General features: G+C 40.5%; 1 protein-coding gene across 1 annotated transcript; it reads left to right on the top strand.

Annotated features, from left to right (window-relative positions):
• The first annotated feature begins 1,515 nt into the window (after positions 1 to 1,515).
• kcnk9 (potassium channel, subfamily K, member 9) lies at positions 1,516 to 56,084 on the top strand. The gene is made up of 2 exons (XM_031741716.2): positions 1,516 to 2,041; positions 55,051 to 56,084. The coding sequence occupies exons 1-2, from the start codon at positions 1,759 to 1,761 to the stop codon at positions 55,926 to 55,928; spliced, it is 1,161 nt and encodes a 386-aa protein (XP_031597576.1). The 5' UTR covers positions 1,516 to 1,758; the 3' UTR covers positions 55,929 to 56,084.
• The last annotated feature ends 401 nt before the right edge of the window (positions 56,085 to 56,485 follow it).

Genomic DNA, 56,485 nt, shown 5'->3' on the forward strand with positions numbered 1-56,485 from the left:
CTAGAACCTCTTACTTGCTGCCTGTGCTGAATATCATCACTGCTGTTAATCAGATTACTGTAATTGCTGCGGGACAGTCTCCCGCTGCTGCCATGTGGGAACCCAGTCTCGATTTTCTCTTTAAAATGCACTCGACCTGATGCCTCCTTGTTGCACGTCACGTGTTTCTGTGCCTGTTGAAAGTATGTGTACCAAAACCCGTGTCTGTATGGTGCAGAGACGGCGCTGTCCGTCCGTCTGTCCTCAGCACCATGGAGAGCGCGCTAACATGCGCAGCTGAGTCCGGTCTGGAGAGCTGATTCCCGCTGCTGCCAGAATGTGGAGGGGAAAGAAAAACCTTTATTGTGAACATTAAAGTGAACTTTCTCGGTCCATATAATGAGTAGGAGTGGTCACTGTGGAAGGGGTCGTGGGTAATGGAGAGCACAGGAGGGTGGGAGGGGGCTCGAGCTGTTGCACACCGGACTGATTTTCCTGCGGAGAGAAAGCGTCCAAGAGTGGGCAGACTGAGAGCTGAATCGTGACACTTGGAAAAAGAGAAAAACGCTGAGAAAGGAGGAGCGACGCCCACCGAGCAGAGTCTGGAGTGAGTGGTGACATCAAATGTGGAGTCTTCAAAATACAAGCAGCTCGTGACACGCACGGTGAACTGAGAAACCCCGACACGAGGAGTAAAAACACACATGTGGGTTTTTCTTTTTCTTTCTTTTTTTTCGTCCCAAATCAAAGTGATGAACATACAGATCAGGAGAGGAGCTTTGGAGCGCGGTGTGCGCAACGGAGCATGAGTGCCACTGCGGACACGGAGCGCGCTGTGAGCAGCTGTGTTGATTCCACTAGTAAAGTGTCTTTTTCCTGCAGCTCCAGATGCTAAACACATTTACCTTTGAAGGAAACTTTTCTTTCCGATGGAAACTGTTTTTACAGTTATTGGGAATATTTCTTTTCCATTCCTAAAACAAAAACAACAGCAAGTGTTGAGCAGAGGCGCGGATGAAGCAACAGATACGGAGGATAAAGCCGCGAATCTTTCATGCGCATTGTGTGAGTAACAACTCCAAACTCTCCGCCACTCTCCTTACTCCGTGACCCTCCCATCTTAGGGACGACTCAGCACATTTGTGATGAGGATGTCCGCCGCTTGCGTGGAAGATCTGAGGATTTCGCGGACAGTAAATTGATTTTTTTCTCTGTCTCCCTCTCTTTCCCGTGTGTGGATAATGGCAGCTAAAAATATCCCGGAGATGTTACGATGAACAGGTTGTTGTTGTTTAGCTGAAACTTAGAGACCCGCGGGAAGATGCCCGGCTGTAGGACATTTTAATTCTCCTCACAGACAAAGTTCGACTGGAGCAGGAAAGAAAAAGAAAGGATCAGTCAGTGCTGATTTCTGTGGTTCATTCCGACCTACGTAGAGAACAGAGAGCAACAGACGAGCTTGGAAGCAGCTTGTTGATGGCACTGCGCACCGGGAGGACTTGGTTTGGGCAGGTCTTGCGCAGGGTCTCTCGGCTGCAAGGCTCCTGGTCCAGGCGCTCGAGCAGTCTCTTGTGTCTCTCCACGAACCAGGAACAGGATTTGGGCTTCTGCCACCGGGATCACCACAAGGCGGGGGGCTCCAACTCCGGCGTTCACCGGAGCGCACCTTTCCGCGCCTCTGCCTCCAGGCGCTGTCCACACGGCTATCCCCACGCTTGCTGCGTCTTCCCGGAGAATCCGAGGGGACATGAGCCCCTCGGTCGCCGGTTCCTGTTGGCCATGAAGCGGCAAAACGTGCGGACCCTGTCCCTGATCATTTGCACGTTTACATACCTGCTCGTCGGGGCCGCTGTCTTTGACGCCCTGGAGTCCGACTTCGAGATGCGTGAAAAAGAGCAGCTGGAAGCCGAGGAGAAGCGTCTCCAGGGGAAATATAACATCAGCGAGGATGATTACCGCAAACTGGAGAGCATCATCATGGAGGCTGAGCCCCACAGAGCCGGGGTGCAGTGGAAATTCGCAGGGTCATTTTACTTTGCCATCACGGTGATAACCACCATAGGTAAGCCTAAACTCTAACATGTGTATAAATCTTTACAGGCTCACTGTGATCTTTGACGAGGACAGTTACATTTTTAGGGCGATAAAGCGGGCTGTCAGCAACAGTTAGGGGAGAGCAGGAACATATTTACAGCACACGTCTGTAGGTAAAGTTTTAAGCAACATGTTGCAGCACTCGCTCCCTGCTCCAAAGGGAACTGCGCGGTCAGAATGGAGCTTTGTGTGTCATCAACCTCGTGAGATTTAAGCTCCTGAACATCACCTGTAGGATAAATTACGCGGAAGAATGACGTAGCGTGATGTGCTCGAGTGCACTGTGGAAACATACATCATTTCTTTTGGTGCAGCTGCACAATTTGAACTTTTAACGATGCGTCACCGGGAAAGTCTGACAGAGCAGATCGAGCTCAGGCTGTGAGACACCCCGAGACTGATCCCGAGAGGCCGGAGAGACAAAGCTGTGGCTGGAAGAAGAGCAGCGGGCGGTGTGTTGGTGCTGAAAGAGACAGCTCCTCTGAGTGCAGCCGCAGGCAGGACGAGAGTTCAGCAACTGAAACCTGACGTCACTCCAAGAGATCCTGCTCAGATCCTGCTTTTAAAAGGAAACAGTGTGTTTTGTCCCTGTGGTTATATTTACATTAGGTTTAATGGTTTGCCACAAGAACAAAAAAAGGACAGTGAACACTTTGCTCCAACTTGGCTACAAATGAAGACAGCTGCAGAGCCCACCTGTGGGCACAAATCATCCCACTTTCCTTCCATTCCTTGCATGTATTTTTATGAGTCTCCTAAAATGCAACATACATCACATCAGTCTGACGCCCCTGGCTCTGACGCATGTGCGTCATAAAGGTTTATTTCAAGCTGGGAAGGAGGGGTAAACCGAGTTTGTCTTTGTTTACGCTCCACCGTCGGAGTGCATTTTAGTAATCATACTAACCATAATGTCAGATTGAAGCGACTTGTAATTAATTGGATTAATTGAAATGAACTCAGCAAAATAATAAAATTGAACAAATTCGACCTTTTAATCAGCCCAGATTGGGATTGTAAAAAGCCCGACACTCGATAATGAACTTCTCTTTACGCAGAGGTCACAGAGACTCGACATGGTGTTATTCAAGATGATTTTCTTAACCCTTTTTATGGGGAGGAGGACTAATGCACTAGGCCCATAGTTGGCCAGGCAACACCTAAAAGAGACACCTGCAAGGCGCAGTGAAGGTGGATCTACTTTTGTTTCCAGGCTACAACGAGAGCCATTGTAATATTCACGTCGGGTGAAGTGGCCACATTTACTGCAGCTCTGTGGGAAACAGCGCTCTTTATGCGTTATCATACTCTTAAGTTCCAACAGTTTAGAGGACAACCCAACTTTTCTTTCTCTTTTCCCTCCTGCAACATGTGAAGGTCTGACCTTTAGTTGACTTCCTGGTCTGACGCATTAAACTGAGGAAGAGGATGGGATTAGACACACAATTGTTTTGAGTCCACTTGTGCAGGATAGGAATTATATTATTGTATCAGCCTGCAGTAAAGAAAGAGACGAGAAAAGAACACTGTCCAAAAAGTTATTGATTGCAAGAGCTTCATTTCATTTCATTTTAGAAACGCACCACAAAGATAAAGCTGACACAGTCAGGGGGTTTTGCAAAATGTCGTTAAAATCAGTATTGACTTGTAATTGCGGTGCTCTAATGTAAAGCATCAGGGGAACAGAGCATTCAGCGGGACTTCAGTTTGATTATTAATTTACAGGTACATTTAAAAAAAGAAGGATACAGATACATTTTCCTCTTTTAGACCCCCCACCCTTTTTATTTTAAAGGATTAGAAGGTTTTGTTGTTTTCACCACGATAAACCACAAAGTATTGTATGTGTACTTCACACCTGCCATATATTACTCATATTTGAATAGGAACGCTTCTTGAAGTCAGAATAGATTTATTTGCACTTTAGATGACATAGGTAAATATATTCTATTCTATTCTATTCTATTCTATTCTATTCTATTCTAAATTCATGCAGTACTGTGCAAAAGCTTTTTCATATTTTACAGTTCTACTTTCAAGGGGTCAGACTTTCTTGAATCTTTCTGAAAGTGCTCTTGAGCAAAAGTCCCTCGGCCTTTCTGAAGGTCTTTCAAAGTGTTTCTTTGGGTTATATAATTTAGCAAAGAACCAATTTTAAATTGTATTTTTAGGCACTTTGTTACTAGCAGGCTGTTGCAAAAGTACATAACGTGTTCCTGTTTCTTTTGTTGAATCTATAAAAAATGCCAAAGATCACTCAGTTTAAATGGAATATAAAAGTACTTTTGCACCAGAAAGTGAAGGGCAAAACAAGAAGCATCAGACCTAAAAATTATCTACAGCAGATGAACAGTGTTTGAAAGTTACGCCCTTAAGAAACAGGAAAAATAAATGAAAGAGCTGACACAGAACCTGACACATACATCTGGTCCTTCAGTTCATCTACTGTGAACTGGTGGCTGTCAAAAATCCATGGTTAAGGAAGGGCAACAGGGAGAAAAGGGTGATGTCTGCCAAATTACATAAGAACCGAACAGAAAATCAGCTGCAACAGGTCACATGGACTGATGAATCCTAATTTGACATTTTTGATTCAAACCCTCGTCAGTCTGTAAGCGGGAGGTCAGGTACAACAGTGAGTTTAGCTTCATTTTTCAGCATGACAATCATCCCAAACTGCAGTGTCAGTGGTGTAAAAGCACACCTGGACAGTAAAACACACAGGGCAACAGTGTGGGTTGGATTGACCTCCACAGAGGCCCCACCTCAACATTATTCAAGCATTGTGGGTTTTCTTGACAGAAAAACAAAAGACAGTCGACATCCAAAGAAGAGCTTTGAAAGTCATTCAAGAGGCCTGGAGAATTATTCTTAACGACTATTTAAGAAATTACAGGAAAACTTGGCCGAGAGAGTCGAGGCAGCGTTGAAGAATAAAGATGACGGACTTTCAAGTGCAAGTGAGAATTGGACATTTGCTGTTTTTGTTTTACCTACTGTATCTACATTTATGTTTGCTATAACTCACTGCACCAATTTCCCATTTTCCTAGCAAAATATTTTTAAAAATTTAAGGGGAACCAAGACTTTTTTCACAGTACTGCATAATATATATAAATTATTAACATAACAAATTTGATATAGTGTATTTACTGGCGTGGCACCCTGATAGTTACCTTTTAAAATTTATGTCAAATTAATGAAGGTAATTCAAATTTGTTTCCAGGATTTCTAAGGGTCATATATCTGATCTCTCTGTGTCACAGAGCTCCTTTTTGGGGTTGCCATCTTAGTGCTCGTTTTTTTGTCAAATATGTCTCAATCCAGAGTTAAAAACTGTCCAAAAACAAATGCACAATTTCCATCTAATTTAATGAAAACCACCAAACAGCTGTTTTAAAAGATCATTTTTTATGTTAAAAATTAGTCATCCACCCAATGATTGAATGGTCCTAAAATGTACATCTGACCTGAAAGCAAAGGACTCTGTGGTTTAGAGCACAAGCCTGCAAGATCACCAAACTTTGCTTTTTCATCAAACAAGAGAGTTCTTCTTCTTCTCTGAGAAAAAACAAAACAAAGATGAAGCACAGACTGGACAAAATGGACAAAGACAGTTTTCATTAGATGAAACCGTCACCTGGTCATAGTGAAGTTCAGTGAGTGTGATATGTTCAATACCCTCAATGAAATTACAGTAGGTTTTAGTCAGATGGCATTTATTTTCTTGGTGCCTTGGGGACACTATACAACTGGAAAGTCAAGGCAATCACAGAAAGTGTCTTGATGTGAGTTTGATATCTTTTTTGGTGATTTTCCAGCCACTTCAGACTTCATAAGGTAGACCCATTTCATCTGACACTCCAAGTAGGTTAAATCTTACTTGTGGGCCGTATTTGACCCAGCCGTTTGTGCCTTTAGGCAGTGGAGCTTTGATTTTTCTTTTCTCTCTTTGATTTGATGAGTTCACTCAATGATTGGATGGCACGCTCAAAAATAACATTCATCTGACAGTGGGAACTTTAATTCTTACACTCCTACCTGTTCTCAGAAATAATGAAACCCGTTTTGTTTTTCCAGTCATTATTTCAGCCGCTAAAAGTGGAAGTAGTTTTGTGTGAAATGAAACTGCTGCAAAGATAAGGGACCAATTTGGGCTGTGTCAACTATGAGCTGTTTGTGGAAGCTAATTAAATTCAGTGTGAACACGAGGGACTATGCAAGTGAGGTACAAAGATCTCTATTAAGATATGTGGTGCTACACGTTGTTTTTCTTGGTTATGTACATATACAGGGGTATAAAACACACACTATACACCGAATATCACATGTCCGTATTGACAAGACAAGCTACCATGTTACTGTAAAACCTGCCAGCATTCAGCCAAGTACATTCGTCATTGGCTCACTATAAATCTTTAAAGATCTTTCTATTAATATCGATGCATACCCCATGAATCCAACTGCATCACATACTCATTGGTGATAAAGTAAAAGAAGCCTTCCTTTATGAATCACCCATAAAGTGAAGTGAATAAACATTATATAAAATTATATATTTACTACATTAATCTAAAAATAATGTAATAGTTTAATTTTGTTTTTTAAAAGAAAAATCTAGTTTTAAAGGAAAATAATTACTTCAGTATTGATCATCATTTAGAAAAAGTGCTTTGGTTAACATGAGCGAACAAACAAGCTGTGGGAAGGGCACTGCAAAGAAACCAAAGCAATTAACCTTCTCACTTTGTTTGGATTTTATATTAAAAATAAATTCCTGAGATAAATTGAGATAAGTTCCCAAGATTCCCATCGTAGTGAGGACTGAGCAAAGTAAAATCAACAAATACTTGATGAAAATGACGCATTAGATTCTGCAGTAACATGTCAGAAGACCAAACCCCCAAAAGCACACATAAACCTTAGAATAAAAAACAATTAATAAATAATTTAAAAACAATTAACCTCAACCTCCTTAATAAGTAGCAGTACAGCCAGGCGTACTGTTGCAAAGTCATTTCAGAAGCAAGCCGTCCACTCAGCAGCCTTCTTGACATCATGTCAGTGGTCACCAGTACATAAAAAACATGTTTAGAATATGTTTAATTTGACAAAAACTGCTTCCCAAAGGTTTACCCAAAATTTGGTTTCAAAAAGTTTTATTTTTCTCCCCCCTGAAAATGATACTTTTACCATTGTCTTTGCTGGATTAGATTTGCTAGATCCCTTACAAAGCCTTTACTTGTCCTTCTCTGGAAAGCAGTACAAAATGATACACGTCGCACTTTACGCACAGATCACCAAATCTGTTTCTTCTTCTTTTAAAAAAAACAAACAAGCCTGTTTTAATACAAAAGTAACAGAAGTCTGCATTTAAAGATCATTTCATATTTATAGAAGAAATTATTTCTGGTTTGGTTACTTTAGTTTGGAGAAGATTCTTTAACCCTGTAAAGGCTGCCAGAAAATTCAAGATTTCAAACTGGAGTGGTTACTGAACCTTTCATAAAATAAAAAAGAGGGAAATTAAGTATCAGTTTGCATATATAAGTTTTAATTTGTATCATTTTTTCAGTTTTTTTTTTGTCTCAAAGAACAAAAACATACAAGGCTGTTAGAGTAGATTAAAAACTCAGGAATCAAATATGATATACTTGGAGTTATAGGGTCAAAACTGAATGGCTACAGCTTTTAATAGAGTTAACACTGGAAATGATGCCTTTCTATGTATGACCCATCAGTGTGAATACAGTTCAGTTCAAATGCTACTGAAAATTCTTTACTGTCACAGCAGCAGTGGTAATAGGAGTTGGAGATAGTAGTTGTGGTAATAATAGGGAGAGCTGAAGGATGAAAAATCCTGAATGTCAGGGCTGCACTTTAAATTAAGGATCTGAGGTTGTATACTTATAGAAGATTTAAAAAAAAAAAAAAATCTGGTCTATCATCTACATCTAGAAGTCTCACCTGGGCCCAGGAAAAGTTATAGTGCAAGTCCATGATCAGAAGCTAATCCTTATTACCTTCATACTCCTGATCATGAGAGAAAAGGCCAGAGGCTTGAAACTGGAGCCCAGCTGTGATGATATTAGTGCAGGTCTCAGCCTTAGTGTGTATGAAGGCCCTGAGATGACTTTTGTCGTGATTTGCAGCTTTATAAATAAAACTGAATTGACTTGACTGTCAGAGCAGCTGTCTTGAGGGGCCCATCTCAGCTGCCAGGATGAAGCTGTAAGCACTCTGCGCAGCACCCCTCGATTCAGACCGGCCTGCAAGTTCACTCTATTTATTTCGCGTGATTAATTGCTCCAAATGTGATGACAGCATGTGGCGAGCGCGAGGTGTTCTCGCCGAAACTCTGCTCAGAGGGAGAAGAGCAACAACAGCGTGCTATAGTGAGCATATACACCTGTCTCATGTTGCCAGGAGACTAAAGACAGCTTAAAAGGTGAAAGTCATCTCTGCCAAATGTCTGGAAATATCAACATTTGTCTATACAGTGGATATGAACAGTTCAGGGTATGACTGAAAACTGTCACCAGTTATATTTTTGGACAGTGACTCAAACTGTAACAAAATTCTTGTCAATATTAATGTGCCACATATGGTGTAATTATTCACTGTGTCCTGTTATGATGTGCCAAAACATTATCAAACCGTTCCATGACACCCAGTCTAATAAAGGTTTATCAGTGTGAGCACCACTTTAAACCCTAATTAGATTTTAGCCAAAAAGAATGCTTTATAATCGAATACAAAATAATGTCTTATAACTCAAATTAGAGATTTTTCAACCTGCTCTTTTATAGTTTGAAGCATCAAAACTACAATTTATACAACATAAACAATATCAGCCAAATGTAACAGAAAATAATGATGCAATCAGAGTAACATATTAGCAATTAGCATAACAGCATTTGATTAGCATGAGCTAATCAAAGACAAGCATCTAGAGCAATGAGTCTTTTAGCTTTATCCTACATTATATTCAGAGTTCAGTGTGATAAACAAATAAATGTATTCCTCCTTTAAGTTGATTAAACAAAATAAATTGAGCTAGTAGAATGAGCATGCTAGCAGAAATTTCCACATTCAACGATGCTTTAGCTTAAATATATAGTTAGCAAACCTAAGTGCACGTATATAAATTAAACAGACGAAACAGTAATAAATAACAATGTGGGGGCCGCTTTTGGGGAGATTTTTATTCCTTCTTTAGATTTTTTAACTGTTTTTATTTGTATAAAATGGCTAACAGGAAGAGTAGACTCATAACCTTCATTAGTTAGCATAAGACACAGCTTCTGTAAAAGCTCTATGTTGTGCTTTAGGTGTTTAGGCCTGCCAGGGGTACACAGTATAGTAGTATCCTGCTAAACTCCAGCGGCTTCATGAACTACAGGGAGTTCAGAATTATTAGGCAAATGAGTATTTTGTCCACATCATCCTCTTCATGCATGTTGTCTTACTCCAAGCTGTATAGGCTCGAAAGCCTACTACCAATTAAGCATATTAGGTGATGTGCATCTCTGTAATGAGAAGGGGTGTGGTCTAATGACATCAACACCCTATATCAGGTGTGCATAATTATTTGGCAACTTCCTTTCCTTTGGCAAAATGGGTCAAAAGAAGGACTTGACAGGCTCAGAAAAGTCAAAAATAGTGAGATATCTTGCAGAGGGATGCAGCAGTCTTAAAATTGCAAAGCTTCTGAAGCGTGATCATCGAACAATCAAGCGTTTCATTCAAAATAGTCAACAGGGTCGCAAGAAGCGTGTGGAAAACCAAGGCGCAAAATAACTGCCCATGAACTGAGAAAAGTCAAGCGTGCAGCTGCCAAGATGCCACTTGCCACCAGTTTGGCCATATTTCAGAGCTGCAACATCACTGGAGTGCCCAAAAGCACAAGGTGTGCAATACTCAGAGACATGGCCAAGGTAAGAAAGGCTGAAAGACGACCACCACTGAACAAGACACACAAGCTGGAACGTCAAGACTGGGCCAAGAAATATCTCGACTGATTTTTCTAAGGTTTTATGGACTGATGAAATGAGAGTGAGTCTTGATGGGCCAGATGGATGGGCCCGTGGCTGGATTGGTAAGGGCAGAGAGCTCCAGTCCCACTCAGACGCCAGCAAGGTGGAGGTGGAGTACTGGTTTGGGCTGTATCATCAAAGATGAGCTTGTGGGGCCTTTTCAGGTTGAGGATGGAGTCAAGCTCAACTCCCAGTCCTACTGCCAGTTTCTGGAAGACACCTTCTTCAAGCAGTGGTACAGGAAGAAGTCTGCATCCTTTAAGAAAAACATGATTTTCATGCAGGACAATGCTCCATCACACGCAGCGTCCAAGTACTCCACAGCGTGGCTGGCAAGAAAGGGTATAAAAGAAGAAAAACTAATGACATGGCCTCCTTGTTCACCTGATCTGAACCCCATTGAGAACCTGTGGTCCATCATCAAATGTGAGATTTACAAGGAGGGAAAACAGTACACCTCTCTGAACAGTGTCTGGGAGGCTGTGGTTGCTGCTGCACGCAATGTTGATGGTGAACAGATCAAAACACTGACAGAATCCATGGATGGCAGGCTTTTGAGTGTCCTTGCAAAGAAAGGTGGCTATATTGGTCGCTGATTTGTTTTTGTTTTGTTTTGAATGTCAGAAATGTATATTTGTGAATGTGGAGATGTTATATTGGTTTCACTGGTAAAAATAAATAATTGAAATGGGTATATATTTTTGTTTTTGTTAAGTTGCCTAATAATTATGCACAGTAATAGTCACCTGCACACACAGATATCCCCCTAAAATAGCTAAAACTAAAAACAAACTAAAAACTACTTCCAAAAACATTCAGCTTTGATATTAATGAGTTTTTTGGGTTCATTGAGAACATGGTTGTTGTTCAATAATAAAATTATTCCTCAAAAATACAACTTGCCTAATAATTCTGCACTCCCTGTAGCTGCGCTCAAACACTGCTGTTTAGTGCTGAGCAGGAAGTCAGTGTTTACAGGTTTTCCTTTTTGTGGGGTTTTCCCCAGCGCTAACCATTTTCACCTTAAATACAGTTATGTGAAGCACCAGTAACTTACAAATGTTGACCGCTGCAGCTGGGAAGTACTCTGCAGTAACACATTATTATTGTTACTGTCCACAGAGATACAAGGCTAGAGGAAACCTAAGGTGAATAAATACAATGGCAGGGAAACTCTGACTTAACAGGATTCAACAGTGAAACTGTGAAAGCCTATTTTCAGAAAAGTCGAGTCAAATGCTTTTATTTTGTAGTGCTCCATAAGTGAGTGGTGTCCTCGTAGATAAATTCATCACCCGTCCTTTCTAATGAAAGCTCTTTGTGAAGATGAGTCGGATGTTGCGTCTCTGCTGGATCTATTGTGCCAGTCACAGTTTCCATTACAGTGCAAAGCAACTGGCACTTCCAGCACACGTCTTCTTGCAGGCTTTGTGAACCTGCGCTCACTCACTGAAGCCGGTTTATGTAGCAGTCCACTCAGAGTACTTTATGAAGCGACCTGTTTAAAACAAGTCTTTATGGACTGTAAGGTTTTTATAATATCTATAAATGATCTAATGGTAGAAAAGTAGTGAGTAAATATTAACTGATTGTCAATATAAGTCATATTGTTTTTACTGAAAACTCTGAGGTGTTATTGGTCATGGTGTGTATGACTTATATAGATGGTATATGCTTGGGCGAGAAAGGCATATTACATGTAATTGACATGCAATATGCAGATGTTTTAGGATCCATTTACATAGAATGCACGTCCTCTGATTGGTGTGATACTGCAGTCGGGCTACAAGCTGCTAAAAACAGCTTTTTGCTTGTCATCCTCTGGTTTGATAATAAACACTGTAATCTTGACAGGAATTGTTAGGTAGAGTCCTGGCAAAGTGAAGCATGCAGACAGTGATTGTTGTGTGTTTACGTGTGTGTGTGTGTGAGATGGGCTGGAGGGTCAGTCCGGTAAGAGCTAAATACAGATTGTGTCCAACATGGGCAATCTGTATGCACCTCAAGGACTGATAGGAGAGCTGGACATACAATGTATATTTTACATCACTGTTCAACTTTGCTTTTCTTGGCTGGCAGTGGTGCAGCAGTTACTGCACCTCCAGCTGTGTAGGGAAAATAAACACGCAGTCTTATATGAATTTTCTTGATGCCGTTATGAGCTGGAAAACCACGACTTTCACATTACTTTGCAAAGACACATAAATCAAGAACACAGGATTTGATGATTTCCTCTCTCAAGCAGTGCATGATGGAGCATACAGTGTATTTTAAATCCAGGTGATTTGCTCATTAATAATACAAGACACTGAGCAGCACGTTTATAATGATTAATAGCACATTATGGTTATGGATATGAATAAAGGCTTAAATTACAAATGCCATAGTGTTTTTTTTTACTGATTTGGCAAGACTTTAGTTGTAATCAATCCAAACAACTGACTAATTAATTTTTTAAAGCTAAAGCTCACTTCTCAGATCATTTAAGAAGCAATTGAATACAAATAACCACATTTCTATTCTGTAAAAGTGTACTAAATCTTCCCAGTCCTATAAGTAATCATCGTGACGCGTGTTAGTGGATATTTTTGAGACCTTTTTCCTGAACCACGAGGTTCAGCTTGGAGTTGGTTTCATTTTTAGAATTTAGACTAAAATGTCTCAACGACTGGCACAAAATATTGCACAGACAAATGATCACTGTCTGTGATCGGGTCTACTTTTTCCCTGTAATTTTGTTTGAGACCACACACCTCAGACTCTGATATACTTTGCTCTCATTAGCAAATGCTAGCGTGCTAGTTTATCCGGTCTTTAAAGGAGTGTCCAAATTCATAGTCTGCATCCTGAGGACCCGGCCTTCGCGGTCTACGTGGGCTGGGTCCTTCGAAGTCGGGTAGACCGGGAGTGAGCGGCTGTGAAAATTGGACGGTCTAGCCTTCAGTTTTACGTCACCAGCTGTCTCGCTCCTGCTCCTTTCTATGTAAAATATTTTCTGTTTGACGTTTATTCAGCTGTGTGAAAACTATAACTTTAACTTTAATCTCAGCCAAACCGATTTACTCACGAACAAATAAAACACTGAAAAAAGCCAAACAATAACATTTTTCAGTTATCTAAGTGACTTATATATCATGTTTAACCTGAGTAGCGAAAGACCGCGGGGGGTCTGAAAACAATGTGTCGGGAGTTCGCTGTTATCGCCCCAGCTAGCTATCGAGCTGGTGGGTAACAGACGCCCCCGAAAACGTCGGAGCACTTTTGCAAATATGTGATGTCTTGATAAACCGAGGAGATATTTGAAGTTTACACAGCTACATTCTCGCCTGAAAATATCCTAAAAGTTTTTTTTGTGACCCAGAAAAAGTAATAAGAGTAATATTAAAACTAAGTAGCGGCCGTCATTGTTGGAAACTGGAATTGGCTGGGCCGCGCTATGAATTCTGGGATATGGTGGAAGATGAAGGACACACCTGACCCATCCTTCAAATTTGGGGAAAAGGAGGACGCATTTGTCGGCTGGAGTTGGAGGAGTCTACGAATTTGGACAGCCTTCGTTGCGTCGCTGTGATGTACTCAGTCTACAAGTGTGGCCTCAGGAGGATGCAGCCAATGAATTTGGACACCCCTTAAGTCTGACTTCATTAGCCGTTTCCAGGTCCAAACTAAAAACTGTCTAAATTCTTTCACCTTTAATAAAATGATTAGTGTGGCTGCTCTACCAGTTGTAACAATTAAGTTTAACATCCAGGCAGTTAGAAGTTAGCTGGGAGTTAGCTCGCTAGTTTCCACCCAAACATAATATACCATGTTCTGACTGAGAGATTTCTGAAAACTACAGCTCTGCTATCACTTCTGACATAAATGAAGACAGAAAACTGAACAGCAGTGATGTTTGTAGGGTTACTGAAGTTGAGCTAGCTGGTTTATAATGATGTGCTACGTGGTGGCTAGCAACACAGCTATAGTTAGCATAATATAAACACATTAGCACAGTGAAGCTGGAGGATGAACGCTAACTTTTTTCCACTCGATAAAAGTTAATGTGAGGGTTCCTCATGGTTCGGGACAAATGCAATCGCATGGCAGGATGCTGTAAACGGACCAAACGTCAGTCAGGAGAACAACTGAGATAATCCATCCACAATATGAGGTTAGTCATTAATAAACTGCTGCATGGGCTGAGCTGTAGTTACATTGTCAGGTTCTAAAAACTGACCTTTAAAATAAACAATGGTAATAAAAACCGAGAGAGGCCGACAGTGATCACTGCCTTTTTTGGGGGCTTGTTCAGATTAAACAGAACAAGATACAAAGCATTAAAACATGTTAAAAACACAACAGCCTTGATAAACGCAGAGTAGTTTGGACCCAGAAGGAGCGTTCATACATCATCACTTAAAGACCGGATTAAACTGAGGTGATAAACTTGATAAACACTGGACTTGCTACAACAAAAAAAGTTGCAAAAAATAAAAAAACTAGGCAAAGGAGATGTTGAGAAACTCACATCATGTTTATTACAGAAAACCTTGCTGGTTCCAGGTTGGACTCCTTTATGTATTTATACTTGGCTTAAGTCTTTGGGCTCAGGTGCATGTGTGGATCTGATGGGTTGTTACAGACATCTGGTGAGAATTTCATGTCAATAGCACCTTTAGAAATATATTTACTTAGAAAATTGGTGACATGTTCAATACTTATTTACACACACACACACACACACACACACACACACACACACACACACACACACACACACACACACACACACACACACACTATGTGTTACTTCATCACCTGTTAAATGTTTAAAATGACTATCAGCGTTTCCCGTATCTCCAATTTCATAACACGGGCACAGAATATTTAAATGTACAATATTGAGTTCAGTGACATGATCCTCTCATATTTGTAAGAAATAATGTAGCATTTGCATCTTAAATGTGAAATAATAATGCTCAGATTTTTTTCTTTGCTGTTTTTTTTTTTTGGAGTGCTTTAATTGAAATACACTGATCTAAAGAACGAGCAAGGTTTTTGCTACATGTGCGATGGTTCTTCTGTTGTTATCCCCTTGGCTACAGCATTACGTTACCTGTTTGCATCCAGCAAGTTCTATCAATGATTAATGTCCTCTGAGGTTTTCTCACTTGATACTTTTTTTCATCCCCAGTTTGCATGATCAAAACGATGCTGTGAATTACAGCCAATCTGTTTGGCAGCTGGTAGCTGTAATTCCTTATTATATTGGCAGAATTTATACTTGCCACTCCTCTGAAAACAAGAAAGTTGTTAATATACTGTCTGACTTCTCACTGAAAAATAACTTGAGCCGCTTACCCTAGCTGCACTTTGTAGCAAGTAGATTATTTTCACTTTGCTAGAGTGTCCTACCGGGAGCTTGATGGAGGTCTCCACGCAGATCGATGGGAATGTGTTTCTGTGGTGCTGATGCTCACTGTGGGAGTCACTCGCTCCGGAGGCGGTTGGTCTGTTTTCAACGCTCAGAGGGTAAACTGTTTGCATGAGGTCCCTCTGTGCAGCCCAGTTTGGCCCTGTGACTTCATCCTAAAAATAAATAAATAGATAAATAAAAAGATATAAAGGAGTGTAGCATGCCCAGTCTGCTTATTTGTAAGAAGTGCTTCTCAGCCTGTGATAACAGCAGAATTTTCTCAGTTGCTGAAGAGAGATTTTCTAACATCTATCAAAATAACCTCAGTGATGCACTAAAGATAAAAGTGAAGCTATCTGTGCGTTTGTCAAGCATGACTTGGCGCATGCCTGTGTAGGGGTCTTTCTGGGCCAATTGGATTCATTTCCACAATTGTAGGATGAAATTTCATGGATGGTAAGGCTGTTTTGCTAAGGTGAACAGAGCTAATAAGAAGGTGGTGTGTTTCCAGGTTAACAAACGTAACAAAAACCCACATTTAGAGTCTGGATAGAGGTGGTTTAATCTACGTGTCTCCCAATTGTGAGTCAAGAGATTCATATTTGGGACTTACCTAACACACTGTTTCCAGCAGCGACAAAGACTCAGGGATCTAAGGAGAGAGACCAAAGATCTGTGGTCACACCTGCAGAACCATTCCCTTTTGGGGGGGGGGGGCATATAGTTGTTGCCTCTCCAGTGCACCTGTTGTCCCTTTCCCTCATATCCAGAGCAGGTGAAATGGATTAAAAACTGGATATTCCTGAAGTTTACTAATGCACGGTACCAGTGCAAACTGGTATTCTGATTGTGGATGGACGGAATAAAAAAAAAAATGAAGATAAATGACATAATTTACTGTTAATATGACTCCTGATGCTACAGTATTGTAGTCTTATTTTTAAAAAAAAATTTGCAAGATGCTGTTGTAATTGCTGGCTTTGTGCTTTTAGTTCTCCCAAAGAGATATCTACCTCACAAGAGCAATAAGCTTGAGGCTGAGGTAAGCAACATCTAGCTACAGCAGCAGCAGCAGAAGAAGCTATGAAACGTAGGTAGTCTGAGAAAAACAAGCAGAACAGATTCTATTTCAAGCTTCAGTGCCCTGTGCTGTTCTTTCTCCCCATTAAACCACTGATTTCATCCATCACAACACTGTCAGTGCATGTGGACAGCATTTTATAAGCATGTTCTCATCCGTGTGAGGAGAGAAACCTATACTATAGATGTATATATGTGTGTTCACATCCCCAAGGGAGGGAGCCCTGCTCTCACAGCCAGAGTCTCTCGGTGTTGCGATGACTGGTTGTTCCACTCCAGCACTGACGAAACAGAGCGCAGAGCGCCTCACTCAGACTCGAGTGTGGTTCGGTGAGCTGTTGCTTGATGAACCGTAGTGCCTCTTTGTCGCAGGGGGCACTGAGTCCAGGTGGCGTCCTTCTTAGGCAGCTTACAAGAGGAGCCATGCTGAATGAAAATGGGAGAATGTGGGCGTGAGGGGAAATGTAGCTGGTATATAAAGTTTAACAAACATGGCTTTTACTTTCTTCTCATATGTGTATGGGGTTAATATGAAATTCCAGTTGCTTGTCAAAATGACCATAAACAATGAAACAAACCATAAAATCCCACGTGTTTGCTCTTGTTACACTGGGATTAATAAATATGCACAGCACCTTTTACCATCCTCACATAAGACTCAGGATCGAATGCCAACTTCAATACATATATTACTCAACTTTTTATATAACCTAACTAAAATGCAGTGGACTTTGCTTATAAATTATACAAAATAATACCAATGTGGTATATTATGACTTTGAGGAGATGCATAGCCACAGGTCAGTATTTCTCAAGCATTCATGCTGGGTTATGTCACATACAGCAAGTTACAAAGACAAATCAAAGTTAAAGGTTTCAAGAGAGACCACACTGCATCATCTGTTGGCACAAGAACAGACTGTGGGACACTTAAATTCATGCGTCGTGCTGTTTAATATATGAGGAATGCCTCTTAATAGATAATCACTACAACTTCAAAAGTGATGAACCAAAAAAGGGTGAAACTTGAAATACTTCTGCCTTCTGACTCGTGAGCATCGTGGCTGTAAGCAGAACTGAACATCAAAAATCTGATAGTTGTCTGCCAACAATTCAATTTAATCTTATTTACACAGCGCCAAATCACAACAACAGTCGCCTCAAGGCGCTTTATATTGTAAGGTAGATCCCACAATAATACATACAGAGAAAAACTCAACAATCATATGACCCCCTATGAGCAAGCACTTTGGCGACAGTGGGAAGGAAAAACTCCCTTTTAACAGGAAGAAACCTCCGGCAGAACCAGGCTCAGGGAGGGGCGGGGCCATCTGCTGCGACTGGCTGGGGAGAGAGAAGGAAGACAGCCAACACTCAGTGAGGTGACAGTGTGCCTGAAGGAGCCCAGCATGTCTGGCCAGAAAACAGAGATTTGAGTCAATAAAGGAAATATCTGCAACCGCTAAAAATTTTAGTAACTCAAAGCAACTACTTATTTAAAAATTAATCTGTTTAAAAACAGAATTTTCTTAATCTAAGAGTAAGCTGGTACTCACTGAAGAGCTTCTGTGTTTGCAGTCGTTGACCTGTCAGCATGCTGTAACATTACAATTCATTTTGTCTGTGCATTTATGTGCTCCCTGTCAATAAAATCTGGAGCTGATACATGCAGTCAATCCCAAAAAGAAGTACTGAAAACTGGCACAAAAATGGCCACTTGAAGCTGTTTCCAAAAGCACGTGAATCCCCAAAGAGTCCAGTGTTGAAAATGCTCAACTCAACAGCATCAAAAAGCAAATAACCGGTACATGCTTGGGCCTCTGTGGATACATCTGAACAAAGATGATAATTTCTGTTTTTTTAAAGCTGTTATAGGTTCAATAAAACAAGGTGTTATTATCTGTTTAAGCTGCAGGTTAACAGTTGTCTCCACCTACATGATCACATTACCTGGCTTTTTGACTTCCAATCAATAACCAATCAAGGTTGCACTACACACACTGTAACCAACACTTATAGCTTAATACAATGTTACAAGTTCTGTTCGACCTTCCAAGGTGTTTTTTTCCAACTTGAGCTGGTGTTCAAGTGAATTTTCAAGTCGCAAATATGTTTTTCTGATTTGTGATTCTACAACACAACATGTTGCACGTTGACTTTTTACTGCCGTCGCATTCTTCCTTCATGCTGAATGACCAGTGTGTCATCGAACCCTTTGAAAATGATGAGCGTTTCAGTAGCAACAAATGAGCTTGCACAGGAAGTCTGTGGGATGGTCAGTGGGAGTTATCCAAAATGTTTTCTGTCCTAAAGTGTGTTACACTGAGAGGTTCCTGTGAACGTCATCACCTGAATCCAAGTCGTATTTCCCAGCAGTCTGGGATTAAAGTGGACTGTGCAACAAAGATCTGACATTTAGATCACGTCATCCTTTGGCTGCTGGTTGCATTTTGATCCACTATGCCCGCCCCAGGCTGTGAGTCAGCATGGCATACTATACAGCTGCCAAACTGCTGGGTGTTCCTGTTTGCAGCTCAGGCACAAAGAACGTTTGCTTTTCATCTTATTGTTATGTTCCTGAAGTCTCTGACATGTAATTCCTATAAAGGGCCTGCGTATAACACTGCACAGGTATTTTATGTAATTTACCAGCACATACATTGAGAGCGCCGATGACCAATCCTGCTCCACCTGCTGTTAATTCTCTCCCGCTGGACCCTGACAGTCATCTTCACTATGCCGCTCGGCACTGTAATACACTCCCACACGGTCTTATCACAACCACTTTATTCCATCTGTAGAAAGAGTGGGAGTGTGTGGTCTCCCGTATGAGTTATTGCCACGGAACAGCAGCATGAAATCGGCGTTGGTGGCTTGCGCACAGTGTGTGGTCCGCTAGTGTTTTTGATACACGAGTAGTGCCTCTGATACTAAATGTGGGACCCCCAGAGGGTGAAATACAAATACAGTGTAAAAGCACAGTGACAGTAGAGTTGCATAGGTTGGAAAAAACAAATAAAGCAGCGTGGCGTGGGCTCTAATTCTCACAGTATCGCCTGCATTATAAACCACAAACAGTGTGGGTGCATGTGAACTTATTTTGCTCTGAATTGTAGGATTAATAAGGTCATACTACTTTAATTTAACAATGGAAATGAATTAACACGGTGCTGCACTGATTATGCAACGCACACTTTTAGAGAGCGCTGAAAAATTATGCATGCAGGTGGCCGGCTTTGCAATCCAGTCAGAAACTGCTGGCATTTCAGGCAAATTTTCCATGCAGACAACTTATTGATAGAGCACCTGTACATAAATGTGGTACATTTGAGCAACATTATAAGGAAAATGGTGTCTTCTATCATTCCTGCCAAATGGCAAAATATGTAATGTTGTTTTGTGGAAAAATGGAGTTCACGCTTCCCATCAAAAGATGGCAAAAATAACGTCTTGTGAGTGTTTGTCTTGTACGTTGAAATATTCTCTCCTTATAAAACAGAACTGAATGAACTCTGTTTAAAATTCACATCAATTCAATATGCAATCTGGACTCATGTTCATCCCTGCTCCAATTTTTTCGTACTTTGTATGAGTCACAGTTTTTTTGTTGTTTACCTGTTCCCGGGCCTTGGTGCAGCCCCCTCAGGTCATCCTCCGTCTGAAACAAGCCATCTTAGCTCCTTTCTCTCTCGCTTTAAGCCTGCTTTTCCTAGATCAGAAAAAAATGTGTGCCTATTCTGACCTACATACAAATATAAACTCATGTAACTCATTGTCCTGTTCAAGAAACCAGTTTGAGGTGATTCAAGATTTGCGATATGCTGTGTTATCCAGCTGGAATCAGCCATCAGACGATGGCTACACTGTGGGTATAAAGGGATGAACATGAACAATGCTCGGTTTCTACTAAGGGGTCAAAGCGTGCCAGGAAAAGGTCTGCCATGTCATTACACCAGCACCATGCTTTCATATTGTTTAAGCCAAATTCTGACCTTACTGACCGAGTGTCACAGCAGGAATCGAGACTCATCAGAACGAGCAAAGATTTTCCAATCTTCTATTGTCCAATTTTTGATGAGCCCATGTGAACAGTGGAGAAAATTTCCTGTTCCTAGCTGAGAGGAGTGGCACCGGATGTGGTCTTCTGCTGCTGTAGCCAAAATGCTTTAAGGTTTGACATGTGCATTTAGAAATACTCTGTCTTTGATGTAATGAGTGGTAATTTCAGTCCCTGTTGCTTTCTTATCCGCTCAGAGCAGTCTGGCATCAGCAAGACATTTTCACCCGGAGAACTCCTGCTCAGTGGAGATTTTCTCTTTTTCAGACCATTCTCTGTAAACCTTAGAGATGGTTCTGTGGGAAAATCCCAGTAGATTGTTTCTGAAGTACCCAGTCCAGCCCATCTGGCACCAGGTACTTCAGCAGGTCATCTTGACCATGTCGTACACACCTCGATGCATTGAGCTGCCATGTGATTGACTGCTGTAGCAAAATAGTGACAAACATTCAAAAGCAAATCATAAGTTTCCAGGATGAATACAATTTCAAAGAGATAAAAGAAAATGAGACTTTAAGTTGATGTATTAGAGGGGAAATGTCCAATTTAATTAGACCAGTGCTCAAACCTGAGTTTCTACTTTTTGAGCTGTTCCTTGGTGAATTTGTTAGTGTGCGTAGGATGATTATCCTGTTGACTTTGGGACAGGTGGCCTCACCTAATCGCCAAGAACCCTTTGATATAACACGGAACTGTTAGTAGAATCAATGAATGCAAGCTGTCCTGATCCTGAGGAAGAAAAGCAACAGTAACAGTAACACCACAGTTCAAAATTGGTTTGATGTTTTTTGCTGGAAATTTGCATCACATCTGCAAACTTGTTACTCTGTGTCTTGTTTGCAGTGTTGGGAAGGTTACTTTTAAAATGTATTCCACTACAGATTACAGATTACATGCCCCAAAATGTATTTTGTAACGTATTCCGTTACATTACTCAATGAGAGTAACGTATTCTGAATACTTTGGATTACTTAATATATTATCATGCTTTTTACAACTACATGAATGTACTATTGCTGTGTGATTTATTACTATTACTGAAGGCTACTCGCCATATCAATACCAACTAGATTTTTAAATCTTTTAAATCTTAATATAAAATGAGTAACAGTAGGGTGGACATTAGGTAAGGCTGCACTTTTTGCAGCGATCTCGTTTAGAAAACTGTTTTATTTGTATATAAAACAGGTCCGCGGCTCTGAACCATAGTAAAGGGACCTCTGGCTAATACGTCGGGTTCTGTGTCAGGCTCGTAGCTGAAAACTAGCTTTACTTTGTTGTGTGGGTCAATTTTGCTAGTGAGAGACAGAGAGAGGCGTTGAAAGGCTGCTCCAACGGAACTTGTTGTTTCGGAGAAAAACACGAACACAGTGTACAGTCGAGTCTTAATAGCTTACTTACAACTGGGCTCGTCAGGCCCTCTTTTTGGCTGCAGTGGTTATTATTATATTTTTACGCTTCCATTTCCCGTTTCTGGTCGGTGACAACTTGTAGTATCTTTTTTATGGGCTCAAAATGTGGTCATAAATATTTTGTACTTGTAAATCAGTTTTGTATGTGTAAAAAGAATTTGTGCGTGCGTAAAAAAGATTTGTATGTGTAAAAAAGATTTGTGCGTGTGTAAAAAAGATTTGTATGTGTAAAAAAGATTTGTGCGTGTGTAAAAAAGATTTGCATGTGTAAAAAGAATTTGTGCGTGCGTAAAAAAGATTTGCATGTGTAAAAAGAATTTGTGCGTGGACTTAGCCAAAAACCCCCCTGCAAGTTACAAGTACGAATTTTGACCCTATTTTTCTTCCTGTCATCTGATTGTTCAATGTCATGTCAATCACAAATGTAACAATCCAATCAGAGAACAGATGGGTTTGGCTGTCGGAGGGGCACTTTTTTGAACTGCAGGTCCTTGAAGGGAATAAATGCCCTTTTACATGCCAACCCAGCGTTTTCCTTCATCACCACGAAGGAAAACAGTCTGTGGTCGTCCGAGTTTGGTGATTTTTGTGTCACAGGTCTACGTGCTTTATACAGGGACTTCCACAGCCTTTTCAACAGCGCTGCGGACCGCGGGGGGGGGGGCAGTGTTTTGGAAATGACAGTCTTCATTACAAAGCTTTCTTCGTTATGAATTAGCATACATGTTTTTATTGAACATTTGAAGAACTAGCAAAAAACCAGAAACTGTTGTAGAGGACATAAAGTCAGAGATAGAAACGACAAGGAGCAGGTGCATCTAGTACAGGTAGAGCTGCTGCAAAACCCACAGAGCTCAGCAGCCAGCGCAACAAATTCTGGATCCTTTGCTTTTAGTTAGCAGTTAGCATTAGCAGCACATCCTGCGTCCAATGTGAAAGGACCTTTATGCTGCGCACTGTGACTCACAGCAATGGTCCCGGGTCAGCCCTGACTTTGTGTTAAACTAATCCTAAAGTAATAATGGTATTTCTAACCACTGACATACCACAACTTTATCCTTTCAACAGCTGCTGAAAGTAAGGGGACCTAGCTGCTATTGGATATTTATATAGAGATCCTCCAGCTTCAAACTGTATTACCCTTCAAGGACCTGCAGTTCAAAAAAGTGCCCTTCCGACAGCCAAACCCATCTGTTCTCTGATTGGATTGTTACATTTGTGATTGACATGACATTGACCAATCAGATGACAGGAAGAAAAATAGGGTCAAAATTCGTACTTGTAACTTGCAGGGTTTTTTTTGGCTAAGTCCACACACAAATCTTTTTTACACATACAAATCTTTTTTATGCACGCACAAATTCTTTTTACACATACAAATCTTTTTTACACACACACACAAATTCTTTTTACACATACAAATCTTTTTTACGCACGCACAAATTCTTTTTACACATACAAATCCTGATTTACAAGTACAAAACTGATTTACAAGTACAAAATATTTATGACCACATTTTGAGCCCATAGAGACACAGACATTAGAGCCTCTTAATGCGTGTTTTGTTTGGGTTTCCGCGTGGAAACTAAAAATAGAGAGGGCATAGCCTAAACAGGAAAATACCGCTGTGTAATCCATTCATTTCAACAAAGTAACTGTATTCTGAATACCACCTTTTTAAACGGTAACTGTAACAGAATACAGTTACCCATATTTTGTATTTTAAATACGTAACGGCGGTACATGTATTCCGTTACTCCCCAACACTGCTTGTTTGTCTGTCTAGACTACAGCATGCCATTCCTAGTTTCTTGATCTTTGCCCATATGTTCATTATTCAACAGCTGTAATAACTACTTGCAGATATTCTAAGAAATTGTAAGATTACCGGAGATTTCTTTATTTTTAATCTTTTTAAAAAATCTTGAACAGTCTGCAGTTTGGCTTAAAATGTCGAGTGACCCATCATTGGGAATGAACACAACATAAAGATGATTTTTCTTCTTTTTCAAATCCCTTTCCTGCTCACAGGCATCCATAAGTTCTTTTCTTTTGAAGGCCTTCTTTAAAGTCTTAACACGACGGTACCACACTTCAGTAGCAAAGGGAACACGAGGTCCTTGATGTCAGAGGTTTAAATAAGATATAATCCACCTGCCACTCCATTTGGAGGTTCTACTCTCTGGGACCTAATCTGGAAATCTTGAATCTTTCTGATGAATTTCAACTTCTGATGAATGTTTCAAATATGTAAGTACCTACAAATGTGCTAAATATGTTAATAAAAGGCCTGATTAGCTTTAGGTTAAGTGTGCTGAAGTTAGATGCCATAAAAATCCTGGCAATTCTTTGTGTGGTGTACCAGACAGAAGTGAAGGTGGAAAACAGTGAAGCCGTTGCAGACAAGCTGTAACGTGGGGCCGAGAGTCGACGGGCTGACCATTAGTGAAGGCTGCCTGGCTGCTGTGGATCAACACTATCACGGACCTGCTGGGATGTGCGTCCTATGTCTCTGAATTGCAAAAACTAACTGAGACCTCAGTTTGAGATAACTTTCTAACTAGAGAAAGTCATATCTGTGAGACTTGAGAGAGGCAACAGCGGCCTGCCGGCCAAGTGGTGTCCATTTCGCTGGGGAGGTGATTTTAGTGAGAAGAGTGTGAATGTCTGTTGCTTAGCAGCACTCAATGACCATATTTCCCGATGCTGGGCAATGAGCGTCATTAGGTGCAGCCTAACAGGGGGATATACAGTGACACCTGGGACAGCTCAGAGTCCTGCCAGGAGCAGGCTGCAGGATGTGAATGCTACATGACGAATTTGTACTAATTCTGCACCGGGAGGATTGTGATGACCACGCTGCGCTGTGGCTGCTGTAGAATGCATTCAGCGAAATGTTCTCTACAGAGGTTTAATTGGCATTTTATAGGACGCACGGGGAGATTATGCTTTGAAGTTAATGGCAGTTATCAACAGTGAGCAGAGCAGAGCTGATGCTGGTGCTGTGCTCCAGGTTTCTCGTGATTCGTTTGTTTGCCTCATAGAACATAACATTACAATTAATCTTGCCTAAAGCACATTTCGAGTTTGTATCTGTATGAAATAATGTCAGAGAAAGTCCCCTTTGTACATTTTAATTTGTTGGGGTCATTAACTCTAAAACATGTAATAAGAAAGTAAAGAGGGAGCTGAAGACGAAGAGAAACAGAATAACCTTTTAATAATGAACTGAAAAAAATCTAAAAACTAATAAACGCAATAAAGGAAATGAAAAAGATGAGTGGGCAGTAACCACTAATCAGCCCCCACTTGTCTGCATGTATAGTACATGTATTGTGTACTACAGGCACCCCTTCTCCCTAAAACATGCAGCAGATCCTTTGGGACCTGTAGACTGTGCAGTACGTGTGTTGTTTCCTGTGATGTGGCGGGACGCACAGTCAAGCAAGGGGAGCCTGCTTCTCGTGTTACTATGGGAAAAACACAAGAAATAAATTACCACCAAAGCCTGTATATAAAAGATGGAAGTAGTCACCATCATGACAGGACTCTGCATTTTGAAGCATGAAAATTAAACATCATTTAGACATAAAACCACGTTTTAGTTATCATCTAAAATCACCAAGCTTGGTTAGCAAACTGCATTCAGTGATCCATGAGGGTGAAAACGTTTTTCGTTTGTCTTTATTTTTTCGCTAACACTCTGAAAAGATGAAAAGCTTCATTTTCTTACCCCAGAGATTTCACCTTGATTACCACAGAAGAAATTATCCAATGAAAAGTTTTGTATTACATTTTGCAGTAATGACTACCTCTTGATTTATTTGGGAGTATTATAGTCAGATTATTCCTTAATTGCTTATCAACATTCATTTTATAAATAAGTAAACAGATTGTATTGATGTGAAATTGTTGTTCCATAGCAACCAGTTACTCTTGTCTCATTAGTTTTATTTCCAGCACGGTTAATTAACTAACTGGAAAAGTGATGTGAAAGCAAGTGACTACTGGATTTACATTCACCATGAAGCTACAAACACAACTGGATACTTGGTGACAAACTAACTGTAGCAACATGTCTGCAGCAGGTGAAACAGCCAAACAACAACAACAACAACAAAAAACCAACCAGCAAACTAACAAACAAATAAAAAACATGTTGATGTCAATTCTGGATATCATCAAAGCATTTTTTTTAATTCCAGAAAGTTGATTCGGTCCAGTTAGAAACTGCACATGAACAGAATCAACAGTCTGGCTTTTCTTTCCTGAATTACTGAATAAATGGACAGATTCTTATTTAGTACATTTCTATAAAGCACTCAAAGCGCTTTATACAACACGCCTCATTCACACAAGCACTTTCTTCTATGCTTAAGTGCTTTCTATCTACCATTCACACGCACTCACACTCGCATGGATGCATCAGAGAGCAGCTTGGGGTTCGTATCTTGCCCAAGGATATTTGGCAGTGGAGCAGCCAGGGATCAAACCACCAACCTTCTGATAAGTAGGTGACCTGCACTCCTGAGCTACAGCTACCCCAGTATGCATCATAACATCTTTTTTAAATTTACCAACTAACACTATATTATATATAGATTTATATATCTACATATAATCAATAACAATATATCTATTTCTAGATATTACTCGATATTTCTGGTGATATCGAGAAAAAACATTACACATCATTTTATGAGACTTTTTTTCCTCAAAGATATTTTTATTAAATTGAAGCAACAGAGAAAAACAGATGCACACAGAAATGTTAAACAACAAACAAGTAGGTTTCACAATGATCGTTTGAACTGAAATAATAGAATACAGATTAATGACACACTCACATATCTTGTCATTGCTTTTATCAGTTTACCCCCTACCCATACCACATTTATGAGACTTTTTTATTAATTTTCTTTTTTTACATATGATCTACAAACTTTTTGAATATTTTCAGTATTAATTAATTCAGTATTAAATATAAAATTGGGTATTGGGCAAATGCGCTATCCAAATGCTTTGTTAATTTCTAAATATTCTTCCTTTAAGCATCTTCTAAATACTTAATAGTTCTTTCTAATTATTCCAGTATTACAGCCTTTACTAAAAAGCATTGTTTTGTGACATAGGAATAACAACAAACTGTGCTGTAGGGGAGTGTACAACCACAGTCTTCAGTGATGAAGCATTAAATCCATATGGCTCTTGCTGGTAATTGTCAGCTAAGAGCAAGAAAGTCTCTCTGCGCGGCACTAATTACTGGCTTTTACTTTACTGACAGTCCATCGACATTTTCCTTCACTGTTTATTGGTGAAATATTGGTGATGTTTGAGTATCTGTTACTGGGAACAGGTATTGCTTTTCATTGTCCCGTCAGACTAATCTATAATGTAATTTAATAAGTAATATAATTTCTGTAAGAAAATCATATTACTTATTAATCATTAATAGTGAGATGAAGCCCACATAATACATGATCATCAATCTAGGTGAATTCTGGTTTATTCCAATCTATGTATTATTTTCATGGGTTAAATATTATATTTAATAACAAAATCTTGTTCTTGTAAAAATGTAAAAACAGACAGCCTATGTCAGCAAGCAGCTTCTACACCAAACACCTAACGGCTCCACACTCACTGCAGTACAGGGAACAAATAAACAGAGTTTCCTTAACACAGGGTTGTCCAGACTTCTCAGTATCAGCTTCACTGTTGTGTTATTGTTGTGTTATTGTGGCCACAGTCTGAAAAAGCATTTCAGCTGAAGAATTTCTTCCCCTTCACCATGACCTATGCAATCTCAGGTAACCCTTATAATGTTTCAAGTCAGCCTGTCTATGATTAGGTTTCACATTTACCCCCTGGTATACTCAAATAGAATTCGTGTAAAAGAACTGTAAGGCCAAAATTCACATAATCAGTTCAAAGCTAACATCTTCTGGTTCCTGAAACTTTGCTTGTTTCGCATGTTGCTAAAATGCAACATCACTCTAACCGTACCACTCAGAGGTAGACAGAGGTTAAAAGACACCTCAGTTTAATGCTTATATGTAAAACCTGTTCTGCAGTCAACAGAATAAGTTTTCTTTTCATTTAAGTTTTTCAGAGTATGGTTTAAAAATAGCAGTCCAAGCTACTTTGCCTGAAAGCAGAACAGGTTTGGTTGCATGCGGGGAGCCATCCTGGGCGTTTCTTAGGATTTTTCTATGCTAATCTTAATTGGTCATACTTTTCTTTTTTTCCTCAGAACACCTGCTGTCTTCCTGCTGTCTACCTGCGTCTATTCTCTCCCATATCCGTTTGGGTATTTTCTTTCTCTTCATCTGGTTTATTTTTTTTTTTTTTTTTTTTTTTTTTTTTTTAAACCTGTCCCGTTTGGTTCTTTTGCCATCAGAATTATTGTCTAAAGGCGAAGAAAGATGCCCAACGGATTTACTTTACCAAATGGACCATCCCAGCCTTGCCGTAATGGTCCATTTGATTCACCTTTATTGTTTATTTTATTTTGACTTGCTGAATACGGGACAGACTTGACTGGTGGAAAGAAAGGGAGAAAGAAAGAGGGAAAGAAAACAGCTGAGAAGAGGGACGGGGAGAAGGGCAAAACCAAAACCAACAGAATAAGCAGACAAAAATACATATATCGATCACCTGGATCACCTGTTGAGAAAGAAAAAAGAAAGCAAGCAGAAGAAAACGAGAGTAATAAACAACATCACAATGATATATGGGAATATGACAGTAAATACTAAATATTAAACATTATTGTGCAGCACGTAGGATCGACAGCGCACAGTGTGCTTTGAGGTAGGAGCCAAAAGGGTGTAGTTTGTGTGTGTGATCACCCGTGTGTGCACCTGTGAGCATGAAGCGCTTGTTTTTAAAAGGTTCCTTCATGTAATGATCTACTAGAGGTGTGGGGGCCACTGCCCCGTCCTCCAGGGCATGAAGCAGGTATGGAGGAGATCAAAACTCCAGACATCCAGAGGCCCCCAGAACACAAGAGACCAAGGAAGACCAACAGAGGGGCAGCCGCGCCACTATCCCAGAAAGAGCTGAGGAGAGTCCCAGATGAGGGGTCACTCAGCAGCCGCGGAGCAGAAGCCGGGGGGGGTTGCAGTGACGTGCCCGTGAGCTCCGCCGGCAGCCAGCTGTGCCTGAGTGACCGAGCCCGGGCTGAGAGGCCGAGGCACCCCATCCCAGTGGCCCGAGCGAGCCCCAGGCTCCAGGCCCCGATAAGCAGCCGCCAAGGAGTGAGCCGGTGGGTACCTGGGCGCCCACCCCCGGACACAAAGAACCACCAACGCACCGATGTCTGAGGGCGTCTGCCACCGGCAGGGGAAGTGGTGGGGGGAGATGGGCCTCCAAACCTTGGAGGGCCTGAGATGTCCCCAGAGAGGTGGCGTCTGATACCCAACCTGACATAAAGACACAGACAAACAGGCACACACAGATACAAACATCTATTCCCACCCTCATGCTCTCATATACAATTACTCAACACTCACCCAACGTGGAGGCGGACATAAAGAGGCGCTGTACACACAATCACACTCCCCAAGCGTACTCTAAGCCCGGGTCTAGGTACCCTTGCCCCTGGAGGGGAAACTGCGCCCAGACCCAGGTGATGTTACCCTTTTCCCTGCGGTGGGAGAAGCAGACTGCCCCGACTCCGCAGCAGCAGGGAGGCCCCACATTCCAGACCCCAGTTGGACGGCCAACTCCTCCTCCTAGCCCCCCCGCTCCAGCAGGTCAGCAGAGAGCAGGGGTGTAGGAAGACTCAAACCTCCCTCCACCCGCTCTTATGTAGTGTTGATGTATGTGTGTTCTAAGGTGCATTTAAAACCCAGGAGGGCATGGAGCTACCTGCCAGAGCAGCAGGTAGCGTATAGCCCCTCCTGCTAGCCCTCAATGTCTACGTGTATTTAAAATTGAGAGGTGGGCAACGACGCCAGGGGTGAGGTGTACACCCTGATGGTAATTTGGAATCCGTAGCGTGCCCACCCCAAGATCCTATATGTATGTGTAATGAGAGTGTGAGTAATGTGAATGTCTAAGTTGTGGGATAAAATTGAGGCAGAGGCAGCCAGAAGGGGACAGAGGGGGGATGTCTCCTCTGCACCCTGGTGACACACCCCTACCCCAAGGCCCTGCATGTGTGGGTGATTGTGGTGGAGCGGGAAGAGGGAGGCAGCTGGAGATGGGGAGGGAAGGAAGGGAGGGCAGTGACCCCTCCTGGGGCCAGCTCCCGCTGACCCCAGTAGGCACCCCCATACTCTGCAACCCGCCAGGAAAGGGGGGCCCAGGCCCATCCGGACCGGGGCCCAGTGCAGCAACGCCGCCCAGCCCCACAGAGCCCGGGACAGTCCACCCGACCCCACCACAGAGAAAACTGCACCCACCCCATCATCCACTCATCTTCCAGACTACACAAGACAATAGACGCCCAGGCTGAGATCTTCCTCCACCTCTCCTGTATCTCCCCCCTCCTGCAGAGAGTTCCTGAAGAGAGGAAATCTCCTGCAGGATTTGACAACCTCCCCACCAGTTGAAGAGCCCCCAGGTGGTTCGATGCACAGGCGGCACCCTGCGCCAGGACTGGGCCCCCCATACACCCACCCGCCCACCCACAACCCCGGCAACACACCAACCAGGACCCAAGCCCTGAGGCTTGGCCAGGGCCCCAGCCCAGAGACGGAGTGCCCCAGAACCTCACGCCCATCCCGGACCCACCCAGGGGCAGCCAGGCTACCAGGTCAGTAACCCACGTCCGTCAGCACAGACCCTCCCTAGCCCTGCTGCACGCAGCCACGAGGAAACCGTCACCTAAGAGCCAACAGAGCCCCTAATTGGCCATGACCGTTATCCCGGGTTGAGCCCCCAAGGAAGATGCTCCCGGGAACCCCTGATGCCCTAAGCCCGTCCCTACCCCACACCAATCACAACAGTGAAGGTGGGACCAAACTAAGACCCCCCACCCCACTAGGTGATGGAGCTGATCAAAGGAGCCCAGAGCAATTGATCTGATGTGGTGGCAGAGGCTGTATCAAGACTAATGTAATCTAATAGATAATTTCTATATTGGTTAGAATTAAGATTATTTTTATTTTTCCAGTTCATGAGGACTGTTTTCTTGGCTATGCATAGGGCAGTGAAAACCATATGGGCTATATTCTTTTCGGAGTGACATTATCTAAGCTGCCCAACAAACATACTAAAGGGGAAGTTGGAATGTTACATTTCAGACACTTTGATAAGTCTTCACATATCTCACGCCAAAACTTCTGAACTGGTGGACAGAACCAAAGAGCGTGGATATAATTGTCCGGTGAATTGGTTTGGCAGTGTGAGCAGTTGTTGGTAGACGTAAAGCCCATCTTGAACATCCGATGGCCTGTATAGTGCACTCTATGTAGTATTTTGTATTGAATTAATTGAAGACTGGGATTTCTAATTAGATGAAGGGTTTTAAGCAAATCTGAGACCAGAAGTTTTGGTCAAAGTTAACTGATAAATCCGCTTCCCATTTTGCAATAGGAAGTGATATTGATTCATCTGTTTTAGAAAGCATTCTGTATATTTTGGATAGTAATTTGGGGTTTTAAGAGTAAGAAATTGAACCACACTTGGTGGCGTTTGTAGTTCAACTTGACCCGGTTTAAATCTCTTTTTATTATGGATTTAATTTGTTGATATTCTAAAATCGTTTCTTGTTGATCCCATATTGTGTAACTAGTCTGTCAAATGAAATAAATTCTGTTCCTTCTAGTATATGTTCTAAGTATTTGATTCCTTTACTACTCCAATCTGAAAAGTTTATCATATTATTGTTTTGTAATATGTCAGGGTTGTTCCAGATAGGTGTGCGTTTGCATGGGATTAATGAAGACTCTGTCAACTTCAGAAACTCCCACCACGCTGTCAGAGAAGAGCTGATGTTGATGCTTTTGAAGCATTCATGTCGTTGGATGTTTGAGCTGATAAATGGTAGATCTGAAATCTCTAGATTATTGCAAAGTGCTTGTTCTACATCTAGCCAAGGTTCATCTAAGAGGGTATGTTTTGCCATCCTGAGATAAACTGAAGCCTGTTGGCTAAGAAGTAGTGCTGAAAGTTAGGTAGTTCTAATCCTCCTTTATCCTTGGTCTTTTGTAGTGTTTTTAAGCTTATACGTGGGGGCTTATTTTTCCAAAGGAATTTGGACATATATGAATCTAGAGATCTGAACCAATCTTGTGGGCGGTTTAGTTGGGATCATTGAGAATAAATAATTTATTTTTGGTAATACCATCATTTTTATCATGGCAACCCTTCCCATGAGTGATATGGGTAGACATTTCCACCTGGCCAGATCACCTTCTACCTTCTTTAAAAGTGGGATATGGTTTAATTTAGTTAGATCTGCAAGCTTGGGAGATACATTAATACCTAAATATTTTATATTTCCCGATTGCAGTGGAGTAGAAGAGGAATTATGGAAGGAGCAATTAATCGGAAGGACTGTAGATTTTGACCAGTTAATTGAGTAATCTGATATTCTTGCAAAAGAGTTTATCAGTTCAATCACCCCAGAGATATTGGTTTGTGAATTTTGGAGAAAGAGTAACACATCATCCGCATAAAGGCTGATTTTATGTTCTACATTCTTGCATTTTATGCCCTTAATTACTGAATTCTGTCTAATTGCTGCTGCTAGGTTCGATAAAATTGCAAACAGTGAAGGGAGAGTGGGCATCCCTGCCTGGTGCCCCTCAGGAGACAGAAGCTGGAGGATGTCTGGTCATTTGTTCTCACACAAGCTGTTGGGGAATTATATAATATTTTTAACCAGTTGATGAAAGAGGATCCAAAACCAAATTTGTGTAAAGTTGCAAATAGAAATTTCCAGTTAACTCTGTCAAACGCTTTTTCTGCATCTAAAGAAAATATTGTAGTTTCAAGGTTTTTACTGTATGAGTAGTCTATCAAATTAAGTAATCTACGTGTATTTGTTGATGAGTGCCTACCTTTTATGAAACCAGTTTGGTCAGGATGAATTAAGAGGGGTTATTTTCTCTAATCTCTTTGAGAGAGCTTTGCAGATTATTTTGAGGTCTACATTTATAAGGGATATTGGACGATAGCTTGAGGGATATACAGGGTCTTTGCCTGGTTTTAGTAAGAGATTAATGTTTGCAGAATTCATATTTGATGGAAGTCTGCCATTTTCTTTGATTTCCAACAACGTTCTGTATAAAACTGGTGCTAGAATCGTCCAGAATTCTTTTGTAGAATTCTGCAGGAAAGCCATCTGGGCCTGGAGCCTTATTATTGGGCATACTTATCAGGGCTTCCTGGAGTTCACCTGGTGTCAGTGGCGAATCTAGTGCCATTGCTTGAGTGTCTGATAATTTTGGGAGAGTTATGTTGTCTAAAAACTGATCAATTTCCTTTTTAGATGGGTTTATTTGTGGTGAATACAACGTTTTATAGAAATCCCTGAAAATGTTGTTTATTTGTTTTTGGTCATATACTGTGTTCCCAGATGAATCTTGAACAGCACATATAGTTGTTTTTTCTTTATTTATTTTTAGCTGGTTTGCTAGAAATTGACCGGATTTATTACTATGTTCATAATTTTGTAAGCGTAGTCTTTGTACTAAGAATTTTGTTTTTTTATCAATTATCTCATTTAATTCTACTTTTGTTTTGCGTATTTTGTTCAATGTTTCCTGATCTTGGTGGTACGCGTAGGCTTCTTCTAGGGATTTGATGGTTTTTTCTAATTCCTGAATATTTTTGTTTTCTTCTTTCTTTTTATGTGATGAGAAAGAAATTATTTTACCTCTCATCACAGCTTTCCTGCTTCCCATAGAACAGAAGCTGATGTTCGGGAGTGTCATTAAAGTCTAAATATGAAGTCCACTCTTTTTTAAAATATTTAATAAAGTCTTCATCTTTAAGCAGTGAAGTATTAAATCTCCAGTTTTTACTTGGCGTAGTATTATTCTTGTGCATTAGTGTTAAAGATACAGGAGCATGATCGCTGACAGCTATAGGATGAATCTCAGTGTCTGAAATGTCACTCAGCAGTGAGCTGCTGACCAAAAATAATCCAGACGAGAGTAGGAGTGATGAACATGTGAGAAGAAAGAATATTCCTTACTGTTGGGGTGGAGGGGCGCCATGCATCGCAAAGACCAAAGTCGCTCATATACTGTTTGATTATATTTGTGGACTGCCAATTACGCTGAGTTCCTGCTGTATTGAGCCTATCCATTTCTTCATTTAGTCCAAGGTTGAGGTCGCCTCCAAGAACAAGTGTGCCATCTAAGTGTTCAGAGAGTGCACTGAAAAAACTGTGAAAAAATGAGGGATCATCAACATTTGGACCATATACACTTACAATACATAGCTTTTTATCACATATAGATAGTTTAATGATTAAGAATCTGCCCTCTGGATCTATAACTGTATCGAGTACTGTGAAATTAATATTTTATGGATTAAAATTGCTACTCCCCTTTGTCTAGAATTATAACAAGCTGAGAACACATTAGGAAACTCAGGTGTTTTAAGTTCATTCGAACCTTTAAGAGGTCTGTGGGTCTCTTGTAAAGGACAACATCTGCCTGTAGTTTTTGAGTTGGTTAAATATTTTTAACCTCTTTTCTCTGGAGCCAGCTCCATTTACATTCCATGTAACGAATCTTAGTTCACCCATAGATATGTTTGTATAACTAGGGGTGTATGCTGTGTGTGTGGCTTAGACAGGTGGAGAGAATACATCACCAGTTCATAAATAAAGAGAAGGAGAGAGAGAAAAAATGCGTGGCGAGATGCTCCCTGAGTCTGATTATGTGTGTGCATATTTACTAATATGAGTAGTACGCTTGACTTAAGTGTGTGTATCCTATACTGTGTGCGCTGTCTGTCTGATGTAAATGTGCTGCCGTTGAGCGCATGATTGTGTGTGATCGTGCTGTGCGTATGTGTCGAAATAAAGTTTGTGGATGAGTCTGGAAGCAGGTGATCGAAGCAGTGAAAGAAATAAAGAAAGAAACCAAGTACAAGGGTGAGCAGCATAAAAACAGGAGGGGTCTTCATCTGGTTTAACCCTCTGAGGTCTTCATAAGTGACAAACCTAACCCTACCCCACCTTATGTATTTGTATATGTTTAAGAATATTCATTTTATGCCCCCTGATTACCAAATCATTAGAGAACAATTTCATAAAGACAAAAATGACATATTCTGATTAAGAGTTAGGGTCGTAGGTGATAAATTAAATTCTTCTGACCTATTTGTGCCCTACATGTTAACTAGACTTGCTGTTTTCATGCTGCAGTTCTAGCCATACGCATGTCTTTAGTGCATTTGTGAAGGTCAATTTCCAATGAGTCATTCCAGAGGTGCTGGCAAAACAGAAAAGACCAATCAATTTTGAGAAAACATCTGCATTAATTATAAGTAGCCAGCAATGAAATCTTGGGAAGTGAGGTGCAAAAGTAGGGTAACACTGTTTGGGAGAGTATAAACAGCTCGTTTAGGTAATAGATCGGTTTGAAGTGGACGTCATGGTTACATCGGTGAAGCTGCTCGCAGATTCTGGTGGAAGAGGGAAACAACTGATAGAAAAGAAAAGAATTTAAAAACAGATAAGTATGGTTCAAGCCTTTTAAAGGACTGAATTAAATAATTCAGTTGACACTATGTCAGCGACATTACCATGCTAGCATAACTAGCATTTAAAAAAATCACTGCAAGTTGCAAAATTGTGCCTGAAAAAATGTAGATACTGCAAGTTACTGAACAGAACCGCTCTGGCATGTTCATACTGTTTGTACAGCGCCTTTAGATCTAAATGTAACAAAAAACAGTATGCAATGATTACAAATCCCACAAACTCATATTTAAATCATAAGTGAACAGAGACAACATCAAATGTGTAAACTGAGACATTTTACTATTTCATGGAAAAATATAAGCTCATTCTAAATTTTATAGCAGACATTTCAAAAGTTGGGAAGACAAGATGGAAGTGGTGATACTAAAAAAAAACATTTCAAAAATCTAAGATTTTGAAGGAACATATTGGAACTAACTATGTTGACTGGCATCGGGTCAGTAACACTGGGTATATGAAAAGCATCTTAGAGAGGCAGAGGTTCATCAATCTGCAAAAAACTGCACCTACAAATTGTGAAACAATTTCAGAATCATTTTCCTTAATTTAAATGTATTTGTTGCCTTTAGTTTTTAGCTTAGTTATATATGACTTGAGGTTTATTAGTTCCCTTTCGTGTTCCCATTCTGTTCCTCAGTCTTGTCTCTTTGTGTCTTTCACCTGTTTTCCTGTTCATCTGTGCATCTTTCCCTTTTTTCTTTTGGCAATCATTAGTCTCTGTGTGTTCAGTTTTACTTCCATGTCAGTTGTCTTCAGCTGTGTTCCCCATTTGTTTCCACTTCCCTCGTTATCTTTTGTATACATTGTTGCAGTCTCCTCCACTGTTGAATGTCCCTTTAAGCAGTCTGTTTCCAAGTTTTGTATTCTTACATTTAATGATTTCTGGAAACTTTGGATTCCCAGGCATGCGTTTGTTTATTCTCTGGTTTTCTGGACTTTGTAATCACTTGGTGTTTAAAATTTTAAAGCCAGCTCCAGATTCACACGTCCTGCATCTGGGTCCGCAAATTTACCAACACAGTGTAACATGGCACACAGTAGCTACATCAATCTTCTACATACAGCATGTTCTATTGGCTCTAAAATTTATAACAGTTGCATCTTAGTTGCTAAAATTTGTGTAAAATGTATCCAATAAATTATTTTTAGTTTATGCATATTAATATATATAGTATGAATATCCTGTGATATAGATATGATTACACGTTGTTATAGATAATATGGTCTTATCTAACCTCTCTGTACTATAGACAGTAGTAGTTTGTGCACAGACAGACACAGACATGGGAGACTTGAAAGAGTGCATTTAAAAAAGAAGAAAATTTATGAAATACCGTTTCAGATGAGTTATGGAATTATGATTTGCCCCAAAGGTTGCAGAAGCATGAGTCACCTTTGTTAGTACTCATCTCTCCTGTGATGTTTTATCACTGAAATCACTCTTAGGCAGCACTGTGCTTAAAGCTGAAGATAGAAAAAAAAAAACTCCAAAGAAAACTGAAGAGTGATGCAGCAATAACTATTTGATAAGATGTTGGGTGACTCATTGTTGATTAGTAGTTTTCAGGAGATAGGTTTGCCTCTGAGTCTCCTTTTTAAAAGTATGTGTGTGTCTGGGTGTCAAGAAGGTAAACAGAGAACTGTAGCTGTGAATCTGAGTATAGGCAGCACCTCTTATTTACCTTAGATGCTTTACTGTTAAAACCTATCATTGCGGTAATCAAGAAAATAACTTCTTACATGTAAGTGTATCAATATCGGAGGTCCACAATAAACACAGAGATGTAAGAATCATCTCCCTGATGAAGAAAGAAAGATTATATTAGAATTACTTATATCCAGAGATGCTGAGCTAATGTACTCTGTTTAAAGCAGGATTTACCGTGGACCACAAACCTGCGACAGTTGGCATATTTTGCCTCTGCAGCAGTTCAGCTGGGACATTGCGAACACCACACAGAGAACAACAAATCACAACAAAGGAAACAGCAATAAATAATTCAGCCAGAACTTGAAATTGCACACCATAACTGACATTTTTTTTGTTTTGTTTTTTATATTATTTTTTTTTTACTTTTGTTAGTGTTAGCTCTGTGGTTGCTGGTTACATCCTTCAGGCTGCAGATCAGTCTGAGCAACCTGCAACAGTGTCAATGTGGCCAGATGGACAGGTTGTGGCTGACCTGGGATAGATGGTACGGGCAAAAGACTGTTGCAGGAAACACCTGCATAGATATCAAGGAGATGGCATATTAAAGGAAATTAATCCATCAAACAGCATCCACTTTTAACAAGACCAGTGTTGGTAAAAATTTTACTTTTGCATCAACGATTAAGGTGCAGGAGTTAGAACTATGCAACTGTTTATAACTTGCATAGTTCACATTTCTGTATAGCTGTATATCTCCTATTTCTGTATAGTTTTTTTATTTCATATTTATATCCTGTTCATAGCCTGTACATACTTATAGTTATAGAATATTCATAACATACTTCATACCGTGTACATTATAACATACCATAATAGACCCATTTCTGTAATATACTTACATATCTATATTATTGCTAATATATATTGTAATATATCTATATCATGGCTAAAGCAGTTCTGGATGGATGCAAACTGCATTTCGTTGCCCTGTACCTGTGCATGTGCAATGACAATAAAGTTGAATTCTATTCTATTCTATTCTCTTCTAATGAACTAATACATTTGTCATATCTCGGCATGGAATGTTGTGTGGCCTTAAAGAATTGAGAAAACTGCCATTGCATTTGAAAGATGTGAAATTGGAGAAATAGGAAAGTTGAGAAATAGGAAAAAATCCAGCAAACACCTGGCACAGGACTTGATAGATACTTCTGGCCCTTCAGTTCGTCCATCTACTGCAGAGGTGTTGAAGTCCAGGCCTCAAGGGCCGGCGTCCTGCAGGTTTTAGATATCACCCTGGGTCACCCAGGCCTCTGGAGAACTACAAAACATGTTGAGGAGGTTATTTAAATCAGCTGTGTTGGATCAAGGACACATCTAAAACCTGCAGGACACCGGCCCTCGAGGCCTGGAGTTCGACACCTGTGATCTACTGCCAGTGGAGGGTTGGATGTTAAGGAAGGAAAACAGGGATAAAAGGGTGAGTAATTATACAATTATACAAGAACTTTACTAAAAATCAGCAGCAACAGGTTGTATGGAGTGATGAATCCAAGCAGGAACACTTTGGTTCATATGGTTCTATTTGGTTCTAATGGTTCTACTATTGTACCCCTGTCAGAGGTACAATAGTGAACATCTGCAGACATCTGTAAAACACTCTCTCATAATTTGTCACGGCTTTTCAATCAGTCGTGTTTGTGATCTTGTAAAAATTGATGGAATTAGGAACAAACTATCTGGAAAACATCTTATTGGCAACATCTTCAGCAGGAGAGTGACCCTATTCACACTGTCAGTGCACTAAAAACATACCTGGATACAAAAACACACCATGGAACACAATCAGTCATGGCTCGGCCTCCTCAGAGCCTGGACCTCAACATTGTTGAAATAGTGTGGGATCATCTTGACAGACAATTGAACAAAAGGCAGCCGACATCCAAAGAAAAGCTTTGCATGTCTGTCAGTAAGCCTGGAGAACTATTCCTAAAGACTAGATAAAGAAATTAAAGGAAAACTTGCAAAAGAGAGTGCAGGCTATGTGGAAGAGAAAATAGTCACAGCAAATACTGACTTTCAATCTTATGTTTGCACATTTCAATAAATCACTGCATCCATTCCCCACTATCCAAGCAAAATATAAAGAAATGAAGGGTGCTCAAGACTTTTGCACAGTACTGTATAGTTCTACTTTTCCTCTGTCTACTTTCTCATTACCATACTTGATGATCTCTAACCTTGTTCTTTTGGTATACATGTGTCTGTTGGCTTCTTTTATTTCGCGCCTCAGGGGGTTGTTTGTTGTGCTTCTTGCTGAATCCTGCACGGCTGCTCGGTTCCATCAGGCGACACGCTCACGAGGAGACTGTTTCACAAAATAAAGGGTTTAACCATTCATGCAATGAATGGAGCTACATCCTCTGTTGCTAGTGTCATGTAGAGAATTACAGTCTTCGCAGACATACAAAGACTTATATGATGGATTACACACCCAGTTTGCATCTACCTTTAGCATTCAGGCTGCTCTGCTTAAAGCTCACACTCTCTCTTTTATGTAGTATCTACCCCATCCCTAAGAAAATACTGAACTCAGAGCTAACAGAAGATTCGGGGACTACAAATGTGACTTACTGTAGGTTGACAGTGCAATAGACTGCTTACTTCTCTTAATTCAGCTAATTTCAGATTTTCTTTTTGGCAAACACAAGGAGAATAACAATCCACATACAGAATTGATTTCTTTTTATTTATCAGTAAATACTGGTGCAGACAGTGGAACAGTTTCTCTGACCTTGAGAACTTTTCCTGACAAGAAATGCTTCAGTGAGAAGGCAGGCAATGTGAGGTTTTGATATGATGAAGTAACTGAAGTAATATCGCAGTCGACTGGTGCTCGAAATCCCTTATTGCAATCTATTTTTAATGAGGCGATTTCTGATGTTGCTTTACCAAAAAGTCACATTTATTTGGGGTGTTGTATTCGTGTGTACTACACATTATTCTCTCAGCAAATTGAGACACATTTACATGAGGGAATAATGGATTATATTAGATGCAGGGTGACAGAAAAAAACAATCTACAGTACCGGTCAGGGTGGCTGGGCCATCAAAATGTGACCAAGACACACTTTCAGGTTTATAGCAAAAGCTCAAATGGATTCTTTAAACAATGGCAGCAACTGTACCAAATTCATTTTTGTTCATATTTGAGCACAAACTACACACAGGGATGGAAAGGAGTTTGATTTGTGAATGGTAGCGTGGATTTTCATTGAGGCTGAGAGTTTTAGGCAAACTGCAGACTGTCAGTCTCAAATAGTCCAATAAATTTAGGGACTAATTTCTTTCTTTCTACAATTCAGAGGGATATCTTTGGAAGACGGCCAAACTCTTTGACCTGGCTTATATTGGGGGGCCTGGGGTCCTCCTCCTGTCAGTCAGATGACAGTTGTGCTCCATGGTTCTGAGAAGAGCTGCTTTGGTGTTTCCAGATATGGCAGCAACGGCAAAGACGGTTGCCGGTGACAGCCATTTCTTTTTCTTGGATGGGAATAGTGGAGGCTAATAACCTACTGAGGTGACGTGATGGGACAAGGAGGTTAATGTTCTGTGAGGGTATTCAACCCAAACTAAATGGGAGCTCCGAGAGACGCAGTGCTGCATTGAGCTCTTGATTAGCTCTTTCGGTCTACCATTGTTGGTGGTAGCAGGAAGTTACTAATTAACCCTAACCCATCACCGGTGACGGTTAGCATTTTTAACAAGGCTATCGAACTCCAGGCCTCCAGGGCCGGTGTCCTGCAGGTTTTAGATCTCACCCTGGGTCAACACACCTGAATCAAATGATTAGTTCATTACCAGGCCTCTGGAGAACTTTAAGACATGTTGAGGAGGTACTTTAGCCATTTAAATCAGCTGTGTTAGATCAAGGATAGATCTAAAACCTGCAGGACACCGGCCCTCGAGGCCTGGAGTTGCCTACCCCTGGTTTAAAGGGTAACTTAGGTCAGGGTTTAAAGGGTTAACTAACTTTTGTTCCTAATGCTTTAGAGAAAGATTCCCAAACTTGCACAATAAACTGAGGGGCCTGATCAGAGACTATGTCATTGGTATACCATAGAGATAGTACACATGCTGGATTATGAGCTTAGCTGTTTACTAGGCAATTTCGGTAGAGTGATAAAAGGAGCAACTCTTGAGAATCTATTGTTGATTGGTTAAGATGGCTATATTACCTTAGGTAGAGGCAGACGAGTTACAAAGTGTAAAGCTGTGTGAGACCAGGGATTACCTGGGAAAGGCAATTGTCGCAGTAAACCAGAATCGGGAACAGGCTGCACAGGCTAAGACATCATCTCTAGTGGTGCTGGTCTCAAAGAAGAACTGTATAGACTTTAGGTTACAAAAACTTGGGCAATAAGTTGTGGTAATGTTGAAATGACCAAAAAACAGCCTCCACCTAGTCTGGAGTTAAAGACAAGTTGTTGTGGTCAGTCCACACTATGAGCGGCACCTCTGATTCCTCCAACTAGTGTCTCCATTCTTCAAAGTCCAGTTTTACGACGAGCAATTCACGTTTACCAACATCATAATTCTTTTCAGCATACATCAACCACAGTGCATAGAAAGCATACTGGTGGAGCTTACTGCCTGGTTCCACATGCTGTGAGAGAACAGCCCACACCCCGTGCCCAAACAAGACAGCTGGAGTGGAAATGACACGTCCCCATTTCCTGGGATTTGTAGTCTCTTTCCTCACTACGTCCATGGATTATATATTCTAATAGGAAGTATCACTAGCTCTTCAAACATCTTGGGCTCGTCTTGAAAATCTTTCATTTTATTTTATTCAAGAGTGATAGATGCACAGGTGTCTGTTTCTTCCCTGGCCCCAGTGTCAAGCCCGTGTGTCTGTGTCTGCTTCTCAGTGTGTTTCCTGTTTTATTTTGACAGTCCCTCGTCCTGTGTTCAACGTGTTCAGTTTTGCTTCCCCTGTCTCGTTACGTCTGATTTGTTCCTCCTGCGTTCCCACCTGTCATCCATCCTCTCGTTATCCTGTGTGTATTTAAGTCCTCAGTCTCCCTCTGCTTGTTGTTGCGTTGTCCACGTTAGCTGTGTGCTCTTGTGTGTATTCCTTGTGCCCTCATTATGCCAAGTTGTGAGTTCCCTGTTTCGAAAGGTTTTAGTTTCTAGTTTATCTTTAATTTCTTTCTTTTGGTGTTCCTTCATACCTTTTTCAGTCTGTATCACATCAATAAAGCTGTCTCTTTTAGATAATTTCTCTCACCTGTGAGTCCTGCGTTTGGGTCCTACCCTTGCCTACCACACAGCCTACTATGACAGAAAGTTTGAAACGATCATTAGGAAAAGCTCAGAACGAGCGACTGAATAATATAGAGCACTGCAAGGGAAAACTGCTACTCATCCCCTAAAGATTTAGGCATCACATAGCATGTTTGTGTATGGAGGACTGCGGCAAAGTGGTGTGGTGAGTCGGTGGGAGGCGTTTGAGGGGGCTTAGCATTTATGTATTGAACTGTGTTAAACATCTGGTGTAGGCTTTGGTGAGTGGAACATATTTGTTCAACCAGGGAAGCCAAAATTTGGTCATGTAGACCTAATAGAAAGCCCGCGTCTGCAGGGTCCAGAGGCTGGCCGGATTATTCTGTCATATTTAAGTGTTATCTGGACCCAATAAGCATAGTGAGACTGCTGACTAGCACTTTAAACCGTTTATTGAACAGATGAGAAGCTCGATCAAAAAACAGGTTAATGACTCAGGAGGGTGAGTTCATTATGGCAGTGGGGCAGGAGACGAGAGATAGACTTAATAGAGGCCAAGGTGGGATTGAAAGTAATCCAAAGTGTAGCTCAAAAAAAGAGTGGCTCACTTGACATTTCTTGGAACTGCTGATTTGGAGGGGCTGTTGTCAGTGAGGTGGGTGTTGGAGGCAGAGTTGATGACTTGGTGGAGCGCACGCAGGCAGGTATGTAGCAGGTTTCTTGATTGGCAGTCAGTTTTAGAAAAACCAGTTCAGCTGGGCTCAGAAGACTCCGTGAAGAAAATATGAGTCAAAGTAGAGAGGAGCTGAAATAGGAGATGACTCTAGAGCAGAAAAGGATTTAAATGAACAAAAAGCATGAACGCTAAGAACAGGGAAGGCCTAATTAATACTGTGCGCTACTCCAGTTTTTCTTATTGATCTGATACCAAGTAAATACAAGGTCAGTATTGCTGACACTGATACTTTTACTTTTTTTTTTACTTTTATGACCACTAAATCATGTGATTTTTACTTTCACAGTAATTAGTTAACACAACAAAGCCCACCTTTCAGCTTTTCATTTTGAAACTGTTTCTGGGTTGTTGTTTTTAGACCTGGAGCGTGAATGTGTCTGTCTCTAAAGACTTTGGGTCAACTTCTGTTGATTAAATGTGCTATAGGCTATAAATAAAATAGACGCAACAGTCAACGCAAAGACATTTCATAGTGCATGTTTGAGGTACATTTTTTCATTCCTCCCATCCAAAGAAATTAACACAATTCACTGAGCTACATCCTGAACTTATAGAAAAGTTAATAAAGTATCAAACCTATCTCACTAGTATCGATCTGATACCAACACCAGCATTTGTATCGATACTATCGATATTTAGCTCGATCCACCCACCTCTATAAATTACCACTATATTGGTGACAACAATTTGGCAGAGAGCAGTAGTGCACGGTCACTTCTTACATATCTGGAGGTGAAGACAGTGCAACACAGATGGAAGGAAATCCCAATAGAAACCAACTTCGCCTGCAGAGAGAGCCTGAAGGAACCCCAGCCCACATCTCCACCTGTGAACAAGAGAGAGGGAGCAAAGGCGGGGCCTGCCTGGACCATAATAAATAGATCTAAATGAGTAAGTGAAATTTGGAAGGTCTCATTCACAAACAGGAACTTGTCTACTAGAGGTGGCCGTAATGTTAAATAATGGAATGGTTTGGATTGAAATCTGGTAAATGGACTAGTTCTTATATAGCGCTTTTTCACTCTACCTGAACACTCAAAGCACTTTGAAATCTGGTCATTGGACAGACCATTTGAGTATAGTGATGTTAGTGTCATGTTCAAGTGTCTAAAGTGTACCAAGAAAATAAAACTTGGTCCCTATGATCTGAATGTTGCAGCAGAAATCGAGACCCAGCAGACCATGCAATGTTTTTCTTTCTTCTACGGTCCAATAATTGTTAGTTCATGTGAATTATAGCCTAAGTTTCCCACTCTTAGTCGTCAGTAGTGGCACCCAGTGGGGCCTTTTGTTGCTGTAGCCTTGCCTGGTTCTGGGTTGGACATGTTGTGGTTCTACATGTCTTGGTTGTAACGAGTGGTTATTTGAGTTACTGTTGCTTTCCTCTCTCTAGATGTAGCTTTTTACCTCTGACACCAGCAGAGGATTTCCCCCCAGAGAACTGCTGGACACTGCTCACATTATTTTGGACCATTCTGTATGAATCCTAGATGGTTGTGTGGGAAGATCCCAGTACATCAGCAGTTTCTGAAATATTCAGACCAAGCCTTCTGGCATGAGAACCATACCATAGTCAGAGTCACTTAAATCACTATCCGTCCTCATTGTGATTACTACAGCCGGGTTCAATGGACCTTTAGAAGACAAAGCAAAATAGGTGGAGATTTCAAAGCTTCTAGCAGTGTGACTGCTTCTGTACTGAACATCTTACCACAAGAGCCTTTAATTGATTAGAAGTGCTATTGGGAGGGAGACAAAACAAATCCAAGTTGTACTCACATATATTGCCTATCTGCTTCATATCAATGGTCAAATGCTATTAGGAAAGTTTTCTTTAGAGCCGATAGTAAATATTTATGACTTCCAATTTCTTGAAGTCCATATCAGGACTTGAGAACAGGATGTTCTCAATGTTTTGTGCCTTGAAGTTTAACTTTCTGTAAGCCATGTAGCAGCCTTGGTTGTCGTGCTAGTTGATGTTAGCTGCTTTTCCTTTTCCTTTACATATAACATGAAGGACTTGCTGATTCAAGAACATCCAGAGTAACAAAAAGAAGTTAGCTTTATAAATTTGTTACCCACACTGGTCATTGCAAGAGGCAAAACAAGCACTGTTTTACAAAAAATATTGGTTGCTGACTTTAATGTGAATCTAATTTCAGTCTGTATGTTTTCTGCTCTGTCATACTGCACTCACAGGAAGTTTCTGAATAAGAGCATTGGACAAAACACTTAAAATGTAAATGCGATCTTTCTACATGGCTGGCAGGCATCTCTGATATCAGTGGAATTGCCTCTTTGTCAGTGTACAATTGTACATTTGACATTTTTTTTCCTTAACAACAGAGTTAAGCTGACTCGCAGCTGAAAGACCATACCCATTATGGTACCATAACAAAGTGGAATTGTAGGGAGACTTGTGTTTCAAAAAGCACTGATAATGAAAGGTTCCCTGCCTGTAGCAGGTAACCATGGTGTTTCCACTTCCCAGACACATTAAGCTCTTGTTGGTGACGTGGTGGAGACTCAGGCAGAGAGCTGAACAAGGTGTTCTCACCTCTGCGCTCTCTGCTCTTCTTGACCTTCATTAAAATGCCATGGCCTGTAGCAATTAATGCCACCAGGGCACCTGAAATAATGTGAGGCAGATTAACCTCGGGATCAAACAACCAGAAGGCAGTTGGTTTAAGCAACTGCTTGACACTTGTAGAGTTACTATCCATCTTGTATGTGAGTACTAATGAGGGACTACCTTGATAGTGTTATGAATTATGGATGATACATCTTATATAACCAGCTTTGTGTGAAAATGAAAGACCACTTGTAGTGAAATATCTGCTCTTTCACAGCAGTCTCTTTGCATAGATGATCACATGTTTAGAAAATAACTTTCTAGCTCTAATTATTGTTTTGTTGTATGACTGTTTTTTTTGCAATTCTAATTTATTCTCTCAATCCAGTCAGAAATACATGCCCTTATTTCCAGTGTGATGTAAAATCACATTTCAAACTGTAACATATAAAATGTATGGTGTAGAATACAATAGAATAAAAATGAAACTTCTTTGTTGCACTGTTATGGTTTTGATTCATCTGACTCGTTTACCGACGCAGCAGGTGGTCGTTTAACTTCCCAATATCCATCATGCAGCACATCTAGGGTGAAGTTTGGGTTTTATTTTATGTTTTAAATGCTTACATTTTCAGAAAGTTCATGTTATGAATAAAGTCTCTTACATTTTGGCATACAGTTTTTCTGTTGCAAAATGTTCCTATTGGATGTTCCAAACGGAAAATCTCCATTGAAAATGGCGGAGATTACCAAACCCTAGCCCTAGCCTTACCCTTGATGAGTCAGCAGTGGCCTGGTGGACGTGGAAGAGGATAAAGTAAAAAATGTCTGATAAACCAGAACAGCTCTAACAAAGTTTGCAACAAACAGGTGATTGTTGTACTATATGTACAATATGACATAATACATGGTTACATTGTAACCTTGGTTCTCTTGGAGAATTCCCTTATATATTCTATACATAAATGATCAGAGATAGGCAGTAACGCGTTACAGTAATGCGTACTTTTTTCAAGTAATGAGTAATGCAAGGGATTACTTTTGCAAAAAAGTAATAAGATTACTGTTACTTTCCTGTAAGCAGGCTGCGTTACTGCGTTACTAAACCATCGTGTCTCATGACTATGATGTGACCACGTGCGACGCCCGTAGCAGCAGCAGACGTGTGTAGATCAACAATGGATAATATGGAGTGCGGGAGAGAGTACGACCATGCAGCGCTTAAAGCTTGGACGCACTGACATTATTTTGAGTTTGATTCTGTAAAAAGTGACAAAAGCATCAGCGTCTGCTGTACACTCTGCATGGGAAGAAAACTTCTTTCCGCAGCGAAAAATTAAACTTCAAATCTGAGCAAGTACCTAGCACGCCGCCACGGGAATGTGAAATTCACAGAGAAACCCCCGGATCCTCCGGCTAACATGACCGCTGTGGCACCGGGCAAACCTCCACCGGCCCCGCTCCTGCTAATCAGGTGACAATAGATTTAAGAGCGACAGGACTTAGTGCCACTGAAATCGGGTGACTGTGAAGTCCATTGCATATAATGCATTTTAAAACTCCTTAAACGTATCAGTGACTCCTTGGGATCTTTCAACTGATCACTTTCCAAGCAGCCGACAGGGTTTAAGCTTCACAGTTAAAAGACAGTTTTGGGACTGCTGTCCTCTGTCAAAATGTTATCCATTTTAAGCAATCTTAAGAATATTTTCTATAAACTTTAACTTTGATATATTATTTAGTCATGAATATTTAATGCTCCTGACAAACACTTTTCAGATTTGTGTTATTTGAGGGATTATGTTTGACTCACGAGCAGATCAGAGACTGACAATTCTTTCAGGGTGTAGGTTGGTGGTTAATTCATTAAGCCACTCTACAACTGTGGGATGGTCCCTTTTCTTCCCATACAGGAAAAATTATAATAATAGAATGATATAATAATTGGATTTAGGCAGCCAGCTGTGTCAGTTTCAAGTTTAAGCAACAATGACTCACACTCACAGAGACCTATGGAGCTCACATTGTGGGTGTGGGCAGACATTCAAAATAAGTCATAGTAAAGTGGATTGGATCCAAACAAAGGTTGAGTCATCCAATTTATCATGAAAGCTGCTTTGGTATATTCAGAAGTGTGTAAAACATAAGAAGCAGTTTGGAGGTGAGTGTGCTGAGCAGCAGGGGGTGTGATACATTTGTTCGCTTATAGATTGATTTTTGAGATTGTTTCAAAAGACATTTACATTTTTTTAAAGGGTTATACACAACTCTTTTGTGTATATATTTAATGCAGTGATATACATCTTTGTATCTGTCTCGTATTTGCCATGAAATCAAAAGAAAATGAAAATGAAAAACACTGTTTTGGTAGATGATTGAGTCATACTAACTTTGGTTAGTCTCCCAATAATATGTTTTACTGTCATCTAGATCACTGTATATATTGGGATGATTTGTACCTTATGAAGATCAGACTACTTCTGTGCCCTAATGCAGGGGTACAAATATGCACCTTTGCAAAGTTATGTACTGATGTCATTATTGATTTTTATTCATTCACACTAGGAAATGGGCTGGTGTTTGTGTAGTGCTTTTCTAGACTCCTTGACCTTTTATATTAATGCTAAACCTTAGTACTGCTATGCTGCTGATTTACATGACATTTACAGAATGCACCCTGTTAGAAAGCATCATATTGAATAAACAGTAACATTTGAAAAACATTTTCTGTATAATTTTGTATGTGTCTTTTGTTTTGGCTGCTGATATTGAACCTTAAAATCTAGAAGAAAGTATGCAAATATGATTTAGTTATTAATGTTCTTTTCCTTATATAGCACCAATTTACTTCAACAGTCTCAGACAAAGACCTTATAGAGAGAAAACCAAATATCCTTATGGAGCAAGAATAAAACAGTTGGCATTTTGTTAGCTCATCCACTTCCAGGGGCAGAGAGAGGCAGACTTACATGACAGAGACACACAACGGTAATAGCATGCAGTTTTTAGATTGTAAATACACAGGGAGTCTGAGAGCGTAGAAGAGAGATGCTCTGTGCATCGTGATGCCTATAGCAGCATAATTGAAGCGCTCTTCAGGGTCACCAGTCCTAACTTGAGGTTGGATCAAAAAGATAACTTAAAAAACATTTTTTTAAAGACAGGTTGTGTGATTTTTAAACTCAAACTGAAGTTCTGAAGGTTACAGTGAGGAGCTTAGGTCCAAATAGAACCTTTGGTTTTGTGTGAATTTTGAAGGTGCTTTTTGAAAGTTGTATTTTCAAGCTCCTGTATATTTTATATATTATTTGAATGAAGTTCATTCATTCAATGTAAAGTCACAGATAATTGTCACTCATTTCAAATGTTTTCAACTGGTAAAAGGTTTGGACTGGAGGCAGATCTGCTCTTGTAAAAGATGCAAAATGCAGTGTAACATTGTCTTGCAGTAATGCAATGCCTTCTCTGGAAAAACAAAACAAGAAAACATTGTCTAGCCCTGGGAGCATATGTTGCTCTAAATCCTATAAATACAGTACCTTTCAGCATTGATGGTGCCTTTCTAGATATATAAGATACCAGTTCCATAGGAACTAATACAATGTCTGAGCACTGATAGAAACCCAGACGGTCTCTCAGCTTGTTAAGGTTTCCTCTGTATTATTTTAGGGTCTGAACCTTACAATAGAAAGTGCCTTGAGGCAAATGTGATTTGGTGCTGTATAAGCAGAGATGTAGTTTCTGACACTTTATGTTTTTAGCACCGGGTTTGCTGTTTGACAAGCCAGTGTGATTCGATCAGCACTCTCAACAACTCCTTTAATTTCAAATAAAAAGCCACTTGAAATGTCCACTAACACGCTGCCTCGGTGCATACTGTGAAACATGGATGGAAATGCACCGTAGTGCCATGGCATTTGGTACACACATTAAAGTTCTGCATTATTTTTTTATGGTGGGAATTTTTAATTTGCTTGTTGCTTTATGGACCAGTATCTGTAAATCTAATTACATTTCCCCCCCATGAGAAAAGCGCTGTGGCATTAATTAGCAAAACTGAACTAAGATGTCGAACAGTACACCTGCTGAACATCAGCAGCCTGACAGCAAAGGCTCACAGAGACGATAGCATGGCTGGTGATTCGCAGAGTAATTTCATCGTGGCTTGGTTGTAGAAAAAGGATGTAACATGAAAGCGCACTGATCTGCAGCTTTTACCTCCTCCCACTCCAGACGATACTGACGCGACTTTCAGGAGGCACTTTTGTGTCGTCGTGTTATCAAACTTCCCACTACGGTTTGTTCAAACATTTGAAGACTGAGTCAACAGATGTGCAGTGATACAGAAAACGTGTTCAAACTGAAATATTCTAGGAGAGACGTTAAGATCACACACAGGATACTGAGCTTCTTTGTTCTTCCTTTTACCTGTTAGCAGATGTTTCTCGTATGCCCTACTTATGGAAATGCTGTAAAACAGAAAGTGTGTTCCTGTTACTAAAGCAATGCAATCAGCTGCTACATAGGTTATTGCAACCCTGAAATTTTAACATGTTTTAACGGATTCCTGTCTAGGAGATCATTTCTCAAAGATATTTTAGTGAGTCATATCAAATCTACATTTGGCAAATGTGCAGGATCTCACTGAATGGATTGTGAGCTCGTCTATGTTTCAGACACACTTTGTGCCCCAGGCTGATAAGACCGGTGTGTTTTACAAACAAATCCCGCCTGCTGCAGCTCCAGTCTCGTCTTCCTCCCCTTGAGAAGTCTTGCAGAAACACAACCCTCCTTTTTCAGAACACGTCTTAATGTTTAATAGTAGCGTGACCGGGCTCCTCTCCTATGCTTTTATCATTCATTAAAGTACGATTCTCTTTCCGCTGTGCTGCGCACAAACACACGCATTCACCTGTGCACACATGAGCACAAAGCACCTGTGCATGGCACAGGCTCTGCATGGTAGAGCAAATATGTCTGTTCCCAAGACAACGAGAGATAATAGAGTCATTATAACAGGACAAACAGATTACACAGTGCAATGCTGTCGCGGACTCCACACAGCCCATCAGCAACATCAAAGAAATACTTTAAGACATTTGGATAGTTTATCCTACATTTGATGGCTTTTTTTCTTCTTTGAAAATGATTTTTGTGTGTGTCAGGAGTTATGCAGCAGGGACAAACTAGAAAACCGATAAGCTTTTTTGGATGTATCGTCTTATCAGTCCAAGATAGACGGCACCCAAGTGGATATTATTTGATACAATAAATCTCAGAGATGATTACTTTTACAAGTTAATATCCACTCTGTAGGTCTGTAGGTCATCTCTCTGAATCCCTGTAAAGCCCTGTTAATCATCTTCTGTTTATTGCCTTGGAAATGCAAGGACACTAATGAATGCTGGAGCAACGAGAGCTCCGACTGACAGGACATCACTGTGGATATGATTTTATTGCTTTTTGCTTTTTTTCCCTTTCAATATCTTTCACATCTTCTCGCATTAGTGTTATCACTAACAGGTCCACATTTTTAATGGTACATTGCTTTCACCATCAGACTGACATTTAGGTGCTTATCTGTCCAGATTTAAATAATAAAAAACAGGAGAATCCACACGAGCCTTGTTGGCAGAAGTTGAACCAATACCTAACACACTTCAACAAGCCTGTGACAGGAAGCTCAAATGACTGAACAGAAGTAGTTTTTAGTTGGCATAATGTCTTCGAGTGCAGCCCATAATGCTGAAGGATTATCTGTGGACAACATTTGTGGTAATATGCATACTCTGTCGAGATGTAATCAAATGAAAGCTGTCACTCCTTCACAGCTGCTGCTGTAATTCATTACGTCCTAATTACTCGCTGAGAACAAATTTAAGCAATAAGAATCAATATCAATTAATTTGCTAATTTTGAGCAAGATTGGAAAAAGACAGATGGCTGGGTATACAAATCTGTCCTGAGATGTAATTAGAGTTGTCGAAGACTTTGAGATGCCACAGGCATATTTTTGCTATATTTTCCACATGACATTAACCCTGAAAAATATTTTTTCTCCTGCAATAATTAGTAAATTCAGTGGATAGATTGAAGAGGCATTTTCTCTAAAATGCTGATATTTGCTCACATGATTAAGCAGTTGCAATTTGCATGATATATATTTGCATTAATACAATACCTGTGTTGCAATAAGTCTGCAGTAAAATTTATTTTCCTTTTTTTAAATGTATCTTTATCCACATTTAAAGTAATCGCTGCTCATTGTTCAACAGATTCAGTCGGCTCATTTGTAGTCAGCACGCAGCAGCAACACTTTATGCACACACTTCGAACTTCACGGAAAGAATTTTCAAATAAGCTGTGCTGCAATGCAAAACAAACACCTACGCTCAGTGTTTTTACTCAAGTTTCCTGCTTTTAGATTTTATTCAGGAAGCTCAAATCCTTTTAAAGACGGAAATTCGAAATACTGGACTTTTATTTAACTAACAATACTGTCCCCACCTACGTTTCATCATTAATGGCTTTTAAGTTGTGAGGGGGATTAAATCAATTTAACCTGTTAAAACAATTTAAGCTGTCATAAAGTGAGAGGCTGTTGTCTGTTTCCTGTGAGTTTCATAATAAGTAATAGGAGTTAAGGAAAAGTAGCAATACACATTCTGAAAGTGAAATTTAGTGTAAGCAGTTTTATTTTGTTTATTTTGAAAGAAGAAGCATGGCTGGTCTGGCCTCTCTGCAGTAAGGTTATGATTAGGTGTGGTCTGTTGTTGTGCTGCAACATGATGGTACATCCTGCTGCATATCGTGTGGGAAGCCAACACTTTTGCACTGTATAAGTTTGATTATCGGAGTTGAATCAGGCTCGGGGCGAATTGAAAGATCAAGATTAATGTATATATTATTTCTTTTAGTTATGGGAAAAGGGTTTGATTTTCCCCCCACTTTAGTTTGCTCTCTCATTAATGAACAAGCAGCAGATCTCAGATGTCTCTGTGAAAAATTAGACAGCCTCTTTAATGCCAGTGCTTGGCACGAGATATGATCTGTAATTGCTCTTTCCTCGCAGATACCGACAAAGCTGATGTGGATACTAATCCTCGCGTCGATTGCTATTACTTTTATTGTATCATAAAGAAGATCTGTCACTGCTTCAAGCTGCTTAAGTCAAATGACACATACTGTAAGTGTGTCATGTAAGTGTAATCAGACAAGACGAATATGCAGGATTTCTGGTTTTAATCTCAAGCGAGGAAATTTGATATGTATAACATATTAGTGGGTAGAGTGGTTATATATTATTTTAGATTATTAAAAGCAAACTTAAACCTGTGTAATCAAGTTTGTGTTTTGTTTTTTGTTGTAAGACGGGGGCACTTTGGCTGTGGAACAGATTGGCAAATAACTGCTTGTTTGCATGTTTGGATTAATTTACAGTTGCATTGTTTTATTAATTTGTATGGCTCAGTGCTCCACTTTGCTAACCCACTTGCAGTGGAATTTTTTAGATTGTACCCAAAAAATCTGCATAAAAGAGCTGATGAAGCTAGAGTATGTTAACATTAAAACCAAAATAATAAACCCAAAAAACCCAAAAGATACATAAATCCAATGAGAGCTATTGATTGGTTGAGAACCATAAATCATTTTGAAATAAAGCCAGCTCAAACTAGTCAGCTAGGTTAGCAAGGCGTTTTCATAAACTCACTGTAATAACAAATGCAATGCTAATTTTAGCTAGCAAAGATAGGCTAGGCTTAGAATAGGCTTAAAACATGCTAACACTTGATAAAGCATAACTGAATAAATAATTAAAGAATGACATATTTAAAAATTCACCACCAGCACTGGTCTTATCAATTGGCGTTTGAAACCAAGAATATTTGCTGTAAACATGTTTATTTCTGCTGTAAGCATTTTGCCAGAGGGATCGGTTGTCATTAACTCCCTTTTGGAGTTAGCCTCAGTTTGAGGAACTTCAACTTTTAGCGCTATGCTGGCTGTTTTTCAGCATGGGAGGTTGCTGTTTAGTGCTAATTTAATTCTAATTTCATTAGTGCAATCTGCTCCTTTCATATTACGCGCAAAACGACAGTGCAGCTTTGAAAAAAAATTCAACCACTTAAACTCTGCCATAGGATAAGACAACATTTGAAATCTTGCTTAATGCATTTCTTTGAAGTCCACTAATGAAACCTCAGGTCAGCAACACACATTACATATGCAAATATAAATGCTCCGATTGCAAATTAGATTGATCGAGCCAAGTTTGCTTTCAGCCTTAGTTAAACACATGCTTGTGTGGGTGGACGGCCATATGGGAAAAGACAGAATCACAATTCAAATTCAAAACACAGAACATTAAAAAATGGTTTTTTTTATGTATACAGTACACCAAAAATATTATGTCTCTGTTTGAAGGTCAGTTGTTGAAGCGATACACATGCCAACTGATGGTGGGTGTATCTTGGCTAGGACTTTGGTGTTTAATACTTGCAGCTAAAGGCTTTGCTAGAAGAGAGATAATCAATATGACGCTCTACAGGTTTCATTCATATTGAAATCTACGAAGTAAAATTCAATTACAATTCATGCACTTAAAATCAATTACACTTCATTTAGAAACCCAGTTGAATATGGTGCATCAATCCTATTGTTAACCCCACAGGTTGATTTCCAATAGTCTGTTTGTGTGTGAGTCAGCAGCTTGTGGTCTAAAGATAAAGTCTAATTAAGCTAAAAGCTTCACTGGCTCCCCCATGACTCTTTTCCAATCCTTCCTCCAAACTGTTTTACCTCGCCGGAAACTTCAGACTAATTGGACGCCCCTCCTGCCATAATCTTTGAGCCCAAATAAGATTAATGAGCAGACACATTTCTGTGGCATGTGCCTATTCAATACCTCTTTTGGCACGGCTTGCAGACTCTTTAGAAGATTTCTTGCTTGGTCATGTTTGTCAACAAAAGCTGATTTTTGAGTACGGTTACAGTAGCACTGGTGGCATCATAAGCAGCCCACACTTAACGTCTTTCCGCATCACTAATTTCTGCTGTCTTTCTGCTCTCTTCCCAGGCTACGGGCACGCGGCGCCAGGGACCGATGCAGGAAAGGCCTTTTGCATGTTTTACGCCGTCCTGGGAATCCCTTTGACTCTTGTCATGTTTCAAAGCCTGGGCGAGAGGATGAACACTTTTGTCAAGTACCTTCTGAAACGCATCAAGAAGTGCTGCGGCATGCACATCACTGATGTGTCCATGGAGAACATGGTGACGGTGGGATTTTTCTCCTGCATTGGCACGTTGTGCATCGGGGCCGCTGCATTCTCCCATTATGAGGACTGGAGCTTCTTCCAGTCTTACTATTATTGCTTCATCACATTAACAACTATTGGCTTTGGGGACTTTGTAGCCCTTCAAAAGAATCGGGCCCTCCAGAAGAAGCCCCTTTATGTGGCCTTTAGCTTCATGTACATCCTGGTGGGCCTTACAGTCATCGGGGCCTTCCTCAATCTAGTGGTGCTCCGTTTCCTGACTATGAATAGTGAGGATGAACGGCGGGATGCCGAGGAACGGGCCTCACTCGCCGGCAATCGGAACAGCATGATCATCCACATCCAAGATGAATCGCTGCACCGGGCACGGCGGCGACGGGAGCCATACCACGCAGAGGTGACTGACCTGCAGTCAGTGTGCTCCTGTATGCACTATCACTCGCATGACAGCCCTAGTCCGGGGATGGGAGGTCTGGGCTGTGCCTTTTCCCACAAGAACTCATTCAGCTCACAGCTGAACCCCAACCAGTACTTTCACTCGGTTTCCTATAGGATCGAGGAGATCTCGCCCAGCACCTTGAAAAACAGCTTCTTCCCTTCGCCCATCAGCTCGGTGTCTCCAGGCCTTCACAGCTTCACAGACAATCACCAGCTCATGAGGAGAAGGAAATCTATCTAGACCCCAACAACCACAGGACCATAAGTTTTTTACACAAGGTCAAACATTTCCAATGCTGCTCCTTTACCAAATCTTATTTCTGCACTTTTTCCCTCCAGTTTGGTTGTATGTAATCGAAGTACTCTTGGGAAACTATTCAAGAACAGCAGGCGCGGACACAAGGGGATGCAAAGCATGAAGCATGGATGTCTATTTTTTCAAGAGATTGCTCCATTTAAGAACCACACAACACAAACTGCAAGACTTTTCCTTATTACAGATTTACACTACAGAAATTGATATATTAACCTTTGGTTACATACCAAATGATGCACACTGGGGGAAATGCTATTTTTCAAAGGGAGTTGTTTCACCATAACTTGAAGCAGCATTTACCGTTATGTATGTTTCCATTGCCTCACTGCAGACAGAGAATTTAAAGTGACTTAAAGCATCAGGTATTGTTTTCTATAAGCAATCATGTATTTAAACGGATTCACGACACATCAAGCCAAAATACTGTTGCCAATATTAGCATGTGCATTAGCTGTCATCTAATAGTATGCCATGGTTTTTGT

The sequence above is a fragment of the Oreochromis aureus genome, linkage group 22, assembly GCF_013358895.1.
Source record: "Oreochromis aureus strain Israel breed Guangdong linkage group 22, ZZ_aureus, whole genome shotgun sequence".
Classification (NCBI taxonomy): Eukaryota; Metazoa; Chordata; class Actinopteri; order Cichliformes; family Cichlidae; genus Oreochromis; species Oreochromis aureus.

What these genes read in the sequence shown, in the direction of transcription:
- kcnk9 (XM_031741716.2), top strand. Translation starts at nt 1,759, where the DNA reads ATGAAGCGGCAAAACGTGCGGACCCTGTCCCTGATCATTTGCACGTTT. An exon ending in CACGGTGATAACCACCATAG is followed by an intron (nt 2,042 to 55,050) that starts GTAAGCCTAAAC and finishes CTCTCTTCCCAG; the next exon opens with GCTACGGGCACGCGGCGCCA.